Source organism: Haemaphysalis longicornis, unplaced genomic scaffold (assembly GCF_048455015.1).
Source record: "Haemaphysalis longicornis isolate Haplotype H1 unplaced genomic scaffold, Haemaphysalis longicornis Haplotype H1 scaffold_9, whole genome shotgun sequence".
NCBI classification, from domain to species: Eukaryota; Metazoa; Arthropoda; class Arachnida; order Ixodida; family Ixodidae; genus Haemaphysalis; species Haemaphysalis longicornis.
The window spans coordinates 156,453,556-156,525,644 of record NW_027526460.1 but is presented as its reverse complement, the minus strand read 5'-3'; the positions used below and the strand labels follow the sequence as shown (position 1 = coordinate 156,525,644).

At 50.3% G+C, this 72,089-nt stretch overlaps 2 pseudogenes across 2 annotated transcripts; one reads left to right on the top strand and one right to left on the bottom strand.

The window, feature by feature from the left end:
• Nucleotides 1-49,274: 49,274 nt before the first annotated feature.
• Nucleotides 49,275-50,218, bottom strand: LOC144151992 (baculoviral IAP repeat-containing protein 5 pseudogene; annotated as a pseudogene).
• A 10,885-nt stretch (nucleotides 50,219-61,103) lies between these two features.
• LOC144152104 (baculoviral IAP repeat-containing protein 5 pseudogene) lies at nucleotides 61,104-70,069 on the top strand (annotated as a pseudogene). Of its 2 annotated transcripts, XR_013319055.1 has the most exons (4): nucleotides 61,104-61,287; nucleotides 61,369-61,540; nucleotides 65,886-66,010; nucleotides 68,922-70,069. The product of XR_013319055.1 is annotated as a baculoviral IAP repeat-containing protein 5 pseudogene, transcript variant X1 (transcript). The 2 variants fall into 2 exon arrangements; XR_013319056.1 differs by lacking the exons at nucleotides 61,104-61,287; nucleotides 61,369-61,540 and adding an exon at nucleotides 62,720-62,818.
• Nucleotides 70,070-72,089: the final 2,020 nt, after the last annotated feature.

Genomic DNA, 72,089 nt, shown 5'->3' with positions numbered 1-72,089 from the left:
GACAGCTGCCGTCTTCCTGGTGTTAAACCGCAAGCCCAGATTCGTGACCTCACTATGGCAAATGTTTAGCAACACCTGAAGCTCCGATTACCTTTTTGCCATAACAACCACGTCATCGGCGAAGGCCAGACCCGGAAGTCTGCATCTCTCGATGATCCCTGCCCCTGTTCTAAATCTCAAGCCAAAGCCAAGGCCCAATTTGAACAGCTCCCGCTCAATGCCTGCTGAAAACGGACAGCTCTCACATTATTGCATTATACAGTTGTCTGTCTGCCTTCCCCTTCTCTCCCTGCCGGAGTCCCTTGGCCACTTGGATCATATCAAGATCATATGGGCACCGGCACAAGCTGGTCTGTAGGGCAATGACGCGGCACACGATTGTGCTTGTGAATGTACGAACCAGGACCCAGTCGATCGACCCGTCTCTCGCGACTTGATCTGGCACCCGTTGCTCACATGAAGCGACATCATTCTAAGCTGGGTAACCCTTCATAGAGGTGCACATTTTCGAATTTTGGTAACCTATAATTTATAAGGTACAAAAGTAACCTATATCTTAGTAACCTTTATATTGAGAGAGACGGGATCCTGCAGACCGCGTTTATTAGCTTGCTTGCTGCGAACGTTCGGGAGGCCGAACGCACGATGGTGATGATTCTCCGCAGATGATAATGACGATGGGCGGCTGGCTATGAGTGATCGAGGAGCACACCTCTTGCTGACAAGAATGGATGATGATGCCGGGTTCACGGGGAATATTCTCAATGCACATCCCTGATCCTCACAGTTTTACCCCCGCGGTGGAAAGCGGGCGCCTGCCCGCAGAAGGTTGCGTTTGGCGACAGTTGAACGGTTTCAAGTGGGAGACGTGTACTATCTCTGTCCCATGACAGCGACGGTCTGTTGAAGGATTAACTGGTGACACGCAATAATTGACTGAAGAACTCTGGTCGATGACGACGTACGGAACAATGTACCGGGTGCAGGAACTTTTCGCCGTCCTGGTGTTCGAACAGGTGTCAAAAGCAGGACCTCTTCGCCTTTCGAGAACTTAATGGTGCGGTGGGTGTCGTCATATCTGCCATTGCGGTCTTGCTGGCTCGCTTCGGTGTTATATTTCCCCATAAGCCGACAATGGGCGATCCGATCTACGAACGGTTCATGAAGTGGCGACGTAGCGGAGACTGGGTTAGAGAAAAAAAAAGGTGTCGAGGGCAAAAGAGTATAAGCGGCCAAAAACGAGAAAGAAGTGCGAATAACCGGTGGTGCGCTGGACAGTGGCATTATAAGCAAATGTAATGAAGGGCAGAACGATATCCCAATTTCGGTGGTCACGCTGACGTACATGGAGATCATATCAGAGAGCGTGCGGTGGAACCGTTCAGTAAGTCCATTCGTCTGAGGATGGTAGCTAGAACAAGTTTTGTGGATGGTGTTGGTAGCGCGAAGAACTTCTGCAACTATTTGTGAAAGAAACGTCTTGCCGCGGTCACTGAGCAGAACTCTAGGCGCTCCATGTCGCAGGATGATGTTGCGCAGGAAGAAGTCGGCGACTTCGTGAGCACACCTAGACTGTAAAGGAGTGATCTCTGCATACCTGCTCAAGTGATCGACAGCAGTCACGATCCAGCGGCATCCAGTCGATGGTAAAGGTAACGACCCGTAAAGGTCAATGCCTACTGTGTCAATTAGAACAGAAGGGCAAGGAACCGGCTGCAGCAAACCGGCAGGAGGTGTCGTTCGTCGCTTGCGGTGTTGACACAACGTGCAAGAGGCGACGTACTTGGTGGCGCTGGTGAAGAGGCCGGGCCAGAAAAATCGACTCCGAACACGGTCTTCTGGAAGCCGAGGTGCCCAGCCGTTGCGTCATCGTGAAAAGCTTCAAGTATGCGAAGGCGGAGCTGACAAGGAACGACAGGCACCCATTTATGGCCCGAAGGATGATGATTGGCGCGGTAGAGCACGCCATCCATAACCCGAAAGTTGTTCAGTTGGCGTCGCCACCGGCTATTGGGTGGTCGCGCCGAGCCACTCAGTAGATCCATTAAAGTTCGGCAATATGTATCGGTCCGCTGAAGCAAAGGCCTCTCGGTGGCCGCCTCTACTGGAGCATGGCTGAGGGGTGCCATGGGTAAATGTGGAGGCCGTGGCTCGGAAGACGCAACTTGCGATGGGGAGGATAACAGGCATCGCGAAAGGGCATCCGCGTCCGAATGTGTTTTGCCGGATTTGAATGTAACGGTGAAGTCAAACTGCTGCAAACGCAGTATCCATCGGCCGATGCGCCCAGATAAGTTTTTCATCGTGGATAGCCAACAGAGGGCGTGGTAATCCGTAACGATGGTGAAATGACGACCGTAGAGGTATGCGAAACTTTTGTAGAGACCAGACGATAGCTAGGCATTCCTGTTCCGTGATGGTGTACAGTCAAACCCGTTTATAACGAACCCGGCTAAAGCGAATTATGCTTGTCACCCGCTTCCTTAAATTAGGGTGCACTGCCAGAAGATATGGGGAGTCGACTCATGAGAGCCAACAAACCCCACCGAATCCACAGGGCACAGGTGACAAAGGGGGTGGCCGTCTGATGTGCGGCTTTCGCCGACCAGAGCGGCAAGAATGAGCAAGAGCCTTGATCGGAAAACAGCACAAAGACTTATATTTAGACAGGCAAGTTACAAATACAAGCACGAGATAGCGGATCGATAATGACAGACAACTTAGATGGAATTCAAATACAAGAAACGGTCCAATTCGACAAAATGATACAAACAGGAGCGTTAACAAATGAATATTACGAATCGGAGCAGTTAACTAAAAGAAAATGAACAGTTCGATGCATATGAGAGACAGAGTCCCAGCATATTCACCGACCGGGCCGGACGATGCACCGCTGTCGGAGGCGATTCGGCTACCTGGGAAGCGTAGCTTCGCTGTAGGCCAGGCCGTCCGAGACGATCACGGTCATTCAAGGCCCGGGAGCACGTTGGAGTCCTCCAGGGCGCGGGTCGCCGATGGTGTGATGTACAAACTGGCAGGTGCAGTTGTCAATCACGACGTCCAAACGTAGCTGGTGGGTTTAGGTGTGGCTTCTCTTTTTATAGGCGCGCCGGCGCGCCGGCGCGGAGAGGGAGAGCACAACACACCACGCGCCCGCCGCCGTGAGCGAATAACTTCACTCTTCTCCCTTCTAGAATCTTCGACGCTCTTTAGAGCTGGCAAGGCCACGCGCACCTCCTCGAAAGCACTGGAAGCTTCGACGAAACTGGAGCGACGGAGGTTTTATTTTTGTCGTTTTCTCGACGGCGAGCCGGCGGGTGATCGCGTTACTGTCGTTCGTTCGAGAAAGTTCCAGCCCTTTCTCGGGCCGAATAGAACCCAACTGGATGAATCGGACGACTGAAGAAGAGTTAGGCGCTGTACAATAAAAGGAAAAATTTATACGATACTTTTAGACGTCGTACGCTCGAGTTTGTGACAATGCTATATATCGAACAAAAAAAAACCAGTTACGAAAACACATGTGAAACATATTTCTTATAACGAACGGCACATCTGATATATCGAACTACGTCCGCCTAGAACTGCCCCGAAATCGCCGACTCGGAGCGGCGTCATTTCGGCTGAGGAGGGAGGGCGAGCGGCGCAGACAGGATGTTGCCCTGTAAAGCGAGCTTTTGGCGCGACAACTGTCTCTCCCACCCAGGCGAGCGCAAACGTTGAGAGCGGTCGGGCCGACAAGCGTCGCTAGTCCGCGCATGGGTATCACGTGTTCGCGCACTGAGCCTATCCGGGCACGGCATTTCGGTTTCTTCTGCCCGCGCTCCGGGCACTGAGCGTCCCGTTGGTTGTGAGAGAACACGTCTCCACTGGTTGTTCTGTTTCCGTGTTGCGACGCCTGATTGCGTGAGTACGAGCTTCCACGCTTCCACTGCCCTTGCAATGGCGGCAGGTAAGCAACAGCGAGCGTTGTCGCTTGCCGAGAAGGTGGATGTGATCCACCGCGTGGAGAGCGGGGAGAAAAAATCGAACGTTGCCGCTGCGTTTGGTATCCCGAGGAGTACCCTAAGCACAATCCTGAAGAACAGGTCGGCCATCGTAGAGAAGGCTCGTGAGAGGCCGAACTCAGACAACAAACGTGTACGGAAGCCGGCGTACGATGAGGCCGAAAAAACCCTCTATCAGTGGTTTTTGGATATGCGCGCACGCAACCTCCCGGTCTCCGGCCCAATGCTACAGAAGAAGGCGAAGGATTTGGCCGTCGTACTCGGAGTTGAAGATTTTACTGCAGGGACGGGTTGGCTGCAGCGGTTTAAGGACCGCTACGGGATTGTTGGGAAGGTCGTGGCCGGCGAAGGCGCTGCCGTTGACATGAACATCGTGAGCAAGTGGGTCTCACAAAAGTGGCAGGATATCACCGCCAGGTACAATCCTAGCCATATCTTCAACACGGACGAGACCGCTCGGTTCTGGCAGCTACTGCCAAGCCGAACTCGCGCGCACCGTAATGAGAATTGGCATAGAAGCAAACATAACAAGGTGCGCATCACGATCCTGCTGGCTCGTCGAAATTGCGGCCGCTTGTGATCGGAAAGTTCAAGTCGCCTTTGTGCCTGCGAGGGCGCGCGTATCTGCCTGTAACCTACACCTTCAATAAAAAAGCATGGATGACGCGTGCCCTGTTCGAAAACTGGCTGCGCGAGTGGGACCAGGAGCGTGCGAAGACTGGGCGCAAGGTATGCTTGTTGCTCGACAATTGTTCGGCGCACCACTGCGGAGTATTGCTGAAGCACATTGAGCTGTGGTTTTTCCCGCCCAACGCCGCCGCAGCAGTCCAACCCCTCGACCAGGGCATCATTCGGGCTTTCAAGCACGGCTACCGAAAACGCCTCGTTGAACGGCTGCTTGCAATGCTTCGTGTCGGCCACGAGCTGAAAATAGACCTACTGGCTGCGATTGAAATGTTGAGCAGCGCATGGAGCGACGTGAGGCCCGACACGATCCGTAACTGCTTCCGGCGGAACCCGCCCAGGCAGCTAGCCCGGACGAAGACGACCAACATTCTAGTAACGTTGAAGACGACAGCATCGGCGCACTGTGGGGAGAGCTCGTCAACGTTCCCGATGCTGTGGCGGAAGAAGTGTCCTTCGAGGATTTTCTCGGTGTTGACGACGACGTTGCAGTCAGTGGGAGCCCCTCAGACGTTGACATCGTCACCGATGTGATGGCAGCTGGTGCTGCTGAAAGCACCGAAGAGGCAGAGGATGTCGCTAGCGAAAGCCGTCCAACGTGCACGCGGACGGGTGCTACTTGACTACTTCAGCGATGCGCACTTCACCCTGCTTAACGATATCTCATGTCCTACGCGCCGATGTACTCATCCCCGGATGCCACCCTACTCGCCCGACTTAACCTGGTGGCTTGGAAATGATACGGTCTCCTGGCACCGAGAGGCCGACTGCTGGGGCAGTGATCACCATCCCATCATGCTTGGCATTGTCCCAACCATGACGCGTCGCTTACGACGACGCTGCACTGTAACAAACTGGGATATGTTCCGGGGCAACATCAACACAATGCTCACGGTGCCAAGTCCGGACCCCATCACTCTCGTTAAGGAAGCCCTGCGAAGCGCCTGTGAGGACACATGGGTAGAGGAATCCCGACCGAAGCCTGACCTTCGACTCTTACAGCTATGGGCCCAGCGCAAACAAGCTGAAGTGGCTGCCTCCCGAGATTCCTCGTCTGTGGAGGCCCGAATACGCTTACAACGTCTGACTGCGGCTGCCAGGCGTCATGAGAAGCGTCTGTCAAGGCAGCGATGGCTGAGCTGGTGTGAATCGCTCGGCCCATCGGCGACTACGTCATCCATCTGGCGCACCTTTCGTGCGATGGAAAGTGGAGGCCGCACTCCAGATGCGGCAGCCAGTGCATGTTTGGCATCGGACAAGGATCCTGCTCAATTTGCCGCCGATGTTGCCCGCGCCTTGTTTCCTGCCTTTGACATTCTTCCAGCCAGCAACCCGTGCCCGTTTCCTCTGCCGAGTCACGTCGGTTCCTCTCCTCCTGACGACGCCGTGCGTGGAATTCAATCGCCTTTCACCATAGCTGAGTTCCTTGCTGCGATTGATCACGCCAAACATCGAACCGCTCCAGGGCCAGATGGCCTTACGTACGAGGTGTATAAGAACCTCGACGATCCAGCCCTCAGCAAGCTCCTTGACTCCGTTAACGAGGTCTGGCTCTCTGGTAACATACCAGAATCTTGGCTCCTCGCTGATATCGTCCCGATACCGAAGCCTGGTAAGCCACCCGATCAGCTCCCTAATTTGCGTCCAATAGCCTTGACGTGCACCCTGTGCAAACTGTTGGAGCGCATGCTGGCAACCCGGCTTCAATGGTGGATGGACACTTTCCGGTGGTATCACCCGGCGCAGATCGGGTTTAGGCCCCGTCTGGGTACCGAGGATGGGCTTGACCACTTCTCGTCAATGGTGTTACTGGGCGGCCGATCACACAAAGTGCGCACAGTGCTTGCCATGGACATAAAAAAGGCATACGACAACGTTAGCCACGGAGCCATCTTGGAAATTCTCCGAGGCCTTCTTCTCCCGGGCAAGGTTTGCTCTTTCCTCCGGAACTTCCTCACCAAAAGATCCTTTTCGGTTCGCATTGGCGGGACGAGTTACGGTCACTTTACGCCTGTCCGCGGAGTGCCTCAGGGATCGGTAATCTCGCCCTTCCTTTTTAATGTTATTATGTTACCACTGGCCTGGCATCTCGGCTCTATGCCTGACATGCACTTTCTGATGTACGCGGATGACATCACAGTGTGGACTGTACACCCAGACCTGACTCGGCAAACCGCGTGCCTCCAACAAGCCTTGTCTGACACGCAGAAATGGTGCGAATATGCTGGACTGACACTCTCCGTCGAAAAGACAGCTATTCTGCCTGTGGCCAGTGCTTGGGGCCGTCGCCGACTGGCGATGTCTCCAATCGCATTGCAACTCTGCGGGCGACCCGTACGCACTGCCACCTCACTTCGCGTGCTTGGATTAGAAATTTATGCGTCTGGGTCAGCGTCTATGTGGATACGTTCAGCTCGCCAAAAAGCGGGACAGATGCTCCACCTCATCCGACGCATCTCACAGAAGTCTGGTGGCTCCTGTTCCAAAATGGCCCGTCTACTGGTGCGGTCTGTACTCCAGCCTCGGCTTGTTTACCAGGCACAATTCCAACACCTGAACCAGGCGGAGTGGGCTCGACTTGAGGCAGTTAACCGAGCCGCAATGCGTGCAATTACCTGCCTCCCTAGGATAACACCGATCCCGGCTCTTCAGGCTGAAGCTCAAGTTAACACCTTGGATGAGCTTGTCCATCAGCGTCGGTCCGCCCGCATGCATAAACTCACCTTTGTTGCTGAGGCAGCGGCGTTAGGAAATTACATGGGTCGTTCACTACCCACATCTCCAGCCTGCGTCGTTACCAGGCCACCTTGGCTATACCACCAGGTGACCGACAACAGGCCACTAACGCGACTTCACAATCGATGCAACGGACATACTGATACGCTTTTCGCGGTCGCGCAAGAACTGGCGGCGGAGTCTCAACCCCAGGTGGTGCAGGCATTTGTGGATGCTGGGGCCAAGGACTATGTGGTGACGACAACACTACAATGTCCTTCCCACCCAGAGGCCTGTCAAACGTGCTTTTACGAAACACACCGCACCCTGCCGTCTATGCTGGCTGAGCTTACGGCCATCCGGGACGGCTTGCAAGCACTAACTCCTGCTCTTCATCAAGCCCCTGGAGGTACTACTTTACAAATTTACACAGACTCCACGGTGGCCATACGTGATTTACGTCGAGTGAATAACAACTCTGCTATCTCGAGGGACATTCATGACATACTGGATACGTACCCCTGCCCCCTGCGGCTCTCGTGGGTCCGGCGAAATACGCTTCCCGCTCACATTGCAGCGGATGGTGCCTGCCACACTGCATTTGTTCCACGACCATTGCCTTTGCTGACATTAGATACCCCAGGACAGTTTTTACAAAAGAAAGAAGATCTTCGTCGCGCCACACGAGCTCTAATTCCACCGTGTGGAACGGACCTCCCTAGCCGACTCGCTCGCTGGGAGGAGGTCTTGCTGCGAAGACTTCGTGTTGGTGTAGCCCTCTCTCCCGCTGTTACCCGGGAGTGGCCACCACGCTACCATGCCCCGTTCGACCAGAGCTGCCCCTTTTGCACGGCTCCTGCCCAAGATGCCGACACAGAACATTTGCTGTGGACGTGCCCTTCATTGCAAGCGGCCAGAACACGACACCTTCGAGGCACAGGCCTCCACCCTGGCAGACCACCTGACCTCCATCGGTGGATATGGGGACCCCACCACCGCTCCCTTCTTGCGTTTGTTCGCGAAACGGGAGTTAACCTATACTTGTAGCATAGTATTTATGCCAACGGGCATACTGTCGCAAATAAAAAAAAAAAAAAAAAAAAAAAAAAGAAAGCCGTCCAACGCTTAATGAAGCGCTTTCAGCAGTCGATGTTCTCCGCCGATATTGCTTTGAAATTGAAGGACACGGACTCGAACTGGTTGAAACGATGTCTCGTGTAGAGAATCTTGTGCTCGCTGACGCCACCAAAATGAAAGTGCAAAAAAAAATCACCGCTTTCTTTGCGAAGTAGGCAAATAGCTTTAGTAGCTTTATTGCTTAATAAATTGATCGTATTGTGTGTGGTAAGTGGCATACTTAATTGTTTTCGTTTCGGCACGCAGCATTTGGGGAGGGGGGGGGGGGAGAGTGAGTCCCACGTATAGCGAACTCGAACCAAAAAATTCGTTATAGGCGGGTTCGGCTATATCGAACTATTGGATATATCGAACTAATCGCGGTGCATATTGCAGTTCGCTATAAACGGGTTTGACTGTAGTTCTTGTCAGCGGGCGTCACTGAGCGAATAGCATACGCTATGACTCTTTCTCAAAGCTGAGCATCGCGCTGGAGAAAAACGGAACCAATGTCACACCCACTGGCATCAGTGTGCAATATACAGTCAAATCTGTTTATAGCGAACTGCAATATGCACCGCGATTAGTTCGATATATCCAATAGTTCGATATAGCCGAACCCACCTTAATGAGCTTATTGTTGCGAGTTCGCGATCCGCTGGAGCCTCCCCCCCCCACTCCCCCCACGCGAACTCCGCCATCCCCGCATGCAGAAACGAACACAGTAAAGTAGCCATTACCATACCCAAAATAATCCATTTGTTGCAAGTAATAATGCTACTTTCCGCCTTAACTGCCTACTTTGCAAAAAAGCGGTGATTTTTGTTTTCACTTTCGTTTTGGCGGCTTCAACTAGCATAGCATTCTCTACACGAAACATTTCTTGCACCAGTTCGAATCCACGTCCCCCAAAATCGAAGAAGCATCGGCGGAGCACATCAACTGCTGAAAGCGCTTCATTATAAGTGTCGGACGGCTTTCACTCGCGACATCATCGGGAACGTTGGCGAGCTCTTCCAGGAACATTAATTTTTTTACTTTTTTTCCCCCACAGTTCACCGATGCTGGTATCTTGGTCCGGATTCGCTGAGTGGGCGGGTTCCTTCGTGAGTCCCGCGCGTCGGAAACAGTTATAGAAAGTGTCGGGCGTCACGTCCCTCCATGCAAGGCGCAATGTCTCAGTCGCGGCTCTTGCTGCGTGGTCGCGGCCAATCCACATCTCAATCGCCGCTCCGAGACCATGCATTTCGGCTGCCATTCTAGGCGCGCAGAGTTCGATATATCGGATGTGAACTTCGTTATAAGGAATATGTTTCCTATGTATTCCGTAACTGAAATATTTTTGTTCGATATATAGCATATTTCGCTCTCGGCGAAAAAAAAAACCCGGGTTCGTTATAGCCGGGTTTGACTGTAGTAGGCGCTGAGTCGTCAAAATGACACACGACGGGGTCAGAGGTAAGTGCATCTTTCAGAGCTTGAAATGCGGCTTGGCAATCATCCGTCCATATAAAAGGCACGTTGGCGCGCAAGAGCTGATGCCAGGGAGACGCAAGGGTTGTGAAGTTGCGTATAAAATGGCGAAAATATGATGCCAGGTCAAGAAAGCTTCGAAGGTCGCTTTGTTGAAGGGTTCGAGGGAAATTAATAACGGCAGCTGTTTTGTCAGGAACCGGGCGTATTTCGTCTTTGGTGACGACGTGCCCGAGTACCTTAATACTCTTGCTGGCAAAATGGCATTTTTTATGTTAGGTTGAAGTCCCGCATTGTACAGGCAAGTAAGTACCTCGTCAAGGCGCTCAAAGTGCTGTGAAAATGTGGACGAAAAGATAACATCGTCCAGATAGCATAAACAAGTTTTCCATTTCATGTCACGAAGCACAGTGTCCATCATCCGTTCGAATGTAGCCGGAGCATTGCAAAGGCCAAATGGCTATACATTACATTCGTAAAGGCCATCGGGGGTGGTGGTGGTAGTGGTGCCAGAAGATATGGATCATACCCACTAAGGGGGATTGGCCAGGAAAGGGGCGCTCACAGAGAGAAATTATAAGGTAATTAAGGAAACACATTTAAGGAATGAAATAAAATATGAGGGAAATATATACACAAAAAAACTGTTCGAACATGAGACGTAGCATCCCGAAGTGTTGAAACCGACATAAAATAAGAAATAAAAAAATAAAGGAAAGAGAGCATGAAAAGTATATAGAAAAAAAAAACAAGAAGGGAAGTTGGTGAAGGAGAGGCAGTGGGCGGGAAGGCACTGATAGGAGTGATCATACACGCAGGGATCTTTTTGATGGAAACCCGGCATGGCCTGGGGCTAGCACGGGAGACGGCGAGATTCCGAGATGAATAAGTGCACGGCGGAGAAAAGATCTGCGCGGCTAAAACACAGTGCCTTCACCCCGAACGATAAGATTAGAGGAACAGACAGAGGGAAGGCCAGTCGGTTAAAGCTGTTTTCTAAGTATCTTTTTCGTATGGAGGAGTACCTTCGGCAGGAGAGGAAAAAATGTTCAGCCATTTCTGGTTCGTTACAAAATGCATAGAGTGGGGAAGGGGCCAGATTGCAGCGATACAAGTAATAATTTAAATTTAAGACACCACACCGAAAGCTGGTGAGGGTAACTTCACAAGCTCATGATTGACTAATCCGGCACTTCCATGAGTGCCGGAGGTGTTCGAGGTCAGAACGTGCGTACGCGAACTCAGCCATGCTTTGTAGTTGGCCTAATCTTCGAAAGCGTGCCGAGGTGACAAAATGTATTGGCGGTAGAACCTCCATCACCGGGCCGCACAAAGGCGTCGGTTGCAATGATTACATGAGAGGGGAAACCGGTAAGGCGTTCCTGCAAAAGTCGTGATAAGAGACTCAATGGGAGTAATTTAGCATTCGGGGGAAAATTTCATCAATAGCTACCTCTAAAGATGATACTCAATGATTAGGAACAGCGACAGACAAAAGGGCCACATGTAAGGGGTCTATAAGGACTGTACAACTATAACCTGCGGGCGTTTGAACCGGGGCCATGGACTGCTGAAAAACAGCGAAGGCCATGCTACGAAGGCAGTTTGCGGTCTGGATATGGGCGACGCCATTACTCTTATGAATGCGTCAACAGTGAGGGCATGCGTGCGGGAAAGTAATGGGGGAATTCTGGCTTCCATATACAAAACGTGGATCGGTACATATCGGGGAAGACCCAGGCATGGTCTTAGGGCTTGTCGTTTCAGCATTACTAGCGGCCGAAGTTTGTACTGAGGGCTTCCTGAAAAAAGCACACATCCAAATTCTAGGATTGGCCGGAAGTACATTCGGTAGATCATTGATAAAGTGTCACGGCGCTTACCAAATCTCTTATTACTTAAGCTTCTCAAAACAGAGACAGACCGTGCTCCTTTGGCAGAAATATAATCAATGTGTGGGCGCCAATTCAGATTGTACTTGTAAATTATTCCCAGGTATTTTAAAGAATCAACCTGGGGAATGGTTTGTTGGCGGTAGCTGAGAAAAAAGGAGACTGGGCCCCCAGCCGGAAAAACAATGAGAGCACATTTGGCACATTTAGGGACAAGCAGAGGCCATCCAGCCAAGTCTCTAAGGTGCATAAATAGGCCTGAAGGCGTACGTATAACATGTGGATGTCCTTGCCTGACGCGAAAAAAGCAATGTCGTCAGCGTAAACGTATACCTGAACGTCCGGACTTATAGGAATAGAGCTCATAAAAATATTAAGAAGCACGGGAGCCAAAACTGGAGAGTATACTGGAGAGGAGAGGCCCTGCTGCGAAGAAAAGAATTTTCTACCTGACAGAAAATTACCGATCCATGATATGATGTAGTTTGGAAAAGGAAAACGCTTAAGCGCGGTAAAAAAGGATTCTATGCTCAACGCTGTCACAAGCTTTAGCGACATCCAAGGTTATTTGTCAGCTTCATGCATCGGGATTTGCCAGTACCCCGACCGAAGGTCCAGACTCGAGAAGTACTCGTCCCCTAGCGGACAATCTAAGGTATCGTCTATGCGGGGCATATGATAGACGTCTTTCTGAGTCATCTTATTGAGTGCCCTGTAGTCGACACAGAACCGCACAGAACATTCTTTCTTCTCCACGAGTACCACTGGGGAAAACGGGAAGACCAGGAGCTCATCGACGGCCGAATAAAATGGCGTTTGAGCATGTCAGCGACGTTGTCTTCGATGATTGTCCTTTCAGACGAGAGACGCGATATGGCCTCCGGCGGATCACGGCTGGCCCATCCGTTTTAATTCTGTGCTCCGCTGCAGATGTTTGTGGGAGGCTACATGAGTGTGCATCGAAAGACGCTTGGTGCTTCGATACGACGTCCAGTAATAACTTTCTCTGATTAGGCGTCAGGTCATGACTGATAGTGGACGCAAGAGCCGACATATTATCAAGCTGGCCAAATAAGTTCAGGTTGGAAGGGGGCACGCCACCGGAAACTACTGACGCAGCGGCACGACCGGCAACTGAAGCTCTAGTGGTTCCTTCGGCCAGCAAGATCACCTGATTCGTAGTGTTCAGAGCAGCAACCACCGCACACCCGCACACAAACCGAACAAGGCAGGTTGGGATGGAGATTCCCTGGTGTATGAACCGGGTAGAGGGCGCCACCACCATTTCCTGTCGACAGGACACTTCCAGAAACGGACGCGGGTTCTGGTCTGTCGCCCCATGCTGTGGCCGTCCGCCAGCGCCTGCGTGACGCGATACAGGCTGCCCGGGAGCGGCTTGACGTTGCTCGTCTCCAGCAGGCGGAGCAGTACAACTGGTACAACCGGGGCCGTCGAGATGTTCAGTTTGCTGTTGGCGACATGGTTCTCCGGCGCACTCATCCGCTGAGCGAAGCTTCACGCAAGTTTGCCGCGTCGCTAGCTCCTAAATGGGAGGGCCCTTTTACCGTAAGCGAGAAGCTGTCTTCCATAACGTATCTTTTACGCAACAGGACAGATGAACATGCAGGCCCGGTTAATATAGCCGACCTTAAACAGTACCATGCGGACTGATCATGTTTTATCTTTCCAGAGGACGCCTTCGCCTAGCGTTGCATATGAGCGCGAGCGAATTATTAACAGAATTAGTTTTTTTTTTACCATCCACTTTTTCTTTTTCTTCTCTGTTTATTCTTGATCGATCCTTTCTGTAAAGCCTTGATCAGTCCTTTATAATTCTTGTGGGGTTTACCTTTTCCGTAGTACCAGCTTGGCTTCCTCTTTTTTGTTCCCTTTCAATATTTTTATTGTTTGTATGTTCTTCTGCACGCACTCGTAGATGCCCCCGCCACCACGCAATCTTCCGGGACCCTCTTGGGGATGGGGTCATTCTGGCTATGCACGGGCACGTTTTCATCCCTGGCTTCCCCGGGCGCCACGTCGTCGCCCTCCATCAACACATCGCACCGTGGCCACTTGGACGGTCGTGGAGGCAGATCGCTCGGTTGGCTGGGTGTCCCGCCTCCCCTGGGAACTGCAGCCCCGTCCTGAACGTGGTGATCCAGCGGCCGATGTCCCAGAGCCTTTCCGGGGCCGTTTACTCTCGGGCCGGCATCCCCAGGAGCCTCCGTCCTTCTACACGGCTGAGGAGCTCCGCCACCTTTGCCCTTACTGCCGGGTGCCGCAAATCCACCTGCCCACGCACCTGGCAGGTGCTCTACACCGTGACCGCATGACTGCCGCCATTGCTGCAGCATCTGCTTCCGCTGGACCCCAAACTGAAGATTCCGTCGCGGCCGCCTTTGCCCTGCTTCTTCAACACCCCGGACCTCCTCCGCAACCCTCTGCCGGCCGACCATGTCATCGACATGCCCGACGAGTCTTGACTTCGTTTTCGGAGGGGGTGGGAGACTATGGCAACTGCGCGTAGAAAATGACGAGAAAGAGGCAGTTTGGTGCACGCGCAGCGTGTGCACGCTGGAACGAGACGATGGACTGGGGCAGTGCGTGTCTGGCCTTCGTGGAAATCGGACGTCTGAGGACGGGCTCGGACCTGACTAAAGGTGTGGTTTTCTGGGACTCGGTGTTTTTTTTGGGGGCCACGGCCGGGCGCTAGGACCCCGGTACCACATTACAGTCGAACACGGATATATCGAACTCCAAGGGGATCGTGAAAGAATTCGATATATCGATAATTCGATATTGTCACGGTGCAACAATTGATGAGGGCCAGCAGGAGAGAGAAAAGAGGGTTTATATTGGAAAACTTGTGCCTGATGCCTGGTAGCAGTCGCACCAAGAACACGCGCTCATGAAGGGGGCACGTTCTCGTCTTCCTCGCGGCTTAGGCGGTGATGATCATGCTTGTGATTTCCATGATGAGGATGAGGATGATGGAGACACGCCAGAACGGCGCACACCGGCTCTGGAAGATTGGCGTCTGCGCTCTGTTGCTGGTTACACACGTAACATTATCCCCCCTCCCGGAATAGCATCGTCCCGATGCTGAAGATCACTGTCAACAGGGTCCGAAGCCAGAATGGTCGTGAAGTCGGCTTAGCGCGAAACATACGGTTTAAAACGCACTACATGGACAGTGACTGGTCGAGATCGACGACGACCGGCAACACCAGAATTCTCGGGTACCACCTCGTAAGTTACTTCGCTAAGTTGACGAAGCATCTTGTACGGCCCGAAATAATTGCGCAGAAGCTTCGTCGATAACCCCCGACGTCGAACGGGTATCCAAACCCAAACAAGGTCACCCGGTGCAAACGCCGCGTGACGGCGGCGAAGGTCGTAACGGGAGGCGTCCAGGTGCTGGTGTTCGGTGATGCGGAGGCGGGCAAGCTGCCGGGCTTCCTCAGCACGTTGTATGAATTGCTGGGAAGAGATGTCATATTCGTCGGTGATGTCGTGAAGCAGCATGGCGTCGAGCATTGTTGTAGCTTCTCTGCCGTAGAGGAGGGTGAACGGTGTCATTTGAGTCGTTTCCTGCTGGGCCGTATTGTACGCGAAGGTGATGTAGGGGAGGATTGCATCCCAGGTCCGGTGTTCAACATCAGCGTACATGCTGAGCATGTCGGCGATGGTTTTGTTGAGCCGTTCCGTCAAACCGTTCGTCTGAGGGTGGTACGCACTGGCTTTTCGTTGAGACGTGCCGCTGAGTGTGAGTACTTCGTGCAGAAGTTTCGCGGTAAATGCGGTTCCACGGTCCGTAATAACAACTTTGGGAGCCCCATGTCGGAGAACTATCCTTGTGAGGAAAAACTGTGCCACTTCAAGCGCGGTGGCCTTTGGAAGAGCTTTTGTTTCGGCGTACTTGGTCAAGTAGTCAGTGGCGACTGCTATCCACCTGTTTCCCGCTGTAGAGGTGGGAAAGGGGCCCAGCAGGTCCATTCCCACTTGCTGGAACGGCACTTGGGGAATTTGAATTGGTTGGAGAAATCCAGCTGGCCTGCCGGGCTGCGCCTTGCGTCTCTGGCAGTCGCGACAAGTTTGGACGTACTGCCTCACGTTCGCCGAGAGCTTGGGCCAGTAATACGCCTTCTTGATTCTTGCAAGCGTGCGTGCGTAACCAAGGTGGCCAGCGGACGGCTCATCATGACAAGCCTGCAAGATGTCGTTTCGTAAGGGTGACGGAACGACGAGGAGGTGACGCCGGCCATTCGGGGCGAAGTTTCGTTTATATAACACGCCGCTGCGAAGGCAGAATGTTGGCAGACCTCTAATAAAAGACTTAGGTGGCCTGTTGGCCTTGCCTGGCAAGAAGTCGATCACTGGTAGCAGTTCTTGGTCTTCCTGCTGCTGTTCCGAAATGGTGGCCGCACTGAAGACTCCAATCAATGGTCCATCGTCGACGTCATCGTCATCAGCGGGCGCGTTACCGACCGGCGCTCTCGAGAGGCAGTCGGCATCTGAATGTCGCTTACCAGATTTGTAGACGACGGTCATATCAAACTCTTGGAGTCTGAGGCTCCAGCGTGCCAAGCGGCCAGTCGGGTTTCTCAGGTTTGTAAGCCAGCACAGCGAGTGATGGTCGCTTACAACTTTGAACGCACGGCCATACAGGTACGGTCGAAATTTTAGGACGGCCCACACAACCGCTAAGCACTCCTTTTCCGTGGCCGAGTAATTTCTTTCGGCCCGTGACAGCGTTCGGCTTGCGTAGGCAATGGCTCGTTCGGCACCATCTTGCCATTGGACGAGGACAGCGCCTAGCCCCACATTGCTGGCATCAGTGTGCACCATAGTGGCGGCCTCCTCGTCGAAGTGGCCTAAAACAGGTGGGGTCTGCAGGCAACGCCGTAGCTGCTCGAAAGCTTCTTGCTGTTCAGCGGACCAGACAAAAGTGACGTCATTGCGAGTAAGGCGCGTGAGAGGGGCTGCAATGTGGGCGAAATTGGCAATGAATCGCCGATAGTATGAGCAGAGGCCTAGGAAACGCCGGACGGACTTTTTGTCAGTAGGTGTTTCGAAACGAGAAACAGCTGAAAGCTTGTCAGGGTCGGCGCGAATTCCAGCGCTGCTAACGACGTGGCCGAGAAAGAGCAGCTCCTCATAGCCGAAATGACACTTTTCCGGCTTGAGTGTGAGCGAAGCAGATCGTATGGCCTGGAGGACGGATGACAGTCGTTCTAGGTGTTCCTCGAATGTATTTGAGAATACGACGACGTCATCTAGGTAAACAAGGCACGTTTGCCACTTCAGGCCAGATAGAACAGTGTCCATCATACGCTGAAAAGTTGCGGGTGCGGAGCACAAGCCAAAAGGAAGAACCTTAAACTCGTACAGCCCATCGGGAGTTACGAAGGCGGTCTTCTCACGATCCCGCTCGTCGACCTCTATCTGCCAATAACCGCTCTTCAAATCCATGGACGAAAAGTAATGAGCGTGCCGCAGGCGGTCAAGGGAGTCATCTATCCGAGGCAACGGATATACGTCCTTTTTCGTCACCTCATTGAGTTTGCGATAGTCGACGCAGAATCGCAAGGTGCCATCTTTTTTTTTCCACCAGAACGACTGGCGACGCCCAGGGGCTTTTCGAAGGCTGAATGACGTCATCAGCGAGCATTTCTTGCACCTGCCGCCGTATCGCATCGCGCTCCTTTGGTGACACGCGGTAGGGATGTTGGTAAACGGGGCGCTCAGATTCGTCCGTGATGATGCGGTGTTTTGTGAGCGGAGTTTGTCGGACGCGTGACGTTGACGAGAAACAGTCGGTGAAGCTGTGCAACAGTTCCAAGAGCTTTTCTCGCTTTGTTTTCGGTAAGCGCGGGTTAACGTCAAGTGAAAGCTTGCTCGTCGCCTTGGGAGTCGGGTCGGTCTGAAGCACAAAGCAATCCGTCGTGTCGGGGACGTCCTCAAATACTGCCACGGTAGTTCCTTCGGCTATTTCGCGACGCTCGTTCGAGAAATTCGTGAGCAGAACCTCTGTAACACCGCGCGTAATGGTGACCAATCCCCGAGCGATAGCGATTCCATGCTGAAGTAGAAGCGGGCCGACAGCTTCCGCGATTCCATCGCCACTGGAGAGGTCGTCGCGCTTAACGCGAACAAGCACGCATGACCGTGGGGGCACGCTAGTGTCGCCGATGGTGCGCAGAGGTATGCGTTGTTCATGACCTTCCGGGGTGGTCTCCTTCCTCGAAAAGCTGACGAACTGTTCGCGGATGTTTATCACAGCATCGTGCTCCTGAAGGAAGTCCATCCCCAGGATCACGTCCTTACAGCACTGAGGAAGGATTACGAAGGTCGCGACGTAATCACTGTCCCCTATTCTAACTCTGGCGGTGCATGTGCCCACGGGTGTCATCAAGTGGCTGCCGGCCGTTCGAATTTGGGGTCCGTCCCATGGTGTCTTTCACTTTTCTTAGTCGGTCCACGAGCTGCTGGCTCACTATTGAATAACTTGCTCCAGTGTCCACAAGTGCCGTTACCTCGTGTCCGTCGATGGCGACTAAAAGATCGGCACTCGTGATAGCGTCGACGTCCTTGTTTGCCGCCGTAACATCGTCAGCCGTCGATGGTACTGGGAGGTCTTCAGTGCTTCCGCCGCTAGCAACCTTGCCTCCCAAGGTTGCTCCCTTTAGTTTCCCCGCCGCGGACTTGGAGACCGCCTTGTCGGGGAGCCTCTATAATCGCGACGGGTGGGCGAAGCATAGCGGGCTGGCGACGGCGAACGTGACGGACGACTCTCCTCGGAAGACTGACGCGTGGCGAGGTACTCAGAAATGGCGACGGGCCGTTCGCCAAAACGAGGACGGCGGGCGGTCGGCGGGAATCCTGGTAGCCCGATCTCGCGGTAGGGGCAGCGTCGATAAACATGCCCTGGCTCGCCACAGTGATAGCACAATGGCTGGCGGTCCTCGGTCCGCCACACGTCGGTCTTGCGGATTTGCGGACGAGCCGGGAATTCCCTTTGTGGCCAAGATCCAGGAGGTTGCGGTCGGGAGTACGTCGGGGGTGGCATAGTCGCCGTGGTCGGCGCTGTGGCCATGTGACAGCGGAGAGCAGTCGCGTAATCCATTTGGGGCATAAGCTGGGGGGTTCGGGGCGGCTCAGGAGCGGAAATTGGTTGACGAAGGGGCTCAGGAGCAGAAATTGCTTGGCGAATTTCTTGCCGCACAACATCCGCAACCGAGATGACAGCTGGCTGCGACGGCGCTATTCCTATTCCGCACTTTGCCAACTCCTCACGAACAACCGAGCGGACAAGTTCGCGCAGGTTGTTGTCGCCCATAGTGGTGGACAGTGATGCCGCGGACGGGCTCGGAGTTTTGATCGACGTTCGGGCATACTGGCGGCACCGCTCCTGCACAGCTCGCTCAATGGCTGTTGCCTCCTTAATAAATTCTTGCACAGTACGCGGTGGGCTGCGCACAAGGCCTGCGAAGAGCTGTTCTTTGATGCCGTGCATGAGATACCGAAGCTTTTTGGGCTCGGACATATCGGGATCCGCGCGCCGGAACAGACGGGCCATGTCCTCGACAAACATCCCGACGCTTTCATTTGGCTTTTGTATCCGTATTTCCAGAAGGCTTTGCGCACGGTCTCGACGGTCGCTGCTGGCGAAGCTGTCGCGCACTTCCCGGCGGAAGTCGTCCCATGTCTCTAACCTTCGTTCGCGATTTTCAAACCAAATCCGCGCCCCGTCTTCTAGCGAGTAGTAGACATTCTCAAGCTTTTGTTCAGGTGTCCACTTGTTGAAACTGGCGACGCGCTCGAATTGGTCAAGCCAGTCATCTACGTCCTCGGAATCGGTTCCGTAAAAGCTGCTGGGAGTACGGGGCTGCTGAAGCATCAGCTGAGGCGGCAGCGATGCTTGAGCCATTACATCTGGTTCAGAAACCTGGCGCCTTGGTGCGGTGTCAAGCAGGAGGCCGTGTTCTGGAGGTAGGCCTAGCTTGCGGCGGCTGCAGCGATGTACGGGCGTGCAGACGCTGGGAGGTCGCTCAGGGCTTTCAGAGGGCGACCTGGGCATCAGATGCTCCGGTACCCAGCTCCTCCACCAGTGTCACGGTGCAACAATTGATGAGGGCCAGCAGGAGAGAGAAAAGAGGGTTTATATTGGAAAACTTGTGCCTGATGCCTGGTAGCAGTCGCACCAAGAACACGCGCTCACAAAGGGGGCACGTTCTCGTCTTCCTCGCGGCTTAGGCGGTGATGATCATGCTTGTGATTTCCATGATGAGAATGAGGATGATGGAGACACGCCAGAACGGCGCACACCGGCTCTGGAAGATTGGCGTCTGCGCTCTGTTGCTGTTTACACACGTAACAATATATAAAATAGGCCTATCTTAAGATTATCTGACAACTCCGCACATCACTGAGAGTTTTCTGAAGTCGTGGTAAACGGTAATTTACCGCTTTGACCGTCAAAGCACGGAAAATTCGAACCGCAGCATGATGACCACCGCACTTTAATTATCATTGAAATATCTTTGAGCTTCGCTTGTTTTTTCTTCTGCGTCGTAGAGTTCGCCAAATTGTCTTCAAGATTACAAACACACACAAATGAGAAAATCAACGCTGTACACTGTGCCACAACAGAGGCGAATAATGCTGACGTAACCTCGGCTGCAGTAGGCGGTTGGGAACGTTGTCAGAAACTGCGTGCCGTTATCTTCAGTATCAGAACCGAACACCTCCCCCATCTGGAGGCGTGCAACGAAGTGGCTTTGCACCCGACACGCTCCAGAATAGCCGGGGCTGGTTGTGCTGCATTCGCCTTTACGTCGACGTTGATGGGTGCATCGTTCTCAAAACTACTGCGAGGAATTCCGAGCGCCTTTTCAACCAACATCTTTTCAGCAGCCTGTACCCGACGAATTCCCGCCTTAGTTGCTCCGAAATAAATGCCTTGTACAAAACAAACATACAACGCCGCATCGGTCCCCCGGCACGAGCCACCAAACAGCTCAGTCACAGAAAAAGAGTGCCTCCGGTCAATTTCTTTTGCTCCTTTATGTCCTTTCGCCCCAAACACTATCCGCGTTCTAGCTATGATGGAACTGCCCCTCGTGCTAGCGTGAAAACAGCTGTTGAAGGCCATCGAAGCGACATAATGCCGCGGACGCCGCCTCTGTCTCACGAAGCCAGGCAGCGGCTGCGATGAGTCAACATTATCATCAACTCCACCCCATCAGAGGACGCAAACTTTCAGGGGAGCCTTCGGCGTGGAATTCGATGTATCGAATTTGCCCGTGATCAGGAGTTCGATACACGCGCACAACAGCCCTATACTTTTGCATAGGATTTTCAAGGGGATGTTTGCACTGTTCGATATAGACAATAATTCGATATATCCGTGTTCAAGTGTATACATTCCGCAGCCCGTGGGGCTACCGCAGGAGTGGGGCATACAAAGCATACATCATCCGTACAACGTACACTGAAACCGTTGAACAAAACCACACAAAAGGAAAAATAACGAACGCTTCAAATACACACTATAATGAACATAGTGACGTCATGGATGTATTAGTGCCTATTAAGAAACAGCGGATAGAAATGCAGAAAAGAAAGAGAGCGGGTGGAGTCAGCAAGTGAGTTCCATTGCTCTATAACACGTGGAAAAACGCTGTATTTGAAGGTGTTGGTGCGGGCCAAGTAGGAGGTCAGGTTTAGCTTGACTGGCTCCTAGTGGTGCGTGGTTCGGCAAAAGTTGTAAGGAAATCCTGTGAAAGGCGACGGGAGCCATTTCTGATGCAGTGCCAAAATTTCAGAGCCTGAATGCGCCTGCGCTCCGAGAGTGGTGTCAAATTCAAAGACAGTGTTTAGTAAAAATAACGGTCGTAGCGGTGGCAAATAAATCGTACAGCTTTCATCTGAATCCCCTCAATTTGATTAATTTCAGTTTTCTTGTAAGGGCTCCAAACTGGAGAGAGGCAAATTCGAGAAGCGGTCGTATGAGGGTCTTATATAACGTTAATTTAGTGTCCTTAGGAGTGTTTTTTAGTGTACGGTGGAGGTAACCTAACTTCTTTAATGCTTTTTTGCAGATGTAATCAATGTGTACTGACCAAGAGAGACTCGGGGTGATTATAATTCCGAGGTACTTGTATTCTGGGACCCTTTCCAGAGTGTATCCTTGAGGATGTAATCAAAATGGGAGAAGTGAGGACTGCTAGTGAAGGACAGTAGAACCGTTTTGCGGAAGTTAATTTTCATGTCCCAGCTATCACACCGCCTGCAAAACCTTGCGAAAGACTCCTGCAAGTGGCAGTGGTCTGCAGGTGAAGTGATTGTGTGGTACAAAACAGAATCGTCAGCATAGAGGCGAATTTTGCAGTCAATGTCAGATGGCAAATCATTAATAAATAGTAAGAAGAGTATTGGTCCCAAGACTGAACCCTGTGCTACTCCCGAAGCCACTGGGACAGTGCTGGAATTTTTGGAGTTATAAGATACATATTGACAACCATCTGAAAGAACACCGGCGATCCAGGTGACAAGAAGTGGGTTTTGTAGAATAGCGTTAAGTTTACACAACAATTTAGTATGGGGCACAGAATCGAAGGCTTTAGCACAGTCAACGAAAATGGCGTGGACCTGTTTTCCCGCATCAAGGGAGCGGAGGTGGCGAGTACAGGCGCTGACGAAGCGCGTATCTAAAGTAGGCGTCGCGCTCATACGGTGCGTAGCCTCGGAGTTCGTCCAGCTGGCGTCGCCCACAAAACCGCGAAATGTGCCCTCTGATACCACAGAAATAACACACTGGCCGTACGCTTCCTGGACGCTGTGCTAGCCACGCTGGGAATGGAGGTGGTGAAGGCGAAGGCGCAGAAGTATCCGTCAAGTGGCCATGAGTAGTCGGATGGGCAGTTCGCTCGATGGGCAGTGATGGTCTCGTAACAGCTTCGGAGTACGAATGGACGTGCGTAGGAGCAGGACCACAAGGATGTGGAACGTCGGTCATGCACGCTAGCTTCCTTTTTTATTAAGTCACGCAGCCCATGGGCGTGTACGTGGGTGTTCTGGGAGCAGGTGGTGCCACGCTTCTGTAGCTCCTCTCGTATGATTACTCGGATCAGAGTACGGAGCTCTGAATACAGAAGGGAGAAGGAACGCGAACAATCATGTTGGAGGCGAATGGACTGCAGGTGGTCCAAACGCTGGCAGATCGTGCGTACATCCGCAATGGTGGTAGGGTTGTGAACCGCCAGAGCATTAGAGGCGAAAGAGGCGATCCCTTTCATGATGTGCTGCACTTGGTCGGTTTCCGACATGTTATTGTCAGCCCGACGGCACAGTGCAATGCGTACGCCTCGTATGCTACAATGCGTAGTATGCATTGTAGCGTACGCATTGTACGCATTCTTTGAAGGCATACCAGGTGTCTAAGTGTTTTCGTTATGTTGACGATTTTCCTTTGTGCATACCCTCCAGTCGCAACGTTCATGACGCTTCTAAAGGTATTTTGGAGATGTTTAAGGCTGCCCACTGTGGTCTCCAGTTTACACATGAGCTTCCTGCGAATGACTGCTTGCAATGTTTAGATCTTAGCCTCAAAAAAGTTCTGAACACACTTGCTGGTCCTATCGCACCAGGTCTGAAAAGGGCTTACTCCCTTTCGACTCTGCCCATACCAAGCTAATCAAACGTGGAATTGCATTTTCGTGTCTTTCGAACGCTGTCAAAAAATCTTGCCCCCACCGTATCAGGGAAAGCCTTAACTTCCAAGTCAGTCGGCTAAAGAAAAGTGGTTATCGAGACGCGTTGCTAGTTTCAGTTTCAGAAAAAGTCCTGAGAACAGTTGTCAAAGAAAAAGGTGCAGAAGTAGGAGGTGTGAAAGAACGCATGCGACCTGCCGTCTTGCAATACGTTCATGACGTTTCCCATAGGTTAAAAAAAGTCGGGGGAAAGTATAAAGTACCAGTTGTTTTCACTGCACCTTTAAAGCTCGGTGGCCTTTGTAAGGCATTGCAGCTAAGAAAAGAAAAGGCAGCATCTAAGGCAAAATACAAGGTTCGGCACGTGCGAAAATTTGTGAATTGCTCGCAGGGTGTTGTATATAAGATACCTTTGAATTGCGGCGTTTCTACATCGGACAATCAGGAAGATGCATTAACGATAGACTGCGTGAACACAGGAATGCCTGCCAACAGGTCAGCATAGTAGGAAATCTAGTGGCACACCGTGCGAAGTGCAAGTGTGAGGTCGAATATGAAAAAACCACCATTTTGTTCCGCGCAAAAGACAAAATGTCGCGTGTGATATAAGAAGCGTTTTCAATGATGTCAGGACGTGAGGGTTGTCAGCACCCCTTTCAATGATGTCAGCACCCCTTCGATTGCGCTCACCCAGCGTGAGATTGTTTTTAGAATCATCTTTTTAACGACAGCGGGTGGACCGGCTTCTACCACCGCTATCTTTTTATATGTATCTTTTTTATCACCAGTCGCACTTCCATTTGCCATCTTTATGGAACTTGTTGCATTGTGCGTTGTTATATATATATGTGTGTGTTTCGTTCCTAATAAATCAGTTGCTAGTGCACCGTCTTTTCGTGCAAGTCTACGTTTTTTTTCCGTGTCCGTCTCAGTGTTCTTAACAAGCGCAACTTACCCTCAAAAGAACCATAAACCCCTCAAACCAAACCACAGGCATGTGAAGTACAAAAAATATATTGCACGAAAACGAAGACGGAGACCAGAGAGTGAAATGAAAGGCCACACCAGAGGAGTGATTTACGGCCTTTCAAATAATTTCACATCTTTCAGTTCTCGTTACACAGAGTAATTTGGCCGCATTGTTCAGAACAACGCGAAGACACTATAGTCATACCGGCCAACCTTCCCGAATTTTAATCGTGCCGCGTTCCAGTTTATCTCACGAAATGTTTCTGCATGCTCACCCAGAACAGGCAGAAACTTTGGGCTATGAGATAAACCGGGGTGCCCCACATACGTTTGCAAAAGAGAAAAAAACATTTCCGCGCCTTCATGTGGAATCACTAGTACACGCAACATAACGAACGTCGCACTAAACCCAGGAAACGTGCTTTCACGATGCTGACGCCCACTGCGTCGCATTTTTGGTTGTACTTATTACTCTTCCTCCCTCCCCCTTCGTACTGGCAGTTTCATTTTGAACAAGGATTCCATGTGCAAGCCGAAAAGTTTTTTCATTTTTGTAAAGTGTTCTGATTGGTGGTTTCTTCCTCGGCGATTAGTAAAAAGGAACCGCCAACTTACATTTTTTTTTCGTCCAGATGTGTTGTGGGAGTGAATCCATCTAGAATTTGCCCCGATCTTCAAGTGGAATTTCCAGGAGGTCTGTACCTGGAATGACCCGAAGGGTTATTTGGGTTAAAATGCAATAGGCTTGACGGCTGGGTAGTTGGTATACATTCATAATGAAAGAACACTGTAAAGTTGACAATGCGAAAAAAAAAACACAACACAAGCACTCACTACCAACTGGAGCTTTATTAAAGAGCCGTTTTTTGTTGTAAGAGCCCTTTTTCGTTATAAGAGCTCTTTTCGAAAAAGAGCACTTTTTTTGTTGGCTCTGCAACACTACCCATCTTAAAGAATAGCTAGAGTTGTTTAAAAACTACAAAGCCCCATGCTGAGGACATCATTATGTAAATTCATAACCTACATGCAGTAACGAACTGATAGAAAGAGTCACTAAACATGAGGCAAAATAAGATACGAAATATAACATCATAACACTTGAAGTGAGGCCTCGCATTTTTACAAGTGCATCATACTTTTGTCTGTGCAGGCCTGGTTGCCATATTTACAAAGAATATTTGAATGAATGTGTTTTAGTTATTGCATTTTCATACCGTTGTTTCCACTGAAAGCAGGCTTCATTTCAACTGGTGTCATACGGAGGGAAGTCCTGGTTGTCAGCTCAAAGAACACTGCCTGCAAGAAAAACAGAAGTGCTGATAAGTCATAGCATAGGTAGCCAGATGCAACCACACTTTTCAAACAGCCAGGAACCGATGAGGGTGCAGCACCAATTTTTACACCTGCACGTGTCTCTGTGTAACTTGGTCAGTCCAGCCTATAACCAAATTCGTCACAATTTCTGTATCATATAAAAAACGACAATCAAACAGCCTGCATGCTCGCTCATACATACCACCATTCTGTAAAGTCGCTTTACTGCATTACACTAGGATCACGCGAAACAACAATTTGCCGTGCAATGCCACGCGAATAAATAAACGACTTATTTGTGAAAATGAGAATAATGAACCCACTTAACATGGTGAAAATGGTCCGCAGTCTCAAAATGACCAACACAAAATTTACCCACTCAAGGAAAAAAAAATCACAATGATGAGGAGTGTTGTACATATGAAAACATTTTATTATGCCGTAGGGAAATATTTCGCAAAAAAAAGAGGCTTGTGCTGGACAAAAGTGAGTGTAAAAATATCAGGCAGCATTTAGTGGACAACTTTTCTGAGCACACACCCTGTGTTTAACCGGATATATTGTCCCGTGACATCACGGGACAATATTCCTACAAGACCAATAAACTAGACACCATTCCGAAGATATGCAGCGAGAAAAAAGAATATTTCCCGACAGATGAAACAAACTGATAATACCCAAAGAATAGCGCGATAATACAAGTGCTTAATGGGAAAAAATTCAATTATTCAAACAGAGCTACCTGACAATAACTTGGGCCAAGAACTCGTGAAGTGTCCCGATGCAGCCAGCGTAGACAAGACGCTCAACAAATGCGAAGGCACGCAAACAGCGCAGAAGGCAGGTCATAAGCGCCGTTATCTGTTACAATGTGCGGGCCTGCCTGATCGTGCGCTCTAATCTGACACAACGAATGGAAGCCCGTGATTTCCTTCAATTGCCGTCGCGGACAACAGTATACATCCAGCGAACAACCAGTCAGGTAAAGAAAATCCCTCTCGAATGCTGCAATTTCAAATCGAAAAGCCCCCAGCGAAAACATACATCCAATGAAAACACGGAAACCGTTACGGGAATATACTCACCGAGTTCGCTTTCACTGGCGCCGGGGCATTGGTCCAACATGCGAACTTAATGCTGGTCGTACAAAAACGGGCCGTGTAGCACTGCCAGTTACAAACGGGCTCGCCGCAGCCTCCGTGACTCCCGCTGAAAAACAAGTCCTGTAACAGCAATCCTCGCTTCATCGTAGTGGTATCCCAGCGGTAAAAAGGCTCGACAGTCGCGAAAACGCGGCCACCGGGTCTGCAGGCGCCGCCATTTCTCTATATTTATTTATTTATTTATTTTTATTTATTTAAGGAAATACTGCGGACCTTTTTTCACCATCCTAGCAGGAGAGGGTTACATCAGGTTGTTAACACAGAGGTGAAAACTAGAAGACGTCGGAGCATGCACGCAGTCGGAAGGTAGTGAATTCCAGTCATCAACGTTTTGTACGAGAAGGGAGTACTTGAACGTATTATTTTTAGGAGCATATGGTCTTACAGTTTTTGAATGATCTAACCTTGCTGAGCGCTGTGGAGGTGGCAGAATATACAATTCTTTATTTAAACTGGATTAGTTGTTGTATAGTTTATAAAACAAGGTTAACCTTGCAATTCTTCGCCTAAGTTCGAGTGGTTCCAGCCCACAATTATTTAACATTTCAGAAACGGAGGAGAGGCGCCTAAAATCTGAAAAAAAAATAAACCGTGCACTTAGCCGCTGAATCCTATCCACTATATCTATGTCTTTCTTTAAGTATGGGTCCCACGCATGGGATGCGTATTCCAGCACTGGTCGAACTAGGGTTTTATAGGCTGCAAGTTTCACTTTCCAATCGCATGATCGCTACTTCCTTCTTAAGAAGCGTAGCTTCTTGTATGCCTTGGCGCAAACGTCGATGTGAGCGTCCCAGCTAAGTTTTGCGTTAATAGTCAATCCCAAATATTTTACGCTATTCACCAATTCAATACATTGGTCACGGACATGTCATTTATATTCAAGAGGGGCTTGCTTGTGTGTTATTGTAAGAGCACAAGTTTTTGAGTAGTTAATAACCATCTGCCACCTCTCACACCAGTCAGCAATTTTACATAAGTTTTCGTTAAGCGATGATTGACGCAAGGGGCTACTGACAGTTGTATAAATAACACAGTCGTCTGCAAACATTTTCGCAGTCACTCCCGCGTCAATATCGTCACAAATATCATTTACATAGATCAAGAACAAGAGTGGTCCTAAGACCGACCCTTGAGGCACTCCTGACAATACATCAAGGTTTTGTGATTAACAGCCGCTAATTTCTACAAACTGCGTTCTGTTTTTCAGATACGCAGAAATCCAGTCCACAAGGCATGGAGCAATCCCTACGCGTTGCATTTTTCTTATGAGTAGAGAGTGCGGTACCCTATCAAAGGCTTTCGATAGGTCCAGTAATATTGCGTCTATTTGTTTTCTATCATTGATAGCATTAGCGAAATCCTGTATGACTGATACGAGCTGAGTCGTCGTTGATAGCTTTTTTCTAAACACATGCTGGAAGCTGCATAATATGTTTTTTGATTCCAATAACGAAGTTATCTGGCTGGAGAGGATATGCTCAAGTAGTTTACCGCAACTACTGATTAAAGATATTGGCCTGAAGTTCGAAGCGAACAGTTTGCTTCCATCCTTGTGTACTGGGACAATTTTTCCACACAACCAATCAGGAGGTAGGCATCCGTCGTCCAAGGATTTATTGAAGAAACTATATAAGTAATGCGAAATCATGCCCGCATAATGCTTCAAAAAGGCATTGGGGATACTGTCAGGGCTAGAAGACTTCTTTGTATCAAGTTTTAGAAGAAGGTGAATACCATTTACATTTAAATCTATATCTGGCATTATATTAGGCGAGAGAGGAGATGGTTCTATCAAATTGTCGGTTACACATGGTTGACTAAACACACTGTGAAATGTTCTGTTTAGCTCATTAGTAATTGAGTAAGGATCAGTAACCGCGCAGCCCTCAACGTGAAGCTGTTCAACAGACTTTTTGTTTGCGGACAAGTATCCCCAAAACGTTTGCGGTGCGTTTTCCATGCAGTTAACAAGTGTCGTTCAAAAAAAAAAAAAATCTCGAGCGGTCCATATTTTGTGCTTCAGTGTTACTGAGAGGGAAGATATGGCATGGTTATCTTTACGCGCTGCCTTATGTTTTCTTGATATTGTTCTTTTCAATTGTATTATGTCGCGTGTTATAAAGGGGTTGCACCGTTTCTTTTTCTGAAATTTTGGTACGAAATTATCAAGACATGATGCAGTAATGTTTTTAATCGTATTCCACAGACTTGATACGTCCCCTCTTGCCTCAAAGTCACCGAAGCACAAATCAGGTGTATCTATAATAGCTTCTTCATCCGCAGCAGAAAAGGTGAATACACTCTTGCTCGCACAATTCTTTTTGACAGGGCAGAAATTCGCGGTAAGTAAAACCAGCTTGTGATCAGAGATTCCATCATAAACACTGACATTAGTGTCATCTTGGAAGTTTCCAACAAATAGAAGATCTAGTACTCTTTCAGGGCTTTGGACAACTCTGTTAGCCTCTTTAACAAGTTGAACTAGATAAAAGTTCAGCATCAATTCTGGCAACAAATTACAGTTCGCTACGTCTGTTTAACCTGGGTGAAGAGTGTGCCAATGAATCGATGGTAGGTTGAAGTCCCTCGTATATACGACTTTTTGATTCGGTTTGTACTTCTGCTGCATGTAAGGCTGAATGTTTTCCAAAAACGACTCAGGTGAAGAAGGGAGCTGGTAGACTACACCGACGAGAGCCGAGAGCCCACGAAAATCAATTTGACACCATACACTTTCATTGTCAATTATTTCATCCTTAGTTACGCAAGTGATTTCCTGTTTGGCTCAAAGCAACACCTCCTCCTCGGGAGCCTCGATTGCGTCTTTCCATTTTATGAGTTGGGTGAACTATTTGAGAATCTAGAATGTCCGGAGTTAGCCAGGTCTCTTTAATTCCTATGATTTAGGGACCATAGGAGTGAAGATTGTTGTGGTTCGTTTCCCCGAAGTCCGGTGTCGATCAGGAACCCAATCGCCCGGGCTCCGGTTGATTTGGCAGGAGGCTGGTAGGGCGATGGTGTTGAAGTTCTTGAAGACGGCGGTCGAATTGATGAACTCGAGGCGTTGGGGTTGATTGAGTGAAACGAAAGTTTATATACAGCTATTTACAGTAGGTGTGGGATCCGTCGACCCCCAAGGACAAGACTCAAGCGTCGAGGGGGAGAGGAGCGACCATCGAGGTCTATGTTTAATGGAACGTCGAAGGGAACAAAGACGAAGAAACAGTGCATGTGCTCATGCGGCCTGAGACGATGATGATGCCAGCCAGGGGAGATTGGCCGAAGGCCATCAGGCCGATCAGGCAAGCTGGCCGCAGCAGGTTGATGGCGGTCGATGGCGATGGGGCTGGGACCTCAAAAAGATTCTACATCTTCCCGGCCCCCAACGCCGTGGAGCCAGCATGCTTATAAACGGTAGAGACGTTGACCGCGCAGCCATGATGCAAGTCCCTGCTCAGTCTGTGCGTATAGTCGGCGTACCCGACGGCATGATACAAAGCGGTGTTGTTTTCGCACACTCTTGCCAGGGTCCAGTACGAGACGAAGGGATCTTGTATTAGCGCCGCAGAAAATGTCGATGTGGACGCGGTTCACTGAAGACGCAGTCTTGAGAAAACGTGGTCCTTTCAAGCCGTGGATTCCGTAGTACTCTGTTATACGAAATTTATCAGTTGTCTGAAAGAGAGAGAGAGAGAAAGGACTTTATTGAGATTCCTGCAGTCGGGGACGGATCAGGCCGCGCAGGGCTTCACCGTCCCGTAGTCTTCTCCGCTCACCGCAGCGTCGGGCCGACCCCGAGGACTGCGTCCGGTCGGCGCGGGCTACTCGGAGTGCCACCGCGGTCGCCCCTAGCCCTCGCTCCCACGGGAGGAGGCCGAGAGGAGTGCGGGTTCCCCTTTCGCCGTAGCTTGCCCAGGGCAGCCTCGAGCCGCTGGATGGCCCTCAGCTGGCTTTCGCGCTCCGAGGAGCGGATCGAGTTCGTAACGTCCGGAGGGAGGATCGGCCTCCCGTCACTCGGGTCGTGCTCGTCGCATCCCCACATCAAGTGGGCCAAGTCCGCATTCACACGCGCACAAACACTGCACACCGCGTCTTCGTACATGTCCGGGCACACGTGGCGCGCGAGCGCCGGCGTTAGCACCGTCCCAGTTTGCAACTGTCGTAGAAGCACTGCCTCCCTCCTCACGAGCCCCGGGTGGGGCGGAGGGTAGGCGTGCCTCTCTGTCCTGTACCAGCACAGCGTCGCACCGTACGTAGTCAGGGGTTCTGCGTCGTTGTCCTCTTCGTCGTTGCTCGAGTCTTCGTCATCGCGGCGTCCGTCGCTGGCGCGGCCCGGCACGCGGCGAGATCACGGGCCGCAGCGTCGGTTGCCTCGTTGACGTTTCGGTGGCCGTTGCGGAGCTCCCGTCCCATGTGGGCCGGGAACCACCGTACGGTCGTCACGATGTTCGTGCGCGCTCCCTCCCCGATGCCGGAAAGGATGCGCATCGTCGTCCTGCACACCGTGCCCCTGGCGAAGTTGGCGATGGCCGACTTGGAGTCGCTGAACACCGTCCTCGTCCCGGGGTGGAGCAGGGCCAGCGCGATCGCCGCCTCCTCCGCCTGTCTGGCGGACTTGGCGCGCACGCTGCCCGAGCTCAGCAGTTCTCCCGTGGCGGCACGCACCGCCACCACCGCGTAAGCGTCTTCCTTGTCGCGACGTTTGGAAGCGTCCACGTACACGGCGTCGCTCCTCTCGTTGTACTCTTTGGCGAGCGCGCACGCCCGCGCCATTCTCCGTTCCGGGTTTCGTCCCAGCGCGACGTTCTTCGGAAGCGGCGGCACCACCAAGCTGTTGGCGATGTCGTCGCGCAGCGGGACCAGCTCGTCCTCCTCGTCGAAGGGGCAGCTCAGTCCCACGCGCTGCAGCAGCCTTCTGCCCGTCCGGGTCGACCCCAGGCGTTCCAGTTGCGACGTTCTCTGTGCCTCGCTGATCTCCGAGAGCGTGTTGTGCACTCCCAGAGACGCGAGGGCCGCGTTGCTCGTGCTGTTGAGTAGGCCCAGGGCCGCCCGGTACGACTTGCGGATCGCCGCGTCGATCTTGGCTCGCTCCTGGGTCCGGCAGTCGTGGAATGCTCCCACGTAGGCCACCTGGCTTACCACGAACGCCTGCAGCAGGCGCAGCAGGCTCGCCTCTCTCATGCCGCGCGCCCGCGTAGCGAGTCGCTTGACGAGGCGCGTGGCGATGCCCATCTTCGTTACTAGTCGTTCTACCGTGGTGTTGTTAAAGCGGCGGCTCGCGTCGACGTGCATGCCGAGGACGCGGATGCTCGTCGCTTCGGGAATCGCCGTGCCGTCGCTCCCGCGCACCACGATGCTGCGCTCCGCTTGGGCCGACGTCTTCTTGCGGTAACGTCCCATTGGGGGCAGGATCAGGAGCTGCGACTTTTGCGGGGCGCACCGGAGACCCGTGCCGCGCAGGCTCTCCTCAATGCCGTCCACCGCCTCCTGCAGTGCCGACTCGATCTGGCCGTCGCTGCCGCCCGGCACCCACAGCGTGATGTCGTCGGCGTAGACGGTGTAGCGCACATCGGGCAGCTCGTCCAGGCGACGGGCCACGCCGATCATTACCAAGTTGAATAGCAGCGGCGAGATCACCGAGCCCTGCGGCGTGCCGACGCTGCCCAGCTCTCGCTCCTCGAGTTGCGTTTGGCCCACCTCCAGCCGGGCCGTGCGACCGGTCAGGAAGGTCCGGATGTAATTGTAGGAACGCTGTCCCAGGCCGAGCCGAGACACTTGATCCAGGATCGCCGAGTGCTTCACATTGTCGAAGGCGCTCTGCAGGTCCAGGCCCAGGATGGCGCGGTTGTCCGAGGTCGGTCTCGTCGGCGGAGCCAGCACCTCGCGCTGCAGCAGCAACATCGCGTCCTGCGTTCCCAGCCGCGAGCGGAAGCCCAGCATCGGGTCGGGGTACAGGCCGTTGGTCTGTACCCCGACCAACAGTTGTGTACGTTCGACGACTCCACAATGTAATAAGAAAAGCACTGGAACCACCTCATTTACGGACAGTATTGAATGACTGTGTAGCAGTAAAAATTTTAACGGAACTCGTTGAGTTTATTTCAAAGGCACTGCCTGAAGTGTGACAGATATCCAGCAACCCGAGTCAAGATGTACTTTTCCGCGAGTGATGTGCTCAGTTTTTTTTTCCGTGTTAGTGTGACTGGCTTTTGTTCTTTGCAGTGTGCGGGGCTGCAATATCACATGAACAGCATTTTCTAGTATGATGTGTGCAGTGTGCGGGGCTGCAGAATTGTGCTGGCTACCGTATCCTGATTCGCTGTGGGACTGGAGTTCTCTCGTGCAAGCGCAACATGCACCGAGTTTTGTCTGTCTTTTTCTTATGCAGCGTACAAAGATATAGCTTCATGCTGTTTCTCCCCGCTTTTGAAACTTTGCGAGATATGCTTTCACAAGCTAGTCATAGGTGCCACTTTTTGTTGACTGGTGTCAGCTATATAGCGTTGTAGACCGCTTTTCGATACTGTGCGATGCCACATAGTATGTGCACTGTTTACCTTTTTTTTCGCAGTGTGCGGGGCTGCCTTAGTGTGTTTGTTTCATTTGTACTGATTCTGATTTTTTTTTGTCATTAGTGCTTAACCAGTTCGCTATTAGCTTGCTCCCTGTGATTTGGGTAAGCGTGGAGAGTTTGGTTTGGTGCTAAGTATCATTTTTTTTTCTCATCTACAAATTGCTTTCTACAAAAAAAATATTTTTGGGCTATCGCTCCTTTTTATTTATTTTTTATAGGCTGTTAACCTGCCATAGCTTGGCTGGAGCGGGTTTCGTTCCCCGAATTTTTTTTTTATTATGGGGAACACGGAATTAATAAAGGAATAAAGGCCGTTGGTCTCGAGATACCGCTGCCACCGGTCGTTGAGGACGTGCTCCAGCACCTTCCCCACGCACGACGTGAGGGAGATGGGGCGCAGGCTCTCTATGCTCGGCGGCTTGTTGGGCTTGGGTATGAGTATTGTCTTGGCCGTCTTCCACTGCCGCGGGAGGCTGCCGGCTCGCCAGTGCTCGTTGAAGTACTTCGTGAACGATGTTATGGCCGCGTCGCTCAGGTTGCGCAGCGCCTTGTTCGTGACGCGGTCCGGGCCCGCCGCCGACCGGCAGTTGAGGGTCTGGGTGGCGCGCCGGGCCTCCCACTCCTCGATGTCGCGGTCGAGCGAGGGATTGGGCGGGCCGGCGTACTCTCCGTGCAGTTCTCTCGCGGTCTCGGGAAGGTAGCGCTCGTTGAGGCCTTTGTGCACTTCCCGCTCCCCGAGCTCTTTCGTCGCCGCGTACATGATCTGCGCGAGCCGGTGTCGTTGGTATTCCTTGCTTTGGCTTTCGTCCATCAGGTGGCGGAGGAGGAGGCCGTCCATCCATCAGGTGGACGGCCAGCTCCACCGGAGGCCGACGGTGGAGCTGGCCGTCGGCCTCGTTGCACAGCTCGAACCACTGCTGCGCGCACAGCTGGCGGCTGTACTTCTCGATCTCTCGGCCGAGCGTGGCGATTCGCTTGCAGAGGGAGCGGTTGTGCCGCTGCCGCTTCCACCGTCGCTGTAGCGAGCTTCGAGCCTCCAGCATGTGCGCGAGCCGGGGGTCCATGCGCGTGGTCTCCTCGGACGTCTCCGTAACGGACGTCGCCTTCTCCGCGGCCGCGACGATGTTGCGCGACCACTCCTCGATGTCCTTAATCTCGCCCAGGTCTTCGGTGCGAAACTCGTGCCAATTCGTGAGTCGGTGCTTGATGCGCCCGTCTCCGGCGTCGCCACCGTCCCTGCCGTTGGGTCGGAGCGGGACGACGACTTCGACGATGTAGTGGTCGCTACCCAGGTTCACTCCCGTGTTCCTCCAGCTCGCCGACCGGTCGTAGGGCAGGTGAAGAAACGCCAGGTCCGGAGTGGTGTCTTTGACGACGGACGTGCCGATGCGCGTGGGATGTGCCGGGTCTGTTAGGAGAACGTAGTCCGCCTCGGCGGCGTCCTCCAGCAGTTCTCGGCCCTTGACCGTCGTGGCGGCGTGGCCGAGTTCCTTGTGTCGTGCGTTGAAGTCCCCGCACGCGACGATGATGGCGCCGTCGCATGCGGAGACCGCCCCGCGTGCTCTGTGCAGTAATGTCTTGAACCTTTGTTGGTTGTGTTGCGGATTACTGTACACGTTGACCACCATCACGGTCGTGCTCGTGCTCTTGTCCTTGTGCTTCCCGTGGCCACGGTCAGCTCGGTCGCGCACAGTTCGATCGCGCTGCCGCGGCTGCCCATGAGCGAGTCGCGTTTGATGAACGCGATGCCCTTCCGGACGAAGGTGCACACGTCCTGCGCCGCACCGCGCCCGCAGGTGCGAGCGCTCGGCGGGCTGGCGTGCGACCTGTAGCCCGGCAGGGACACCGCGCCGGCGTCTTCGGCGTGGGTCTCCTGCACCATGATGACGTCGGGTTGTCCCGCGGGCGTCAGGGTGCGAAGGTGTTGCTGCAGGACCGCCCTCCGGCACCGAAAGCCGTTGGCGTTCCAGTGCCAGATGCATAGCGAAGTGCGGTGGCGGGTTGTCGTCATCATGGTGGCGATACAGTGACGGTGACTTGGCTGCCGTGCTCTTGTACGACTCCTCTCGCGGGCGCCGTCAGTTGACTGAGTTGTTGTTGAATGGCTTGTTGGAAGACTTGCTGCTGCTGCTGGAAGGCTTGCACCTGCCGCTGCATTACTTGCATCAGCCTGTTAGTGAGTCGTTTCTCCAGGACCTCGAGGTCTCTCCCCCAACGGTTCATCTGGCTTTCGAGTTTGCGGTAGCGGTTGTTCAGGCCGGCGTAGCCCACCGACTTGCTGCGGTCGATCGCGTTCGAGGCGGAGGCCGACACGCTGGAGCCCGCGTCGTCGATGTCCTCGTCGCAGTCGTCTTCGGCGTCGTGTTCGTGTGCCGGGGATTCCCGGCGCTCCGCCACCTGCTTCGGCGGCGGGGCTGGGCTTGACGGTGGCCGTCTCTGCGGGCGCGGGCTTGGACCACGTGGTCGCTCTCGGTCCCCACAGTTCTTCGAGCTTTAGGGTTAGCTGTTCGATGGTTATTCGCTGAGCGTGCACGGTGGCCTGCAGCTCTTTCACCATTTTCCTCAGTTCCACGGTCTCCGGGGAGGCACTCGCTTGCTTCGTGTCGTTGTTGCTGCGTCGCGGCGGCGGGCGGCTCGCGCTTCTCCGTCTGGATTCCGAGGTCTTGCGGCGAGCGGACTTTGAGCGCCGGCGACTCGGCGCGGCAGCTGCTCCGCCAGCTGCGCCGGTCGCGATCGCCGCCCAGGAGGCGGGGCCTTTCGACGTGGCGCGACGACCGCGCGATGCGCTCCTGCGCTGCGCGTCCCCTCGCGACGCACTCCTCCGCGCCGCGCTCCGGCGCGACGCGCTCCTGCCGCGGCTGCTGCCGCGTGGCGAGGCGAGTTTGGGGGATTCGTCTCTTCGAGAAAGTCGGATCTTGGGCGCCGGCGTGGCCGTTCGCGCTCGTTCCTCTTCTAGCTTCCGTTCCCACTGCCGCTTGCGGACTTGATACGGGGTCTTGAAGTTATGTTTGCACGAGCCCTCGCCCGTGGGATGCGGGCCGCCGCACAGGCGACACCGCGGCTTGCACTGCCTCTCGTGCCTGTCGCCGGGGTTCTTCAGTCCGCACGCGAAGCACACGCGAGCGTTCGGCGTGGGGCACACGTCTTTCCTGTGGCGGATTTGTCCGCAGATCTTACAGACTTCCTTGTGCTGCCGGTATAGGTAGCACCGCGTGACTACGCCGCCTTACCACACGTAGGACGGCACCTTGCTCCCGTGAAACAGGATGACGACCGCCGTCGACTGGCCGAGGTGGTGTGCGTCATCGGCGGTGGGGTTATGCTTGTTTACCACGTGGCGATAGATGTCGTCCGCGGTGTCTTCTAAGCCTACTCCACGTATCACGCCACGAGAGGTGTCCTCCGGCGCCGCGCGGTACACGTAGGTCTCGTATTCTCTGCCGCCAATGGCGATCCTCTTCACGACTTCGTACTGTAGCATTCTTTCCCAGCTCGGGGTACTGATGACCAGAATATTCTGAGCGAGGTTCGGGAGCATGGTGTCTTCGTGCCCGGCTTCCTCGCCCGCCTTGGCCGCCTCGAATACGGCTCGGCGCAGGTCGGTTATCGGCGTTTTGCCTATCTCTAGGCCGCCACGTGGCCGCACGACCACACGGAATTCGTCTCTCGGCGCAAAGTTGGGCATGCGCGCCGTCTTCGCCATGCCGGCGTTGACTTTACTCGCGATCTGGGCTCGCGTGAGGGTGACGTGGCGTTGTGAAGCGTTAGGCTTACCGGCGTGTGGCGAGGCTCGCTGCGTGGAAGCTTCGAGAACACTCACTGTTTTCTTGCGACGATGCTGATGGGATACGCGGGTCCACCCGGCGTGGTCATCGTCTTCCTCCGGCTCGTCGTCGGCGCGCGGACGCTCGTTGCCGTCGACTACGTTGCCGTCGATGCCGGAGCACGTGGAAACAGTTCTCACCGTCGCACAGTCTAACACACTCTGCACTCGCTGAGAAGAGTCCGCAGTATACAGTCCGCAGAGTCCGCAGTATCTCGCAGGATTCGTGGAAGAATTCCTCATCGGAGCACCGAAGATCCGCCCGCTGGGCAGGTCCGTCGCACCGTCGCACAGTCTAACACACTCTGCACTCGCTGAGAAGAGTCCGCAGTATACAGTCCGCAGAGTCCGCAGTATCTCGCAGGATTCGTGGAAGAATTCCTCATCGGAGCACCGAAGATCCGCCCGCTGGGCAGGTCCGGGCACGCCCGCGGCGGCGGCGGCGGCCGTCGACGTGGCCGACGCCATGCCCGTACTCGTCGGTTCCCTCGTTAGGCTTAGCTGGGGCGCCTCGCCTCGCCGAAGGAAAATGCTCGTAAAATCGCCAAAAATGGGCTAATCGGCCCAAATTTGGTACCTACGGGATCCTCTCGACGTTAGGAAACTCGTACGTACGATTTAGACATCAGGGGCGGGATGGTCCTCCCAAAAATCGTGCCGACGACGGAGCCGACGTGGAGTGCGTCCGCTCTGCTGGGCGTCGGAACCGCAGTCGTCGGAATCCCGCTGATTCTTCTCTCGTTCCGAAGGTTGGAGACAAATGGACACGATCGCGTAACTACGGTGTGGGTTCATAGTAGGCTGCTCAATGGGGTAATGTCTGCCGGATTCGAGGTACATATCTTAAAGGGACACTGAAGTGATACGTAAACATTGCGGGATTACTAGCGCAAATTGTAGTCCGGAGTCCCCAGGCCATGTTTCGACCACTCTAGGCGCGTTTACGCGATTTTATTTAGTAGAAAAACTAATTTGAAAATGCTGTCCTCCTCTCTTTACGCTCGCCCATTTTCTGTGGCGTTTTCGTGTGACGTCAGGAGGGGATGAGCTGGCAATTGGCTGCGCTACTGCACGGCTCTCCGGCCTTCAGACAGAGTCAGTCGGCCCAGCGTTTCGTCCGCCGGTCGCCGGCGGGTCGTCGCAATCAAGGAGGTTAAAAAAAATTGCTTGGTCGCAATTCGTTCGCTTAGTTGAAACGAAGCCAGGACACGTTTGTGAATGGAAGAATGTGCCTTTCTTTACTTGGTTTGTTTGTACACTGTATCTAGCGCCAAGTCAAGGTCCCTTCACACAAGCGCTGCACAAGCGCACATGCGACGCTTCGCTGACTGGTACGCCAGTAGGAAAATATAAGGCGTCTTGAAGGCGGGAGAAGAGTCAGCGAAGTCAATATAGGTACTAAGGAAATAAAATCAACTGATATTTTTACCGTACAGCGTAAAACTAGGGCGCGGGAAGCACTTTTTTGCGCTGGGCGAACAAGCACAGCGGTCAGCAGCACGACTACGCATCTGCGAACGCTTTTCCGTCTACGAAATGCAATTGCTAGACGTGAGCTACTGTGGAAACTCGGGCGACGCTTACTGCACGAGCGCAGTACAACAAATAGTCACCTAAGCTGCTTGAAATGCCAAAACTAAATAAAAGTGTAAACCGGTTGTACAATATATACCCTATATTAGAAAGACCTTCGCATCCCGCTGCGTGGCTCAGTGGTCTGGGGCGCTATGTATGTCACCGCAAGTGTTTTGCAAGTCACGCGTTCGAATCCCCGTGGCTGCGTGCTTTCTTTTTTTGTGAGTTAACTTTTTTGTTTTCCGCCTATGTTTTCTATATTGAGTTCACCTTTTTTTGGGCCGCAACGTTCATGGCTACACGAACTAGTTCACAAAACGCGGGTAGGCTGGCACTGGCGCGCTAGCGAGTTCTCGTTGGCGTGCTGTTGCCATAAGCACCGACTGCTTGCAGGCAGTGGGCACAGGCCAGAATGAACAGACCCTTGGCCTGGTGCGAACACGCTTTTTACGATACAGGCATGAGGGAGGCAGGCTCCAAATATGAGGGAAAAGCGCATGACATTTGGGCGTCTGCGGGTACGCGGTGGGCGTTCATGCACTGCGTAGGTCTCGGCTAGTGAATGCTACGACTACACGCCGTCCTGGGAGGCTTATCTTGTGCATTTTACAGCCGACAACATGGCAGAAGCGCGGTACGATGATTACTGAGATATTGAGAATGCCCATCCAACAACGCCATTGGTTATGTTTTACAAAACCGAAACCGAAACCGAAACTTGTGTGATTGCTAACCTTGGGCATCGTCCAATCACGGCGCCCCTCCTCTCAACGTCGCAGCCTTAGTTGGTGCGGCCGCCGCAAACCGCGCATGTTAGTTTTTCTTCTTTCGCGCTTTGTAAAATAATTACCGATTTGTCAACCGGATAAACGATGAAAAGTGTGCTAATTTGAGCCAGTCTACGCAGTGCAAGCAAAAAAAAAAATTCCCTCGCACTTCCCCTAGGGGGAGAGTGTGTAAGTGCGAATGCACGGTTGTTGATTGCGCGATTACGGTGGATATCGTGATCTTAATGAGTAGTCGAGAGATTACACACACGCACACAACTACAAAGAAAGATATTTCACTCGTTATTGCTGGTACCGTTGCCCGGTCCGCCATCATCGTTATCGAGATGCAGGACCAGCGACCGCTCTCGACGACGGCGCGCGCTCGACTAATACCCTACCGTGCCACGCGGCCGCTACACGAGCGCCCTCACGCGTCGGAATGCGGAGCGCCCGCTACGCGAGCGAGAGCTCTCCCGCCCGAAGTGGAGAGGGGGCGCCCAACACCCGCAGTCACTGAGCGGATAGAGGAGGAGGAGAGTAGCGCGCGCCCATCTCCCCCCGTTTCTAGGGAACGCTGCAGCATGTTCATGTTTTGAAATTCCTGTTCGCAGCTGTTCCCCTGTCTTGTTGTCCTTCTTAAACTTCGTTAGCTCCGACGAGTCCTGAAAAACTGCTTCCAGGTACTCAACTTCGTTTCCAAAGAAGTCCATCAGTTCATCAAACTTTTTCTTGTGGTCGATCGGTTGTTGCTGACGCTCCACTCCGGTTGACGATGAAGCAGTAGATGACGTCTTTGAATGCCGGTGGTACCTCAGGACCATGTCTCGAGGGAGTGCCCGAAGAAGTATCTCACGTAGCATGGCACAATAAGACTCTGGGCTAGTACCAAGTGCAGTCAAGCTTCTACAATGTATCTGCACCTCGTCGTAAAGCTTTCGTAGTTCCGTTGCGTCAATTGATGAGGAAACAGGTGGTATGTCAATCAGAGCCCGCAGGTGGTCTCGGACAATAAGAGTCTGGTCACCGAACCGCTTCTAAAGTATTTCTATCGCGTCATTGTAGCATTGTTCGCTCATGGGCAGACCAGAAACTGATGCAGCCGCCGAGCTGGTCAGTAGGCTGTTCAAGTAACAGAATTTCTCCATCGCCCGCAGCTCTGTGTTGTTATGTACAGCGGACTCGAATATACTCCAAAATCTCAACCAGTTTCGACGGTCTCCATCGAACTTCAGCAGTTCTAATGTCGGTAGCTTCGTTCTAGTGGTTGCGGTTTCACTATGCGGCGGTCTCGTTTAAGAAGGCGAAACGAGGGACTCACCAGCCTGTTGGTCTCGAGATCTGTACTGAAGCACAGCCCTAATCTTCGCCACCTTGTCGTTGTACGAAGTCGCGTTGGAGGTCTCTTGCGTGACCATTCCCTCTGTAGCTTCCAGGAAAATGTCGTCGTCCAGCTTCTGGATCGGTCCATGCATGGCCTCGATCCTCTCCAAGGAAATCGCTGCGTCCATCACTGTAGTCAGGGTGCCACTACAGGGCAAGGCGGCTGAAAGCTTGTCCCGAAGGGCGGTTCGTCGCAGCAGCTTCCGCTCGATAGAAGTCATCCTTGGTCCTTGGAGGTAGGTCCGCCGGTCTCTCAAGCAGAAGCCGTCGAAGCCATCCTGCTTGTCGGTGTCGGCCTGGCAGACACGAGTCCCGGGTGGTTTCGGCACCAAGTTGTGGGATGCGTCGACCCCCAAGGACAAGACTCAAGCGTCGAGGGGGAGAGGAGCGACCATTGATGTCTATGTTTAATGGAACGTCGAAGGGAACAGAAGACGAAGAAACAGTGCATGCGATCATGCGGCCTGAGACGATGATGATGCCAGCTAGGGGAGATTGGCCGGAGGCCATCAGGTCGATCAGGCAAGCTGGCCGCAGCCATAGAGTTTCTCGCGGTTACGTAATATTGAGAAACTCTATGGCCGCAGCAGGTTGATGGCGGTCGATGGCGATGGGGCTGGGACCTCAAAAAGATTCTACAGTAGGATAACTGAGTACATGAGTAGTAAAAGGAAAAACCTGAAACTTCAGCTAGACGCTAGCTCCGAGTGCGCACAAATCACTCGAGCTCCTCAACTTCGTCTAACTGTCCTATTCTCGGAGCGTACACAAACCGCTCGAAAAACGAAGGCCAAAACTCTGTCTCGCCCCCAGATCTGTCTAGTTGCCCGGTACGGCGCTGTACCCGAGTGGCCTTGCAAAAGTCATGGTTTACCGAGATTGTTGTTCCTTTCAGTTCGTGACAGTTCTTTAAGACTGAGCTTCTCGTACGCGGTAGTAAAAAAAATTCATTATTACCGGTCGTACTTTATCGTGGCTTGTTCCCGCAACCCTATGTACTCTTTCCACAGAGTTAACAACCACTCCGAGTTTATGCTCTATCAGTTCCTCGATTATGTGTTTTCTTAGTTGTGCAGCATTTTCACGATACGGTTCGGGAAAACCAAAAATAACACGATTGCGGCATCCACTTCTATCCTCTAAATCGTCCAGACGCCTTTGATGTAGTTGAAGATTACCTTTCAACGCTGTAACTTCGTTCTGCAGTGCCTTGATCTCTACTTTCTGTTCTTTTATCGCTGCCATAACATCACCCATTCGAGCGTTAACCGTAGATTCAAGCTTATCGTGAGCAGTAGCTAAATTTTCGATTGTTGTTTTCAATTCTTCCTGGGAAGCAAGCATAGTGTTCATCATTTTTATGAGATCGTCTATATTAGGCCCTGGATTATGCTCAACATACCCCACAAGATGAATCAAAATGACCGTCCATGCGTCCACAAGAAGACATGCACAAGTCGCCGGGCACGGCAGAACCACAATTCTTCTAACAATCGCTACGAAAGCTGGTATAAGAGTATTTGCCATCAACCTCGGCGAAAAATACAGCGGGGTTTAGCGATATTGCCATTGCGGTCCCGCTGTGCCCTCTGAAGAAGTCGTTGATGCGGTTGTTTCTATATGCTTGAGCAGGGAGCGTTGTTACCTTAGCCGCCTTTCGCAATGAATTATTGTTAGTGGATTGGTCAGATGTTTATTGGGATAGTGAGCCGGATACCGCTTATGAACGCTTTCATAAAATATTTAAAGCAATTTATGATAAATGTTTTGTGTACAAAACTCTGAAAATTTCAAGTAAAAGCAAAAAACCTTGGGTAACGGAAAGGTGTCTAAAAGAAATACGCGCTAGAAACAAATTATACAAGCTCTTTATACGCAGCAAAAACCAGAGGCATTAAAACATTTTAAGGCTCAAAGAAACAGGGTAAATAGCCTTTTGCGGAGTGAAAGGAGAAGCTACATGTATTGTCGGTTTAGCAAGGATGTAATGAACAAAACTGACATAGTCTGGAGGCGACTAAATGAATTTCTCGGTCGCGGCGGCAGTGAAGCACACAGGCTAACGGAAATCAATGTAGACGGCAAATTAATTTCAAACAGCGGCCTAGCAAAGTTCTATAACGAATATTTTTTTTCTTTAACAAACAGTGCACATAATTCTGACTGCATGCAGTATTTAGGTCTTCAGCAGAAAGAAAGCGCGTTTTTGGCTTTTACAACCGCATATGAAATAGTTAACATTTTTGCATCCATAAAAAACAGCAGCTGCTGTGACGTGGATGGATTTCAAATACGGCAAATTAAGCACGTCGTAGATCTACTCGCCCTGTATTGGAGCACCTATTTAACTGCGTATTTTATTCGGGAATGTTCCCAAAGAAGCTACAGGTTGCTAAGGTTATAGTCCTGCACAAGGGCGGGGACAAAAACACCTTCTCAAATTACAAACCTATATCAATATTACCTGTATTTTCAAAGGGCTTAGAAAAACTAATCCACGTCCGTATGACATCTTTGCTCAAGAAACATAACATTATTACAAATTCGCAGTTTGGTTTCATGAAAGGTCTCTCAACTGAAAGTGCTCTTTTGGCACAAAAAGAAATTATTTTGGATTCATTTGAGTGCGAGCTATGTACATTGGGTATTTTTATCGATTATTCCAAGGCATTTGACCGGATCAACTACGTCACGTTGTTAAAAAAGCTCAGTCATTATGGATTTCGTGGTTTATTTCTAGAATTACTTGAGTCGTATCTAAATTGTCGCCAGCAGAAAGTAATTATTAACAACCATGCGTCTGATCTAAAAGAGATAATTGCAGGAGTGCCGCAAGGAAGTATTCTCGGGACTCTATTGTTTTGTATATATATTAATGATCTCGTGAACATTGAAGCTTCAGTTAATTTACGCTGACGATTCCACTATACTGCTAACCGGACGAAACCCCAGTGATTTGGTTATTAAGGCAAACCAGGTGCTAATCAAGTTAGTATCCTGGAGCGGGGCAAATTCACTCGTGATAAATGGTACTAAAACAAAGGCCGTTCTTTTCAGGCCTAAAAATCGGAAAATAGACTCGCTGCCTGCCTTACAACTTGAAAATTCAGATATTGAAATCGCTCCTGTGGGTAAGTGTCTGGGTGTATTGTTCGAGGAACACATGTCTTGGGATACGCAGGTAAAATCTGCAGCTGTTAAAATTTCTAGGGTCTCGGGTATACTTTGCAAAGTACAATTTTATTTGCCAAGGAGTGTGAAACTTCTTATTTACAATTCTCTATTTATGTCGGTCTTGAACTACTGCTATCTGGTGTGGGGGACGACTACTGGTTCCAATATAAGTCAACTACACAAAATACAAAAAAAGGCTGTCCGAGCTATCATGAACGCGCCATATGACAGTCATACTGAACCACTTTTTAAAGAACTGAATTTATATCCGCTCCCTGACATTTACAAAAACGCACTAACGAAACGTTTTGAAATCGGAGTTAAAAGAAAAAACGATTTTCTTACAACTACATCCAGGTTGACCCTAAAGAATAGTATACGTGACACACGCTTTCGTGAAAACTGGAACGTACCACGCAGCCGAACAAACTACGGGGACCTGATGTTACGCTTTCAACTGCCACACGTACTAAATGAATAACCATTTTATTATTTGCACATTTTATCTGGACGTTTGCAGTGCGTGTATTTGTTTCCAAAGATTGTGTTTTTTCGCTCGGCAAATCACCCCATAGGCTATTTAGGACGTTTCCGTTCGATGTTTTCTTGTTTTCATATCTTCTAGTTCCTCCTGCGCATATTGTACATAATTTCTTTTTGTGTTTGACCTGTATTTTTGACACGGCTACTGGAAACTTTACAGTGCGCGTATTTTTTGTTTATTTATGCCTATGCTCCAAATTACTGTTTTTCCTTCGTGTTTTGACGTGTATTGTGACGAGCGCAGTTGTTCAAAATGTTTTTAATTACGGATTTCCTTTTCCGTGTTTTTACGTGTATATTTGCGACAAGTGCAATTTTTCAAAGATGTGTTCTGCATGCTAAGTTTACTTTCATACTGCTTTGTTGCTTTTCAATGCCAAGTGGACAGGGCAGTGGACGCCTTCAAGCCCGTTCTAGTGGATTTTTGTTCATTGCCCTCAGCATCTGTATCGCCTGATGTTGATGTTGAAATAAACTTTGATTTGATTTGATTTGATTTGAAGATGGATGCCGGTGACGTTATGCACTGTCCAAGAGAATGGCCAGTCGGAGTTCACTGTCGGTAGATCCAGGCTGCTGACGTCATTATTCGGCGTGAATGACACGTGCTGAGCAAGGGCGCAGAGCGTAACCTGGGCAAAAAATACAGTGGGGCTTAGCGATGTTGCCATTGCGGTCCCGCCGTGCCCTCATGCAACGTCATGCAACGGGGAAATCACAGGTCGCCTGGCGAGAATGCGCGACAAGCATCTCTTATAGGTTACAGGGCGTTTTATAGGTTACAACGTAAAGATTACATGTCAGATTTTTTTGAAGTATCCTATAAATCGGGGACGTAACCCTTACACCAATTTTAAATTCACGCCTGTAACCCTTGAAATGGACTGGGATAAATAACATGAAATTAGCTCCATTGTAACCTTTATGCTATAGGTTACTTCCGTTTAGAAGTTACAATGTGGGATACCAGGATTAGAGTGTACTACCGCGAAACTCGTCAACAATACCCTCCCGCCACTTTACCCGACAACGGACTACCACACTCAGACTCATACAAACGAATACTTACCCGCACCCCAAACTGTTCAGCCGCATGTACCCAGAGACTTATACCGACCAATGTACAAGACGCAAGATTGATAAAGCCACACTCGCACACATAATCTGGTCTTGCCCGAAGGCACCACCGACTTTCATTAAGAGTCGTCACGACTGGGAGCTAGCTCTGCACAGCAACGACCCGGAGATCCAACTCCGGCCAGTCCGCCTGGCTCTGGACGCGGCGGCACCGGTGGCCCGCCCTCACGACGGCGCCGGGGGTCTGGGCGAGCGAGCCCGGGGGGACTTAGCCGTTCTCACACGGGTCGCTGAGGTGAGGGAGCTTGGCATTATAGGCACCGGCTGAGGCCCACCGCTGAGACTCCAACGCCTTGGCTGCCGGGCCTCCCGCAAGAAGCTCAACACAATAAAAGTCTCTCTCTCTCTCTCTCTCTCTCTCTCTCTCTCTCTCTCTCTCTCTCTCTCTCTCTCTCTCTCTCTCTCTCTCTCTCTCTCTCTGCCGGTGTCCCTTGGCCACTTGGATCCGTGCAGATCGTGCGCTACCAAACTTCACCACAACCGAATTTCCCTCATATAGGCGTTGTATGGTGTCCATACAACGCCTACCAATCATAGAGTTTCATGCAATAACAACTGGAGAGGAATCTGGCGCTGCGATTGTACGCCTCAATGGGCGTGATGGGTAGTTCTGGATTCGGATTGGCGCTCGATGGCTTGTGAAAGTACCTATGGATTGCGGGAGTTTCGTTTTCGTTTTGGTTTTACATGAACGCATTTGCCTACGCGGGGTGTTGGAAGAAGCGATCAAAAATACGTTTCTTCTTGAACTGCATGCCGCGCGCGCACTGACGCCGCCATGAGTGGAATGTTTTATAACCAATTGGGTGAATTATCAATTCATTGCCGGCACAGCGAGCACGAAAACACAAATGAAGGCGCTGTGTGCGGCGAAGTTGTCTGCGAATTGGGATTTGCGCGCTCCTCAATCGGCAGAGCAATGTATTGTCGAGGCTGACGACAGTTCCGAATCGCTTGGAACAGCCACACCTTCCGTGCGAACGCCGGCCCTACGGCGTAGACCAGCAGTACCGGCGGCCATAGCGTTTCATTGTGTGAAACTGTATGCCGGCCATAGAGTTTCATACTAATATCGATGATTCCGGCGGCTGATAGGAACGCAGCTTGATGAATATCGCTAGTTCAGGCAAGAATAACTTCTCCAAAGGTATTCGGTTTCTTTTTTTTATCAGCACAAAACGTTTCTCTTCCTATTACAAACCACCAGCGCCGAAACGTTTACAAGTAGTTTTTAATTAAAAGAAGTCCGCGTCGTGCTGTAGTTGGCGGCAAATGGCCAACCTGCTCCACAAACCTCCTCGACTCCGCGTCTGCTTTTTCTTTAAACGCGCCGTTTTATTTCGTACAGAAGCGGTTTTTCGTCACTAACGTTCTTGTTCACCAAGTAATTTGTAAACGGAGAACCGGGCAATAAGAGTTTTTTGTGCAAAAAAACACAATTTGCGCAGCCAGAGGCCCGTTTCGATCCTACGCAATCCGGTTCCAGAACTACCCATAATTCCCATTGAAGCGTAAGCGCCGCTGCCATCGCGTTGACACTAGCGTCAGTTTCCCCTCTAGTTATTATTGTATGAAACTCTATGCTACCAATATACGACGACGGCGACGATGACGATGATAATGATTGCAAGTGGTATCCCCTTTGGAACGGGGTGATGACGTGTCATCCTACCAAAAAAAACAAACTAATACTATATGTTTTATACTCTTCGTTTAATACTAGCGCTGCTCTTAGGCCGGGCGCAAAGTAGTTTATTTTTCCGTTACAGGTGGTAGCTGTACTATAGGAAAATATTCACCTCTCTGCTTTTCGTTCACCAGCGCTCTAATCTTTTCGTCGCCACGACAGCCTTGAAGTTAACTCCCTCTGTGCTACCCTTAAATCCTAGGGCTTTTGGAAGCCGAATATTTCCCTCATGTTGGTTTGGATGGATACACTCGCATTCTTAGACTATGTGCCGCATAGTTTCTCTTTATTTTCCGCAAACCACACCTACTCCATCATTCTGTGTATACTTCCCCATAAAGCTCTGAGTTTTCAAGCAACCTGCTTTAACATCAAAAAGCAAAGCACTGCCCTTGGAATTTCCGTAGGAATTTTCTTTTCTGATTTCCAATTTCTCAGCCCTATACATCTCTAACGAAGTTTTAGCTTCCATTTTTTCTCTCTATTTATTCGTTTATATCGGCCTTCCCTCTTTTTTGGCTACCTTGGCTGTCTTGGATTCTCCACTGTTCTTTCCGTATTTCATCGTTAGCCTTCTAGTCTTCTCTAGCCACTTCATGTCCACGCTTTTTATGTATAGGTACCTAAAAACGTTAGCCGTCCACCTACGTTGATACATGACTGTGAACCTCGTCTCAAAACATATTTTACTCTGCGCTTCTCGAACTTCAAACGCCATCTATTAGGCGCTAAAAGAAAAAGTTTTTTCTTACACGTTGTCACTTGCCACGAGTTTTGGTGGCGGGCTAACGCGAACTGTGTACGAACTGCACCGTACTTAGTTTCCGCCAGGACTAAGTTTTCGCTGCAGTCTTGAGGGTGAAATGCGTTATGGGTGTTCACAGGGCCATTTACGACGCCTCTGAGCTTCCAATCGAGGCAGGAACAAATTACGCGGGCGGCCAGGGCACGATATACGGTGGTGATCCGCCCGCGTATTCTTTTTTTTATTAGACTTCCGAGTTTTGTGTAAGCAATTATGCATCTAGTACTCCCACGCTAAATATGATATGCCACCGCGGCTTCATTCGCCGTAAGCCTGCTCAGGCGCCAGGCTACACAGCGAGAACTCTCAAGGTCTCTCATGGTTGCAGGGAGAGAGAGAGAGAGAAAAACACTTTATTGGTGAGACACCGGGTTCAGGTTGGGGGGGTGGCCTCAGCCCAAATGGCCGAAGCGACCTGCAGGGACGTGCATTGCCTCGCGTTCGATTACCGGCAGCCGAGGGTGCGTTGAATTCATGAAGGCGAAAAAACCACTTTATATACGCGAAGTTTCGGTTCAAAAATTTCAAATATTTAAAACAGTGCTGCAAATGGAATACAAAAAAAAAAAAACGATTCGCCGAGTATTCAAGGTTTCAAACGGTCGCACACCCTCAAATATACTGGCTTGTTACTTCAGTACAAGCGTGTATTATATTTGGGGATCTGAGTTAACATGTGCCTTGAGCTATTTTGTAACCCGTTAAACAAATGAAAAAGCAGGGTTCGACACAGTTGAAGATTTTCATACCCTTTATTTCAAATATTTTCGATTTCTGCAGAAGCGAGCGAGTTAAGCGTCCAGAGACGTGAAAGTTGCGGAGTTCCAAGATTATTGGAGATGAAAAGCACGCAGCACTGAAAGATCGCTTGTTCGTTGACGTCCCTAGATAAAAACTAAAAGACCATCAAGCCACTAACTAGGCGTAGCTTATCCGCCGTACGCGGCACTCAACGCACGTTCCTCCGCACCTTGTCCAGTTCGTGCTTAACCTCGCGCTGCGCTCTGTCGAGTTGAGCCCCGCGCACTTCGTACAGCTTGCGGGCTCTGTTCTTGGCACGCTCGCACTGCAGCTTGACGTAGTCGAGGCGCGTCATTTCGCGCTCCTTCTTTCCCAGTTGGACGAAGGCGCAGTCGGTGGCACGCGAGTGCTCCCCGAACGGGTCGTCGTCGGGCTCCCAGCCGTCCAGCTCCTTGAAGCATACGTAGCAGCGCACGAGGTCCGGCTCGTTCTCGGTCGGGCAGTGGTAGAAGCCGGCTTCCGCCATTCTTTCCGGCGTGCATTTGCAGTTGCCCGTCAGTGGCCACTGCGCGAAAGACGCCAGTCGGTTTTCCTCCAGGTCCATCTCGAGGTCTGTTCGGTGCAGCAGCACGGTGTTCAGGGTCAGGTCGACGGCCATGGCGCAGGATGTTCAGGGTAGACGGACTGCTCGTGGCCAGCCGCAGAGCAAGTATATTGTTGCAAGGCGACGGGGACGCGTCCGATGAGAGGTGGTGTAGTAGCAAACGGTTGGCCGAACCGCACTCCGAGCGTTTTCTTCGTCTTCGTTCACGAGCGATCACCGTACGCGCTGTAAGGTTCCTTGTCCTCGTCGTCTGCGATGCTTCGTTCAGTAGGGTTTGTTACATGGCCCCTCGGGCAGTGGAAGCACCGTCTCGGTGCAAGCTACATTAAGGAGGAGTGGTTGTAACAATATATGGGAGAGTAAACGCCACATTGCGGCAAGCGCGGACGAGCGACCAGATAACGTCACAATTATAACCAAGGGCCCTATTCTCGACTGCACAAATTGCCGGCAATTGTGGCAATTTGCCGGAAGTCTTTTCTGATTGGCTTTCAATTTTGGTCACGTGCTTCCGGTTGACAAAGCGGTTGTGTGTGCTGTCGTCAATTTGACGTTTTATGTCGTTTACGGACAGCAGTTCTAAAGTTTGCCTTATTTCTCGTTACTAAAGGCGCATAATTCTTGGCGGGCAATGAGAAACCGGACTAAATGCAGCGGACATGACAACGTAAGCCTGTCTTTGCTACTCAACAATACTGCTTGTAATACACACCCCTTCTGTGATTGGCTGAGAAGGCGTGACGTGAATTAAACAGTTGGCGGGAACGATTACGTCATGCATTGGCAACTTCAGCCAGCGTAAAAGTGACGTAATGCTACGGAACAGCATAAAAATGGCGGTTGTTTTTGTCGCAAAATACAAGCAAAATAGGGCAAAAAATTGCCCCGGCTTACGGCGCCGCGAAATGTGCGGCAATTTGCAGCAGACGCAGTTTCGCATGCGCGCTGTTTAAAGCATGTTCCTACCGAAACAAATTATAGTTTCAACTGCTTCCAAGTCAGCGATCATGGAGCATACAAATAACGTGCAGTATTCTGCTTTTATGTTTGGCAATAAAATAAAAATTATTTGTTTGGCGTAACCGCAGCATAATATGGCAGTACAAGCCTCTCCATGCCAAAGAGAACCCAATGCATGGCATTTGTCCATACTCGTCCTAGTAAGCTGTTGGGTCATATGATCGAACTCAAGAGAAAAAATAACAAAGAAAAGTGGCTATTTGGTTCATTACACCGCTGACTGAAGTCCAGCTTGACGACTGAGTGAATCGGCGACATCGGTGCGCTCCGCGGTTATCAGGCGTAGCGCTTCGCTGCTCTTATGTGTCATAGAAGCGATAGTCGCGGCCGTCTTTTTCTGTGAACACGCCATAAACTTGTAACATAGAAGCAGACGATGGCGTGGCGGTGGTGGCGGCAGGGAAGGTGATAACGCAACAAAGCTTGCATTGAAGCAGAGAGCTCAGCTACGTTACTAAAAGCGATTGAAAGAAATAAATAGATACGGTAAAAAATTGTGTGATGCTCTTAGGTGGACATCCGCCTTTCGATCGCTTTTGGATTGATTGATTGATTGCAGGGTTTAACGCGCCGACGCAACGCAGGCGATGAGGCGCGCCGTAGTGGAGGGCTCCGGATTAATTTCGACCACCTGGGGCCCTATTCTCGACTGCACAAATTGCCGGCATTTCGCCCATGTTTTTTTGCGTAAGCACGACGTAAGCAATCAGTGACGTGCTGCACCTATAGCTATGACGACATGCAGTGTAATTTGACGAGTCACTCATAAAGATCGCTACCAAGGTATCAAATATTGTGCAAGAAAGATATAAAAAACACTTGGCATGTACTATAAAAATTAAGACGGCAGCTGAGGCTGACAAGAAAAACACATTTCTGGAGGTCAAACTTGGCGCCAACACCACAAGGCGATCGAGTAACGTTGATCCAAAAGCGAGCGAAAGGCGGATGTCGAGCTAAAGAACATCACAAAATTTTTTTACCGTATCTATTTATTTCTCTCAATCGCTTTTATTAACATAGCTGGGCTCTCTGCTTCAATGCAAGCTTTGTTGCGTTATCACCTTCCCTGCCGCCACCGCCGCCACGCCATCGTCTGCTGCTATGTTACAAGTTTATGGCGTGATCACAGAAAAAGACGGCCGCGACTATCGCTTCTATGACACATAAGAGCAGCGAAGCGCTACGCCTGATAACCGCGGAGCGCACCGATGTCGCCGATTCACTCATTCGTCAAGCTCGACTGCAATCAGCGCTGCAATGAACAAAATAGTCAATTTTCATTGTTATTTTTCTCTTGAGTTCGATCATGTGACCCAACAGCTTACTAGGACAAGTATGGACAAATGCCATACATTGGGTTCTCTTTGTCATGGAGAGGCTTGTGCTGCCCTCTTAAGCTGCGGTTACGCCAAACAAATAATTTTTATTTCATTGCCAAACATAAAAGCAAAATACTGCATGTTATTTGTATGTTCAAAGTCAAAGTCAAAGTGAGTTTTATTTACATCGTCAAAAAGAACGATGCGGGTAGGCCCGGGCAAAAAGTGAAAAAAATCACTTGAGGGACGCCCGAGCCCCCCATGTACAAGGCATACAGCGAAATCGCACAGAGCGTATATGACAACATTATCCCTAATATTGCAAGAACAACACAATCGCAGACGAACTTACGAACAAAGCATAAAAAAAGCATAAAAAACAACAAAAAAAAAGCATAAAACCAAAGTAGTATCACCACTGCATAAAACAAACAGGGAAAAAGCGAAATGCAGGTATGGTGAACGAGAGAGAAAAGAAAATATGTGAACACAACATCACAAATGAAATGATTAGATACATAATGCACTTCTAAGGGCAGCAGGTGAACATGTTTCGGGAATTACATCCTTTGACAATAATTTATTCAAAACAGAGGGCAAGGTGTTTCGGAGCATTTGGTGTCCGTACATTGTACGAGAGAAAGGAATGTGCCAAATTTCTTTTTTTGCGAAACGAATATTCTGCGAGATTTTGTCTGAGACAGGGTATTTCAAGAAAACTAAGTTGGTTGTGTCGGATACATCGCTTATATTTTAAGGCTAAATGATATTCGTACATTGTATTAATCGGTGATATGTGGAAACGAGTAAACAGTTCTTCTGTGTGAGCAAGGTAGTGTACGTTTGCAATATAGCGGACGGCTTTCTTCTGAAGCATGTATATTTTATTAATATTTGTTTTTGTGGTGGTACCCCAAACCAAGAAACAGTAATTTAGGTGTGATACAAAAAGTGCATTATAAATTATTAATTTTATATGCGCTGGCAGAAAATACCGAAATTTCGCGAGAATTCCGGTGCACTTTGCCAAATTCCCCAGTATGAACTGAATCTCAGCGTCCCAACTCATGGTCTTATTAAAAAATACTCCCAAGATCTTGACGGTATCTACAAACTGTACCTGTGAATTACCTATGTATATACCCATATCGGGTGGAGTGGAAAATTGTCTTGTACTGAAAAGAATGGCCTTCGTCTTTTTTGTGTTTATAAGTAATGAGTTTGCTTCACTCCAAACCTTAACTTTAGCGAGAACATTGTTTATAAGAGGAACCAAAGATTGGGTGGATCTACCTGTGAAAAACAAACTTGCATCGTCTGCATGAATTACAAACGTCGGCTTGCTGTCAGTCAAAACAAGGTCATTTATATATAAAATAAAAAGAAGTGGCCCTAAAATACTGCCCTGTGGCACACCAGCACTGACAGTTTGAAAGGAGGATGTATGTTGCCCTATTTTAACGCATTGTAGACGATGACCTAGGTAAGATTTAAGGAGTTCAAGTGGAGTGCCTCGTATGCCATAGAGTTCTAATTTTTTAAGTAATGTGTTATGGTTAAGGTGATCGAAAGCCTTCGAAAAATCTATAAAGATGCCCACGCATAATTCTTTATTTTCAAAAGCGCTAAGAATAATTTCTTTCTGAGACAATAGAGCTGATTCAGTAGATTTACATCGCATAAAACCATGTTGGGATGTGGATAACAACTTGAACCTGTTGCAAAATTTAACTAGCCTTTTTTCAATAATTTTCTCTAAGGCTTTTGAAAAACCCGGTAATATAGAAATCGGTCTATAACTCGAGAAGCTATTTTTATCTCCGCCTTTATAAAATACAATTACCTTAGATTTCTGCAATTACCTTGGAAAAGTTCCAGTTAATAAGGCAAGGTTATAAATATGCGTTAATGCAGGAACTATTAGAGTGAGGACAAACTTTACTGGTGCGATTTGAATTCCATCTATGTCGCAAGACCTGCTGTTCTTAAAGGAAGAAAAAATGTTGAATACCTCGATATCATCAATTGGTTCCAAAAATATGCTATTGTTGTTTCGTCGTATAGTATTGTAAATAATGTCAGAAGTCAAACCGGTATTTATAGTATCTTTGAAAAACTCATTAAATTTCTCTGCAAGTTCCAGACCCTCAATACGTTCACCCTCAAAAACAAGATCTGTGACTCCTGATACAGATGGGACACGGTTTAATAATTTATTAACTTTTTTCCAGACTTGTGCACTACCGTCGCAGAATTCCTTAGCAAACTCATTATGTAAAAAGTTTCTTTTTTCGTTTTTAAGAAAAGACGTTACTTTGTTGCGGTATTTTCTAAAGCTTGCTAGATCAGTGGGGGACTTTGTTCTCATAAATTTCTTATATAACTGGTTTTTCTTTCTTATCATTTTAAGGCATTCTCGATTTATCCACGGCTTACGAGATTTCGTAGACTTTATCACGGTTTTCTCAGGAAAGTGGGCATGGTATATGCGCTTAAAGCAGATAATAAATGCCTCGTACGCCTCGTCAGTATTTTCAGAGCAAAATACGTCATCCCAATGTTGATTTGAAAGAGCAGAGAAAAAGGATGTTAGAGTGCCAGGCGTTATCTTTTGGGCTGTATTCTGTGCTGGCAATTCGTGTTGTTTACCAGTGACACATTTCGCAAGTACATAAATGGGAAAGTGATCGCTGATTGCACTGTGCAGTACACCTGAAAGTAAGTTACTGATATTTATGTTAGAGATAAATACATCAATAAGTGTGGCTGAGTGCATTGTAACGCGTGTAGCCGTCTGTGTCAGAATAGAGTTGCCATTTGATTCTACCGTTAATAAAAAAGCTTCCTGAGCAGGAGATCGTTTCAGGAGGTCGATGTTGAAGTCCCCCCCAAGAATTAAATTGAATTTGTTGTTGTTCACATATATGAGAAGGCGGTCCAAAAATTCAATAAATATATTTACATCGGCATCAGGGGGTCGGTACGCTACGGAATAAATAGAATTATTAGATATAACGGTTAAGCATTCAACGGCGTTGGTTATGAAAGAAAAGTCTGACAGGATGTCACAATCAAACATATTTTTAAGCAAGATAGCCAGCCCGCCTCCATTTCTACTAGATCGATTCACAAAAAAGCTTCGATATCCGTCACGCTTGTAAATTTCACCATTGCACGTATACCATGTTTCTGTCAACATGACAGCATCAAACTCAAAAGTAAACTCATCCAGAAATACTGACAATTCGTCTTCCTTGTGTCTCGCCGAACGAATGTTAAGGTGTAGGCAAGAAAACCGTACATCGGGGTTGGTTTCAACTATGTCGCTAACATCACGTGGTGACGCGGTCATCTTTCAAGATAGACTGTTCAGGCAACGAAAGCCTGACCAGTTTACACAATCTTTTCTACATCATGTGCGCTTCGAATGTGCACGAGGGAAGATTTTTCATCTTTTCGCGCATAGACCTTGCCACCACGTGTCCAAACGAAAAGCCAGTTTTTCGCCATTTTTTGTGCAATAGCCATGCCCAGCAACTGTTTCATCGCAGGGCAAAGGTGCTCGTTGATGAAAACAGGTTCGCTAGACTCGTGGCCAAAGTCATGCGTCGAAAGTTTCATTTTTCTTGCCTTTTCTAGCACCGCGTCACGCTTTGAACGGCATTTGAATTGCAAGATAATGTTGGGAGCAACATTCTGGTTTTTCGCCGGACCACGGTGGCAGGCATCAATATCTGATTCCGAAATGGGCTCGTTTACAAGTCTACCGATCTCGCTGACGGTGTCAACAAGGTTTTCATCCTCAGCGAACGGTAAACCCTTCACTTCAAGGTTAGACTTCCTGGAATACTGCTCCGAGGCAGTAATGCGTTGCTCATGCTGCAACACTTGTTTTCGCAGAGCTTCGCAGTCCAAAAGTAGCTTTTCGTTTGTGTTCTTGAGAGATTTGTTTTCCTTCTCTAGCTCACTTCGCTCCTGCTTTGCCTGTTCAAATTGCTCATTGAAAAAGTCCAGGCTTGACTTTAGTTCGCGGATTTCTTTACGTAAATCACGCTCCAACTTTGCCTTAAAGTCATTCATTTCTTTTCTCAACTCATCTTGAAAACGAGCAAGGTCAGCCATGGTACGCTACAGCGAAAAATGCCATACAAACAAAACAGCACTCAGAACTTGGCAGCAGTCAAGGCAGCAAAAAACAAATATTTTATGTTGAGAAAAGAAGTGTAGAAAAAATGCCAACCTGCAAAGATAGCAGGTGCAGCGATTACGTTGGTTGTCCGTGCTGCCTCCGCCGTGCCAAGTGACCGTAGCTATCGAGCACAGCCGTCTTTATAGCGCCTGCTTCCCCTGGCGGATGTGATGCCGGTGACGCGCTTGCGCTGTCTCCGACGTTCCTTTCCCGCAGCAGCAAAAGCCGATGCTTGAAGACAAAACAGTCGCCTCGCCAAGGAAGATTTCGCAGAAACTGCAAAGATAGCAGGTGCAGCGATTACGTTGGTTGTCCGTGCTGCCCCCGCCGTGCCAAGTCTGACTTGGAAGCAGTTGAAAATATAATTTGTTTCGGTAGGAAACATGCTTTAAACAGCGCGCATGCGAAACTGCGCCTGCTGAAAATTGCCGCACATTTCGCAGCGCCATAAGCCGGGGCAATATTGTTCCCTATTTTGCTTGTATTTTGCGACAAAAACAACCGCCATTTTCAAGCTGTTACGTAGCATTACGTCACTTTTACGCAGGCTGAAGTTGCCAAAGCATGACGTAATCGTTCCCGCCAACTGTTTAAATTATGTCACGCCTTCTCAGCCAATCACAGACGGGGTATGTATTACAAGCAGTATTGTTGTTGAATAGCAAAGACAGGCTTACGTTGTCATGTCCGCTGCATTTAGTCTGGTTTTTCATTGCCGGCCAAGAATTATGCGCCTTTAGTAACGAGAAATAAGGCAAACTTTAGAACTGGTGTCCGTGGACGACATGAAACGTCAAAATGATGACAGCACACACAACCGCTTTGTCAACCGGAAGCACGTGACCAAAATTGAAAGCCAATCAGAAAAGACTTCCGGCAAATTGCCACAATTGCCGGCAATTTGTGCAGTCGAGAATAGGGCCCCTGCTAGCTTAACCGATGACGAGCGCCGGGAGGCCTCGCTCCCCCTCCCGTCTTGTTGTTGCTCTGTGGCAACGCGAGGTCCTCAAGAGCGATGTCTAGTACGCTACCCCCCTGCCTCATAGCGCGAAGTGGCTTCGTCGGCGCACAAAACATGAAATTACTTGAATATTTCAGCAATTTACCGCTGCATGCTCTACGGCAGGGCTCTCAAACTCACATGAGTTAGCGGGCCGCAGTCACGAATTTTAGTCCCGCAAGGGCCGGGATATTCAAGAAGGTTGAAACAAAGGGGGGGGGGGGGGTAACAAAATGTGAGATAACGCTGCAATTTGAAAGAAACAAGTAGGTCTTTTTGTCTTTCCCACATGTACATATTCTTGGTCATTCTTGAATAGAATTGGCGTCAGAATTTAATACGCATATCGATACTGATCTACAGGATGACTAAAACGGGGACGCCGATTCTGAAATATAAAGTATTTGTTCCACAATTATGCTTTAACACATGGTGACTGCATTCGGTGCCTCACAAAAAAAAAGGCTTGAAGGCAGTCGCGTCTGTGTATCTTACTTGAATAAAGCGTTATTCATAGTAATAAACGAGCAAATATTGCGAGTATCATTTAGGAAAGTCACAAAACTTGATTCCTTGAGAAGAACAATATAGCTGCTATTGTTCTAAACATGCTGGCTGGATGCCTGGCAACGCTTGCTGCGACTAGAGAAGAAAAGTCCACAAGAACTTCTTGCGCGGAAACGATCCTCATGGTCGATGGCAGGGGCTCATCAGTCATCCTCGACCGGAGAGCTGACTTGTTCATTTTCAACAAGGAAAACAGGTGTTCGCACAAGTAGGTGCTTCCGAACATCCTGGCAGCCTGTTTACGTAGCGCCGGGAAGGTTGCGTCGTCAAGAAACCTGTAGAAGTCTGGTACAACCACGTCCTGAAATGTCTCCTTCAACGGGGTGTTAGCCTGCAGCTGAAGAAGTTCCATCTGTAGCTCGGGCGCGGCGTCATCCACCGGCTCCGAAAACGGCAACGAAGAAATCCGGAATTCATCGGCGAGGCTGGTGATGTCTTGGAAGCGTCCCCCGAATTCTCTTTGGAAATCATGAAGGAGGTCAGCGAAGTCATCACAGGATTGTTTACCCACGTTCTCCAGCGACTTCAGGGTTAGAAAATGATCAAACTTCTGAATTCTCATCTGTGTCTCCCAAAGCTGCTATTTGAATTGAAAGGCCTAAATGTCGCCATGCATTTTTGTGATCAGTTTTTTTTCTGAAGTTTAACGTTGAGGCAGTTGAAATGATCATTGATGTCAGAGAGGAACGCAAGGGAGAGAAGCCACGTTTCGTCTGACTGCTCAACAATGGCCCTGTTTTTGCTCTTCATGAAGGCGTCAATTTTGCCTCGGAGATCACAAAATCGTTTCAGCACTCTTCCACGACTCAGCCATCGCACCTCTGTATGCTACAAAATTTCACCATATTCGCTGCCAACCACTTCTAAAAGAGATACGAATTGACGGTGGTTAAGAGCTCTTGAACGCATGAAGTTCACTCTGCTGAGCATGATTTCCATGACGCTCTTCATTTGCAGAGACTTGCCGCACAGCGTTTCTTGGTGCAAAATGCAGTGAACTGCGGCAAATTGATTGGTGATTCCGAGTGCAGCGAGTTTCGTCCGCAATCGACCAACAAGCCCGCTCTTGCATCCCACCATTGAAGGGGCACCGTCTGTAGCCAAACAAACCACCTTTTCCGACTGTAATTCAGCGTGTTCGACCACTCTTTCGAGAACAGAAAGAATATCCTCCCCTGTGCATGGTCGTGCCTTTAATTGGGATTAGGTCCAGGAGTTCCTCACTGACGTTCACATTTTTGTCGACAGCCCTTACAAAAATAGCACATTGTGCGTTGTCTGTAATGGCAGTACTTTCATCAACGGCAATAGAGAATGCTTGAAACTCGTGGCATCGGTTGATTAATCCTTTTTCAACGTCTCCACTGATCTGGTTAATTCTCTGGGCGCCTGTGTTTGGAGATAGGCTTATTTTCTCGAATGTCTTTTTCACACTAGGACAGGTAGCATCAGCGACTCCGAGCAGGCACTGCTTCACGAACAGACCTTCAGTGAAGGGCTTGGATGATTTGGCGATAAGCTCAGAAATGACGAAGCTTGCCCTTACCGTTTCTTCGCTTGCGTTGGCCGCCTTTTTGAACAGGTTTTGCTGCTCTCCCAACGTCGCCTTCAGTTGAGTCACGGTGTGCTCGCGAACGTTGCCAGTAAGAGCACCATAATTCTCGTGATGGCAAGACGTGAAGTGGCGTCGAACATTGTACTCCTTCGGCGCAGCCACAGCCTGGTGCCAGACTGAGCACACCTTCTCTCTTGATTCCGTAGAGAAATAAGAAAGTTACCATCGCTTCTGAAAGAACCTCTTCTCGTCTTCCACTTGCGTTTTGCAGACTGCTTGGTCAACGACATTGTGGCCCGTTAGACTTCCACCCCAGAAACCTTCGTCGTTTGCAGATCTTCCAAAAAACGACAGGTCAAAAAGACAGCTGTCACATTTACCGAGGCGACAGGCGCGTAGGAGCACAATTATGTAGTGCGCTCTATCATGATTCACTTGGGGCGCCGCTACCTTTCACAGTGCTGTCAACAGGTTGCGAGTCGGAGGATAGGCGCTTAGTTTTGTTTCTCGACATGAGGCGTTTGATGTCTGGGAGTACACAGTTTCGAGGTGCAATGTGCAGTCTTTTCCTCAGCAGCGCGATGTCGCTCTCTCCAAGGCCAGAAATAACGCTGCTACCCGCCCCTAAACGCACGTGGGCGAATTTTGGAGCCTGAACGCAGAATCCGACATGTGGCTGCGCCCTTTTCACCATATCTGCAGCGAATTAAAAGTGTTTGACACGAAGACGAACAGGAAAGCAAATATCCCCAAACACCACAACCTCCCGGAAACCTTTGCACTTTCTCGGAAGCTTGGAACTACGGTCAAGTCGCGTCTTCTCAATAGCGGCGTGCAGCCCCGTTCGCTGGGTCATAAAACGCAACGGGGAGTTTCTCCGCGGCCTGTGCTCGCCCAGCCCTGTGCGCACGGTAGAGTGCCAGATTCCCAAGTCTCAGTTGCTTGCGACCATTGTGCACCCGACTTAACGGCGCCCGAATGGAGGGGCCTCCGGAAAAAAGGGGTGTCCACTCTGGTAATGCAAAGCCGTGAAAGACGGTATCCACGCGTTTTCGAGCAGTCTCTGGCCATCTGCGTCTTTGGATACACAAGCAGGGCGCGCAGTCACGTATTTGCTTAAAAAAAAACAAAAATTAATGAACCAAGACGCTCATGAGAGGGCCGCGGGCCGCAATCAAAAGGTCCGCGGGCCGCATGCGGCCCGCGGGCCGCGTGTTTGAGACCCCTGCTCTACGGGAACTCTTGCGTAGAAATGGAAAGAATGGCTGCGGCTTAGCTCTGCTAACCTTGGATATGCAAAGCAAACGCTTGCCTTAGTCTGGTTGAGTCTTGGTTTCGATTTGCCAACCTTTGATTGAGCTGTATTGCCGACCACGTCTCAAAGCCGTTCGGTTTCGGGCATGGAGGAAAAAAAAAGTTTAGGAGAGGCCCTGACGTCACACCCAGCGCAGCCGGAAACGCCATATTTGTAAGTCGAATAGCGGACTCTTTTTCCCTCTCTCTCGGTGCACCTTCTCCGCCTCCTCCGTCCTGTATCGCCTCTCTTGTCTGCATCTGCCAGCGCCGAGCCGGCGGAAATCAGCTGATAGGCAGGTAGAACTTAGAAGGCCGTTTTGCAGCGCGTGACCGTGAACCTAGACGCACGGTTACACGGCCTTGAGTGTGGCCGCAGCAGCTTTGCGAAGCGGCTCGCTTTAACAATGCCGCAATGCTCGGTGCCAGGCTGCAAGTCGTGATCGGTACCCAAGGAATCGGGCGTCACTTTCCACCGGTGAGTGCATCATTCCGCTGACTAGTATTGCTGTACATTGGTATGCATTAATCTTTTGTTTGCAATCGCCGCCGCTTATAGGTTCCCAAGCGATGGAGAACACCGCAAACAGTGGGCGAACACCGTGCGGCTACGGGACTGGAAAGTGCCCAAGTTTGCGTTTGTCTGTTCGAAGCACTTTCGCTTGAGCGACTTTGATTTTTCGTCACCGAGATTGATTCGGCTGCGCACAGATGCGGTTCCTGCGGTCCTGGTAAGGCACCAAAGTTTAGCGTTTGCTGCGGCCATGCACTCAAACTACGTACAGTGGTGATCTCGCTAAGGGTGAACACGGGAACGCGTGGCCGCCGGTACTATCATAGCAGCCTACCGTGCCCAGCGCGAACCATAACGCATGCGCCGTGCGTGCCGAGCGATATTTTGCTTTCAGCGCGCGCATCGCGTCATAGGAGCGTCTGCTCGTCGTCTGCTATGTTGCGTCTCGTCTGTTAATGGTACCTTGCTTTGATCCGCGATTCCTGGATCCTTGCATGAAAACGCCCAAATATAAAAAATGTAAAGGATGATAGTTTTCTCCCGTATATTAAATGAAGGTCTTAGCGCCTGCGCCACATTTGAGTGACCACCTTCGAAGCCTTGAATTGCATGCTTCTATGTGCATTTAAAAGACTTTTTGTAAGCACTTCCAAAAACAAAGTGCTGTCAAAATCTGCATGATCTTTTGATTGAGTCTGTCTGAAACATGATGGCGGGTTACGCTCCTGTGCCGAAACCATTGTATTGGAGCTAAATAACGATTTACCGCTCACACGGAAACATTTTTCACGTGGATTTTAGTTTCCACTCATTCATACAGTGCCTGACAGCTCCACCGCTGCACGAGCGATAAACATAGCAGACTACGCGCAGACGCTCCGATGACGCTGTCAACGCTGTGCGTGCGCTGAAAGCATAGTCTCGCTCGGCACGCACAACGCATGCGTGATGGTTCGCGCTGGGCACCGTAGGCTGCTCTGATAGTACCGGCGGCCACGCGCTCCCGTGTTCACCCTTAGCGAGATCACCACTGTCTGAGATAAACTACGTTCGATCGAGTGACATATTAGCTAAAGTATATACGCACGTTCTTGGCATATTGCGGATCAAGTGCATCATAATAAATGTGTGTTCATTTTTGTCCATGCACGACAAAGTGCGCCTCGTAAACAAATTGTATGCATGCATGCAGTCTTGAAATGCGAACATGAAAATATGAACCAAAACACGTTGGAAATGTATAAGGAGGTACAATTTTAATAGAATGTTTTTAGCGTTGTTGGCATGCCTTCGATAGAATTTTTTGCGAAAATAGACGTTTTTTTCGACACTTGTCTCAGTGTCAAAAAATTCAAGGTGATATCAGTTGAAAACGTTCATACACTAACCTCGCAGTCAGCTAAAGCGTTGAAAAGCGAAATCCAGAGCGAGACCACAAAAAGATCCAGATTCCAGATCCAGCACTCTTCCAGTCAACAGACGGACACCTACCAAGGTAATACGACGATGGAATTATATCAACCGGAAATCTACCTTGTAACAATTGCAAAGGCACTGCCGCGCATCACCGGCCTAGCAAACTACATGCAGCTGAGATAACCAAAAAAATTCAGTTAGGAATCGTTCGCTTGCAAGTCTCCTACGCACTGCACACCGTGTATCACTTCCCGAACATTTACTTGACGGGGGTCCGCGCGTACGACGCGACGGCGCGTTCACGATATCTGCACTTCAATAGGCGCGCCGTGATCACGACCGGAGGAAAAGCTTGACCGACTTGCGAGTAGAAATTAAATGGCATATTCACATCGTCGCAGCTACCACAACTCGCAGCATCCTTTTCGAGTTCCGTAAAACCACAGCTCAGCAAAGCGAAGCAGCAATCTTCGCAATCGGACGACAAGGCAGGCGCTGCCTTTCCTCCATGGCTGGCGGGCGGCATAGGACGCCATAGCAAACGCGACTTCCAATGGCCGCCGAAAACACGTCACTTCCTCCACACTTTCCCCAATGCGCGGGAATAGCGGGGGCCTCTCCTAAGCTTTTTAAATGCAGAGCATTTGTATAACTCACGATGTCACCCGTGCGTCGGCGTCCGCAGCAGCCAGCCTCCCCCTACACTATAAAAAGAAGAAGAAATAACAGTTACCGGCGCCTGATTTCGACCCCACGACCCTGCGGGCGGAACGCAGGGTACATGGTGCTCTACCCACTTTGCCACAAAACGACACAGAATCAAAGGCTACGAACGCGCCTTATATCCTTGACTCATTCAAACTACGTCGTCAGCGGAGTGCGTTGGCGACTCAGCGGCGTGCTAGCGGCGTGATAGCTGCGTGGTGTACACGTGATAGCACAAACCCCCAAGCAATAAACGTTACCGCAATACAACCACCCCCTATAAAGCGGGTTGGCGCGGGCTCCACTCCAGTCAACTCCTGCGCTCTCTTCTCTTGCGTTCGTCGGCGGTCGCAGTTGATAAGCGATGGAAGCAGGACCTTCAACTAGTACCGCGACGCAATCCAACATCAGCGTCGCGGAACCAGTACAAGACATCGTACCATCGTCTTCGTCGACGTCGGCAGAAGACAAGGGGGCGAGGCGGCGCGCTGCCGACGCCGAACGCAAGCGAAGAAGAGAAACTATAAAGATCCCACCGATTGGGGGGGGGGGGTGCAAGTGATGGCAATAAATAACAACAAGTTGACGTTACCTACTTACGTCTCTCTCCTCTCTCTCTCTCTCTCAAACCCAACTACCACCACCAACAACAACCACCAACAACTACCACCACCACCACCACCACCACCAACCCTACGCCACGTAAACGACCCCAATGCTCTGCATTTACTCATGTCCCTCGCGCGGGGGCATGCGACGGAGGATTTTTTTTTCCTCCATGGTTCCGGGCAATGCTCACAGAAAGAGGCCAGGCGAACGCACCGTTACTCTTCGCAGGACGCAAGACTAGTCACATAGACCGAAACGACCCAGCGCCGCATGCATGAGAGGCTGCGAGGGCGGTCGCCCGCCTCGGCCGCAGCGGCGGTGGTGAACGCTGATTTTGGATTGGAAAAAAATTACGCCCACCTCCCCTCGCGGGAACCCTGGTGTGATGCGATGCTGAGGGGGGGTTCAAGCGCAAGCGGAAAGCAACCGTCGACGAAAGGCCGCCCGAGAGCGGCACACCGGTTATATGCGCAGCGCCCCCGAAGGAGAGGAGACCGCGGAGAAAGAGAGTACTGCACATGCGCAGCGCCGCCCACCGGCGGAGTGAGAGCGCGCTGGGCCGCACACCCGCAGATGTTGAGAGAGACTGATCGCTCTCACCTGGGCACGCGCCGGGGCCAGTGCGTCTGCCGCGGCTATGACGCAACACAATCCAACACAATCTACTTTAATCCAAGGCAAGCCAAGCCAATCGAATCCAATCCAATGCCCCTCGCGAGAGAGTGTTCGCTATCGGAGGGGAGAGGGGGTGAGCGGAGGAGAGTGCGGACGCCGCCGACGACGACGACGGACGCACGCAGGAAGGACAGGGCCGCCGACAAGAGTTGCTCTCAGCGTCGCATCTAAAAAACTTTTATAGGGCCGGCGGTTAAAGCCCGGCGCCCGCAGCAGCGCCGACAGCGGTAGCGGCGAATCACGCGATGCGCGTCTCGGGGTGTGTTGCCGGGGGTGTGTGTGTCCGGTCGAAAGTTCACCTTGCGCATGCGCCACAAAATCGCTGGACGCAAGTAGCAAAGCTTTGCTTTTAAATGCAGAGCATTTCTTTAACTCACATGTAGCGTCCGCCGTCCGTCCGCAACAGCTCAGCGCGCAGGTGCGCCCTCTCCCCCATTCCTCCTCTCCCGCATCACGCTACCCTCCTCGCTCTCAACAACAGGCCCGCACCCCTCCCCCTACACTATATAAAAAAATAATACTTACAGGCGCCTGGTTTCGATCCCACGACCCTGCGGGCGGAACGCAAGGTACATGGTGCTCTACCCACTGCGCCACAAAGCCGACACAGAATGAAAGGCTACGAACGCGACTTATATCCTTGACTCATTCAAACTACGTCAAGAAGCTGCTGATACAACGCATTCACTACCACCAACTCCCCAAACACTAAACGTTAACGCAATACACCCACCCCCTATGCGACACATTTACTTGAGTCCCCCTCGCGGGGAGATGGGCCTTTTTAATAAGGCGCACCTGCGCTTGTACCTCGTCTTGAGCTGTTAGATTAGATTGGCTTTTCCGCGTGGCATTTAAGCTGTGCAAAAAAGCCACCCACAGCTAAACTAGTAAGAAACGCCTTTTACGTAAAGCAGCACATCCATGGTGTTTAAGTGAAAACTCGACACATTCTTTTGCAATGCATCTTTAAACATTTTACACCCCTCCTCCCGCCCTGATTTGTGTTTTATTAGTAAAGGCGCCTTTAATGTCTAGGCACGGGAAAATCAAGTAGGTGTGACAAATTGCGTGTGCTGGTGGACCTTCCTTTCCATTTTTTACTTGTCATAAATTCATTCATTCATATGTAGATCTTTTATTTTGCATTCTTTCAGCTGCATAATGTCACAAGCTGTAGGGGCTGATGGAATGGTTTTTGGTCACCACGGTTTGTCTCGTGCATTGAAACAGTTTCTTGCCAAGCTCCAAAGACTCTCATCGGAAATTTGTTTCACAAATGGTAAGAAAAAGTATCTGTGGAAGCAATGCCCATCTTCTCATTCTTGTCATTTTTGTTTATCAGAGCTTCTGCAGCCAAGCATTCTATGCTACATTTATAAGTTAGTATATGCAGGGAAAAGGCCATCTCTAAGCAGGAGGGAAGCTATCAATAGGCATCTGCATTCAGTTTGAAATGTGGTATATTCCTTCATTGGCAGGGAAGCGCCTATTATTTTCCTGCATCATACGATGCCCATTACTGTGAGAGAGAGAACAGTCTTCCTCACGTACGTGGCCTTTTATGCGGTCACATGCTGATAAAATTGGCCGCCTATCGGCTCCTTTGGTTGAAAATGTCGTCAAAAGACGATATACTTTGTAGATATTTGCCAAGGAAATGCCCCCCTTTGCTTTCCCGCTGACCTCTCATGCTGTTCCTGCACCGTCGCGCTCATCCCGAGGTAAACACACTGAACGTTTGCTCAAGGCGATTCCGGGCCGGGTTCCTTGATGCCAGCGCTGCAGTACGGCGGAGGCGCGCGTGAATGGAGGCGGCCGACTACAAGGTTTATAGATACGCGTGGCCGTGCTCCACGTGCGTTCCAAGCAGAACGTGGTACCTAGCTAGTGGAACCTTTCGTTGCTTTTGCCGCGTAATTTTTTATATGCCGCCAGTAGGCGGCGGTTTGTGCAGCGGATGTAGAATATCATTTGCTAACGAAAAACCAAGGTCCCATGAATTTTTTTAATAAAGAAACACTGTAAATATCTCTCCTGTACTAATTTCCTGTCTTATATTTGCCTAATGTGTTCAACAAAGTTGACAAGTATGAACATATAAACCAGGCTTAGACGTTTACATTTTGCTGCGAGTATATAAGACTATTGCGTAATATCAATTTTACTTTGGCCGGGTGGCTGAATCGAGTCACAGACAGACAGACAGACAGACAGACAGACAGACAGACAGACAGACCAAAATTTCTGGGTTTAAGTAGCCCAAGAAAGACTATCGTCTTTACCATAATTACGTTCTATTTTCATTCATTCACCGCAACTTGTCCGTCTTCATTGTGAGAATGCATGCAGTGCGTGACACTTAGCATGATAACAATCAGAATACGTCTAGTTGGACACACAATGTCAAGTCAGAACATGTCTGCTCATGAATGCTTAAAAAACTAATTATGTATAAACAGTAGTCACCTTAAAACCCGCTGAAAGAAAAGATGCAGCCCCACCCTAGAAGAAAAAGAAGACAAAATGAAACTGGTAACTATATTATATTGTTTGCACGTTATTCGAAAAGACGACTGCATGCAAGAGGTCCAAGAAATACTGTTGTTTCTTTCCCTTTCAAGAAGACATCAACAATGCCATTGTTTTACAATATAAAGAAAACACAGTAGAAGCCCGATGTTACGTCCCTCACTGTTGCGTTTTCCTGGCTGTTACTTGTGTGCCATCGGTCCCGGCATAGCTCCCATAGGATATAATGAATTGCGAACCCCGCTGTAACGTCGCAACTGTGGGCCCGTTCCCGCATAATGCGTCGCAACCTGACACTCCGAAGACAGAAGCGGCTTGGGTACCGCCATTTTGGCTTTAGATGAGTCTTGGGCAGACTTTGTTACTGAACTGGATACAAGAAGCCGCAAGCGAGTTGGAGAGGCCGTCACTAGATGGCCATCCGTCGAAAGTGCTATCACGATCATCATTGAGCTTAAAACAGAAGTTTCACTTGGAAACACCGGAAGTACGTGATGTTAGCACCACCGCACTGTTGTAATCGTTCCGTGCAGCGTTGTTAGAATAGGTCAGTTGGCACACAGCGCGGCTTTCTAGTACCACGGCACGGGCCGGTGCTGCCGCAGACCAGGCGGTGGCGCTTCGGTAGGTTTGAGATCGGTCTCGGCGCTTCCCTGCTGCTCCTTCCTTGCTACTCTCGGCGCTTTTTACACCACCCATACCGTCACTTGCGCCAGTACTTCTACACGGCCCTTCTACACAGTGCGCTTTCTACACCCCCCATACAGACGGTCGGAACGGCGAGTGAGTGGCACGGGGATTTCACGACACCCGATTTTGTTGTCGACCTTCACGAGTAGGGTGACGGCGAGCGAGTAGTAGAGTGATTTTACGGCGACTAACATGACTTAAAGCCCGTCTTAATTGTTGTAGGCAACATTAATGTGCACATAAATATGCAACAAATACCACTTGATTTGGCGGAGCGGGCAGAAACCTAGTTGGCAACAATGGAGCTCAAGATAGGGGGTGATTTAACGACGCAAGTTACACGCCGGCCCATTTTCGTGGCTTTCCTCACACTTACATTTTCCCGGCTGTCACATTTTCGTTTCCCGGTCCGGCGAAAAAACGTAATAACAGGGTTCCACTGTATTTATTACACCACTTCCTCGGCTTCAGTTGGTGTTGTCCTTTCTGGATGACTTATCAAACTGAAACACAAAAATATGCAGGGCGAAAATCAGTACTGTTGTTGTTGTTTTTATTGTGTTAATTTTTTTTGTTCTATGGCAGAATGAAATTCCTGGAACCACTTTTCATGAAAAACCTACCGAGCCTAATTTTTGCAGACGTTGCCGACACTATTACATGAAAAGGCTGCACCATAATTTTTGCTTGAATTTAAATGTAGCTAACAAATTTCTTTAGTGTTTTGAAACAGCCAGTTTTCATTGCTAGTAAAATAAAATGGGGCCAGATGCCGTAGGTGCAGAAATGCATGTGACCACGTCATTTTTTTTAAATCGCTTCTTAGCCCCACAGGAACCACAGCAGATATAGTGACTACCATAATCTTTGCCTCAGCCTTATAAATTCACGTGAACCTTTCTCCTCCTTAGTTAAAACTGATTTCCTTTTGTGTATGGTCCTGTTTACAGTAAGCACTATTTTTTTTGCAGGTAAAGGAACTGTCACCAAAAGAAATCCACTACTGTTTCAAAAGAGCAATGCACAAGACTACAATCATACTACATAATGGGAACATACAAGTGTTAAAATATATAGAAAATTCATTCTCCATGTACGCAAAGAACCAACAAAATGCGCCGCTGGGCGAATTGGTTTGCTCGTAACATCAGATTATCAGAGCGATTATCTGGTCGCTCGTCCGCGCTTGCCGCAAGGGGTCGTTTCCTCTGCCATATATTGTTACAACCACTCCTCGTGAATTTAGCTTGCACCGAGACGCTGCTTCCACTGCGGGAGGGGTCATGTGACATACCCCCTGAAAGAAGCATCGCAGACGACGAGGGCAAGGAACCTTAGAGCGCGTACGGTGATAGCTCGTGAACGAAGACGAAGCAAAACGCTCAGGCCACGGTTCGGCCAGCCGGTTGCTACACCACCTCCCATCGGACGCGTCCGCGTCGCCTTGCAACGATATTCTTGCTCTGCGGCTGGCCACGAGAAGTTCTTCCACCCTGAACATCCTGCGCCATGGCCGTCGACCTGACCCTGAACACCGTGCTGCGGCACCGAACAGACCTCGACATGGACCTGGAGGAAAACCGACTGGCGTCTTTCGCGCAGTGGCCACTGACGGGCAACTGCAAATGCACGCCGGAAAGAATGGCGGAAGCCGGCTTCTACCACTGCCCGACCGAGAACGAGCCAGACCTCGTCCGCTGCTACGTGTGCTTCAAGGAGCTGGACGGCTGGGAGCCCGACGACGACCCGTTCGGGGAGCACTCGCGTGCCACCGACTGTGCCTTCGTCCAACTAGGCAAGAAGGAGCAAGAAATGACGCGCCTCGAATACATCAAGCTGCAGTGCGAGCGCGCCAAAAACAGAGCCCGCAAGCTGTACGAAGTGCGCGCGGCCCAACTCGACAGAGCGCGGCATGAGGTTAACCACGAACTGAACAAGTTGCGGAGAAACGTGCGTTGAGTGCGGCGTACGGCAGGTCCTAAGCTAAGCTACTCTGATTTTGTGGCTCGATGGTCTTTTAGTTTTTATCAAGGGACGCCAACGGACCCCGTCTGAAGAGCGACCTGTCAGTGCTGCGTGCTTTTCCTGACTAATAATCTCGGAACTTCGCAACTCTAAGTCTCTGGCAGTTTAATGTCTCGTTTCAGCAGAAATCGCAAATATCTGCAATATAGAGTATGAAAATCTTCGAGTGTGTCGAACCTGCTTTTAAATGCAGAGCATTTCAGTAACTCACGATGTCACCCGCGTTGACATCCGTAGTCGTAGTCCGCACCCCTCCCCCTACACTATATATATAAAAAAATACTATCCGGCGCCTGGTTTCGATCCCTCGGCCCTGCGGGCGGAACGCAATGTACATGGTGCTCTACCCACTGTGCCACAAAGCCGACACAGAATGGGAGGCTACGAACGCGCCTTATATCCTTGACTCATTCAAACTACGTCAAGAAGCTGCTGATACAACGCATTCACTACCACCAACTCCCCAAACACTAAACGTTAACGCAATACACCCACCCCCTATGCGACGCATTTACTCGAGTACCCCTCGCGGGGAGATGGGCCCAATTTTTTAAGTGCGAATGAACTTCTTCAGCGACCCTGAATCACGCGTCCACCGCCGTCCGTCCATCCGCACCACATACCCACTTAGGGCGATTGGCCAAGAAGAGTTCCTAATGTCTTTAGCACATACCCACTTAGGGCGATTGGCCAAGAAGAATTCTTTCGCATCACCCGTGCATTCCCACTTCCCCATCGACGACTGCTGCTTCGCCAGGAGCGGAAGTCGGGGCGAGTACTGCGGCGTCTACCTCGTCGGTTACGTCTACGCGAACCTCGTGTCGCACGCCGTGTCCACCCCGCCGGTCAGGGACGAGTCGCCGTACAGTGCCGTCTACACCGACGCGTACTCGGGCGAGGGAATCGTGGTCGTCACCCTCTACCTCGCGCCAAACATCTCGCGCGACGACGTCATCGAATACGTGGACGCGGCGATGGAGAGTGTGGCCAGGCGCGTAAAGCCCTCGGACTCGGTCGTGGTTGTTAGGGACTTTAACGTGGACGTGCGAAAGGGCGGCGAGTGGTTGATGGAATACATGCTCGCCAACCACTCCATGACGTGCCTACCGCTAGAGGCTCCCACCACCATCAACGGCAGCTACATCGACCTGGCCTTTGCGAGGAACTGTCTGATACGCGCGGTCTTGCAACAACTCTTGACCGTACATTTCAGTGACCACAAGGCGGTCATAATGACCGTCAACTACAACGACAACACCAACAAGTGCTGAATAAAGAATACTGTCGTTTCACTTTACTTGCGTGTGTGTGATCTCCTCGAACATACACTTTATTCACCAAAATTTCCAGAGAACGACTAACGGGGTGTGTGATTCCCCACTTGATCACGCGGGGGTGTTAAATGCAACTAACGGGCGAATGCCAACACAGTTCAACATAACTCCCCCTCATAGCATCACCCGTGTATTCGCACTTCCCCATGCTCCCCTTCGGGGAAATGCGGGTGAATTTTTTCTTACACGTTGTTTTGTTTACACAGAGGCGGAAGACGCCGTGGCTATGTACGGTTCTCACATTCTTTCGGATATACATAAATTCAATTGTCCTACAACCTTCCCATGTTTTTCAAACGAGGTCTACAGAGGGACAGACAGACCTGATGCCGCAACAGAGTAAACACTGACAGCTAGCTTCTCCGCTTTTGCATTTAAATTGGTGTCGCGACTTGCCGAGAGCAGTTCTCGGTCTGAGTCTTTTTTTATTTGTTTGACGGGTTACAAAATAACTCGAGGCACAGGTCAACATATGAGATCTCGAAATTTGATACACGCTTCTAGTGACGTGATCAGTCAGTATATTTGAGGGTGTGCGACCGCTCGAAACCTTGAATACTCCGCGAATAGCTTTTTTGCATTTCGTTTGCAGCACTGTTTCAAATATTTATATTGTTGCATCCCCATAGACGCAGGCAAAATCACCTGTACGGTGTCGCACCGATTTATTAGGCGCGGCGCTTAAAATGGAAAGGCGGGAGAGCACGGGAAATCTCAGCGAATATGGCTGACCGAAAACAAGCGCGCGAGGTCCGGGGAACGCGTTTATGTCGTCGTCTT